Source organism: Lotus japonicus, chromosome 6, assembly GCF_012489685.1.
Source record: "Lotus japonicus ecotype B-129 chromosome 6, LjGifu_v1.2".
Taxonomy (NCBI): domain Eukaryota; kingdom Viridiplantae; phylum Streptophyta; class Magnoliopsida; order Fabales; family Fabaceae; genus Lotus; species Lotus japonicus.
This window is the reverse complement of record NC_080046.1, coordinates 12,698,383-12,769,731: the sequence shown is the minus strand read 5'-3', so window position 1 is coordinate 12,769,731 and position 71,349 is coordinate 12,698,383. Positions and strand designations below refer to the sequence as shown.

Sequence of the window (71,349 nt, the reverse complement as noted above, 5' to 3'; positions counted from 1 at the left end):
GTAAAGTGTTTATGGTATAAGCGTGTTTAACTAACATGTGTTGCCGATGGGCATTTTAAGGGGCACTAGTAGGCCACCGTTCTCCAAGAGTTTAAATTTATTTGTCTATTGTAGGTATTTTTACCACATTTGTAAAAATTGGACCGGACCATTCAGTTTGACAGTTAAACCGAGAATCAGCTTAATGATCGATTTGGTTGAAGGGAAAAACATATGAATTCAGAAGCGTGAGTAACCTGCCAAAACGAATAAAAATCCAGCCAAAACTGGTGCGCTATTGAACCAATCTTTTAAAAAAATTCCAAATTTTCTTAGTTTTTTATTTATTTTAATTTAGTAAAAAAAAATCAATTCGAATACTCATATACATAGATAATCTTTTTATCTTTCAGTTATTCATTTTTATCTTGTATAGTTTAAAATGTAATTGACTTAATTTCTTAACGTTAATAAATTATTTGATCTATAATATATTGTTAAAAATATATTTAATTATTACCAGTTCAATCACAGTTTCGAACTATATTTTTTATTTTTTTGAAATACGGTTGAACTATATTGAACGGTGGATCAACGTTTTCACCAGTTTAATGACCGGCCCAATATTAAATAGAATTTACATAGATTTTTTTATATATTTTTAATCTGGCCCAAAGGGTTAGTGTTCTTTATAATTTTATTCTGACCTCGCTAAAAAACTACAAATATGCCCTTTATTTACCCAAACACGCCCTATAAAGTATGATTTATGTACATAGTATTGCAAATTTCGCTGAGACTTCAAGCTTAAATTTGATGTTGGTTTGTGTATTCTGAAGCTTATATAAAAAAAACTTTACCTGAGAAAATATTAAGCTGAGCTGCACTCATTTAACTTGATATATAGCAAATAAAGTTCTATTGAATACATATATATGTTTTGGCACTAGAATCAACGCAAACATGATTTCATATATTTTAAAATATCAACGAAAAGTTAGTGTCACATTAAGTTTAATGTGGATCGAAAAAACATAATTTTTATACATTGAATTTAATAAAAATTTAAACACACACTAAATCAGATTACAGTAGTTGTTTTTATTTATAAGATTATTTTTCTAAACCGACACTTTTATTCTTTTGTGCCCAAAACAAATACTTTTATTGTCAATTAGGTATTTCACTTTTCAATAAACTAGGTGTCAACATAAAATGTATGATCATGTGCGCTTAAATTTAATAAATAGCAAATTGGTTCTCATTTTCTATTGCACATATGTGATTCTATTACGTGTAATATGATTTTTTAGTGATAAATCAATCATTTAAGAAAAGAAATGGAAGAAACCATGCATGTTTCAGCAGCTTTCACATCTTCACATATTTATACCGACGTCTACTTTGTTTTATGCTAATTTCTGGTTGTGGTGAGTGATTAAAACCTTTGACAATGACAAAAATCTCTTCACAAACCTAAGTCTTGTTTGTGGTTGGATGGCAAGTGGCAACCAATCTTGTGCATGTCATCATTAATTGCAATTCAATTCTTGCATCACCTAACAGTATATGCTCTGACCTTATTAATCGCACGAACGTGTAGTAAACGAAACTGTTGTATTATTGGTATAAAAATCTTAAGAGTAATGATATATAAAAACCTCATTTATTAAACACTTCATCTCTATCTTTTTTTATTTTTATCTCTCTCCTCTTAGAGCATCTCCAATGCTAGTTCTTATTTCTTAGTTCTTAGTACTATTTATGTGGGCCCGTACTGCCACATGTGCTTAAGCAACTCTATGCACATTTTGCTCCAACCATGAGTTCTTAGTTCTTAGTTCTTAGCACTATTCATTTGGTCCCACAATATCATTATAGTAGTAATATTTTTTACTTTCATATAATTTTGATTTAAATTTAAATGCTAATTCAATATCTAAATTAAATGAATTGATGAATGAGAGAGAAAAAATTAACTTTTCATGCTAAGAACTCAAAAAGTAAAACATCTTATATAAGAACCTAGTTCTTATTTTTAAGAACTAAGAACTCCACGTCATCTCCTCCAATGGTTAAGAACTCAGTTCTTAGTTCTTAACTCAAAAATAAGAACTAAGAACCTTGCATTGGAGATGCTCTTATCATCTATCACATCTCATACTTTCTCTCTCTTACTTTTTCTTTTCTTTCTATCTCTCTCCTCATTCCACCTCTCTCCACCTTACACTATGTTTGGTAGTGTAGAGTTGGAGAAGAGATTGAGGGAAGAGAGAGAGATAGGAGAGAGATGAGCTATTTCTCTTTGTTTGGTTGTTGGAGAGATGAGAGAAGAGAGAGTTTTATTGGTGGGACCCATACTTATTTTGGGTCTCTTCAATTTGAAGAGAAAAGGAACAGTTACCTGAGGAGGAGCCATGTGCCAGTTTTTTTATTTTTTTTTTCCAATTCTCAAATACTTAGTGGCGGTTTTAAATCGCCACTTTGTTTTTTTTTTGCATTTTCGAGGTATTTAGTGGCGGTTTTGAACCGTCACTTTCTTACATTTATTAAAAAAAATATTATTTTAATCAAAAGTTAATTTTTTCTCTCTCTTCCACCTCGTTATTTATGATCTCTCTCTTCTTTATCTCTATCATACCAAACAACCTCAAAATCTACTCTATTTCTCACATATTTCTCTCTACTCAAACTCTCTCTTCTCTACTCTCTCTTCTCTATCTCTCTCTACTCTACCAAACAGAGCGTTAAAGAAAGGTGTGGATGAAACATTATTCAAATCTTAACGTGGGCGGTGGGTCTCACAAAATCAACTAGACAAGAAGACTCGGAAGGGGAGAGGAGGCCCTCCCTAAACAAAATGCATTCCCTTTCGGTTTCATAACTCTCACAATCGATGCCAAAAATGTTAATTAGTGGTGGTGGTGGTGGTGGAGCACCATCAAAAGAAATGGGATAAAATGGAAAACCATATAATAAAGGTAAAAACGTTGAAAATGTAAATGTACTTGTTAGAAATGAGTAATTTGGTCGAGTGGTACAATTCATCTTTAAAGTATTATGTTAGTCTTATGTGTGAAAATAAATCTGCTTAAAAAGTTAGTCTCACGAAAATATGAATGTCTGCTCGAACATGATAACTTCCTGTAAAGAATACATATATGTTAAATAAAAGAAAAAATTTAATGCAGAAATAATATTTATTATGTATTCACTATTTTAAAATTAATCAAGGATACGACATTTGTAAGGGGAAGCTGGAGGAGAGAGGGGCAGGAGAAGCTAAAGGGAGAGGGATCGGAGATGGCAGAGAAAGTGTGAGGGGAGAAGGACTAGTCAAGGAGGCAGAATGGGTAAATAGTGAAGGTGGATGAGATGGTGTAGGGTGGCGGGGGATATGAGAAGTCATGCCGGAAGGGGTGCGAGCAGGTGGGGCCTGAGGGGAAGGTGGAGAGGGAGGCAAGGGTTGGGGGAGAAGGGGCTCGGTTGTGAGGGAGAGAGAATATATGGTAGATCAATATTTTCATGTGTAATTTAAATATTAAAAAGTACTAAAAAATTTCACATGTTAGATCTACGTAGACTTAATTCCTTCAAATTTGCATGGAATATTTAATGTCAGTGACTAAAAATGAAATTGATAATTTAACGAAAAACACAAAAGAAAATTGTAAAGACTAAAAACGAAAAATGAGGTATATATTAAGGATCAAAAACTTATCTTAAAATGCCACACATGTCCAGATCACGTGGACTTTCCTCAAAGTTGGATGAAAAATTTAGGGAGCATCCGAACATCTAATATGTGAATTTTTTTTAGTGCTACCTTTTTACAAGGGTGGACTGAACAGATAGCAGGTATTTCCATTTTTTAAATAATAAAAATAACATTTTGTTATCCTTTTCTAAAAATTAAAATTTTTCCACAACCTCTCTTCTTCCACCTCCAGACCTCCTCTTTACCACAATCCCTCCCATCAACCACATGCACCCCGCCACAATTGCCACCACCACCAGATTTGGAGATTGGGGAGTCGCTAAGTCACCTTCAACCTCTCTCCCTCGATCCTTCTCCCTTCCTTCCCCCCTGTGCTGGATCTGGAAAACCCTTTCTTTGCTCAACTTTTTCTTGACCTGGATTTTGCAATCCACCATCAGAAAGTGGGAATTTCTACCATGAAGAAATGAGCTCCAAAAATGGCTCCCATTTATACAGACCCCCCATAAATTACATCGAATCCAAGCCCCTGTTATGTTCTTCCTCGTACTTGCATCAGAATCAATCACCACAACAAGCCTTCTCGTAATCTTCGTGCCCATTGTTGTAACACTGTCGTGCGAGCCCATAAGCCACAGTCGACCCATCTTCTTCCTCGTACATGATGGGCACGATAAGATAAAGGACATGATTTCGCTATCCTATCTTGTTGTTGCAACAAACAACAAATAAGAGCAGGATATGATTACACTATCATATCTGTCTGTTTATCTTGTCCACAAAACGGACCTGTAGTTGTAATATGAGCCGTATATGACTCATTTACATGCATTCTTAATAATTTTCACCTCATTTTTTACTCATATCTGTTCTATTTTGTTTATAATGCTCATCACATCTCTCACTACACCAAAAAATGGTTTTTACAGCGGTTTTTTTTGTCCTTTTACAACGGTTTTCAGCGGTCCAGAACCGTTGTAGATCCCGCCGCTGTAAAAGCCTTAACAGCGGTTCTAACCGCTGTAAAAGACTCATTATTTACAGCGGTTGATTTAATAAAACCGCTGTAAATACATACCTACAACAGCTGTTCTCTAAAATAACCGCTGTACTTGAGTCTTCTTTTACAGCGGTTTCAGGCGGTAACCGCTGTAATTTGTTTTTTTTTTGGTTGAATTAATTACCACACCTGTTCAGCCAAAAGATCAACATTTCTTTTTTTTTTTTTCTGAAAAGAAGAAATATTGATCATAATTTAACCGAAAGGGTACACATTTCAAAAGCTATGAAAGCTGACTGCAAAATCAATACATATCACCAAACTAAAACAAGGTATAACGCAGTAACATAAGCTAAAACAAGGTATAGCATATAAGCACAGTAAAAATTGTTAGCATAACTTGCTATTAGAACAAGAAATCCACAAAATGAAACTCGTTGAAAGAAATAAGCCATACTTGTTGTCTGAAGCTGATTTTGTCATTCTGCGATTTCTTAGCCAAGTTGGATAAGAAGGACAAAGGGAAAACAAAAGCTGCTCTTCCAAGAAGTATTAGACCCAACAATACTGAACTCACTGCTACAGATGTTCCAGGGCTGCACAAGAAACCAAGCGTGGCACATGAATTGTTTTTCTATTATATAACAAAAGGGAGTTTTCTGACGAACAATTCAAGAATGAAGGATAAAATTTCCAAAAAGAAAAGCAGAAAACAACAATTTGTTGACATGAAAGAATGTCATTCAACAATTGTTACAAAAACGTTAGTGTCTCAATGATTGCAGTGTGCACTAGTCTCTGAGAGGACATGGGACATACCTATCACTAACAAACTTCCATTTTTCAATGTCCAGGGCATCCATCCCAACATAAAGGAAGATGAAGGTCTCAGCAACAAACGACAAGGTAGCAAAGGCGTGCCTGTGAGAGTTGAACAAAAATTATATGTTTAGGTATAATAAACTCGGATGGCGTATTAGCGTATATAGCTAGAGGAAAACTGTTTAGGAGACATACTTGGTAGTGATTCTTGAACTCTCAGTCACATTATGCCAAGTATAATGAGACATAACAATCCCACAAAAGAATACGGTGAGAATTCCACTCAGATAAGCTAACTGCAGAAGATGTAGATACATCAGCATAATGCTAATGACAAATGTTAACAACATCTCAAGAGCATCACTGTAGTTCTTTAATACTTACTTCGGCCAGCATGTAGGAAAGGTATGCCATTAGCATCATAAGAGCAACCTCACGATCTGTAGAGTGCCTGGAATAAAGGAGAAAATTGTTGAACCTCAGTAAAGAATTGTTTCAAATCATCCTGTGGAAGCTCTAAAAAACCTTGCACTCAATATAGAAGCACAAAAACTGACATACACACAGTTACCCACGGAGAGATGCCAAGCTATTAACAATTCCATTGAACTAATGTAACTTTATTTTTCTTAAACAACAAGAAAAATTAAGACAATTGAGAATGATACCATTCATACACAATAAGAATTCAGGAGCGAAGTATACGTCTATAATCTATAGTCTATACTAGAAATCCAGAAACAAGCCTCATGCAATCTTGTCATTATCGTGATATTTTCATTGGGTTATTCACTTATTTGATAAAACACGTTCACTTAGACATTGTAAGAAATCATTTATAATGGATTAATAACATTTAGCACCAGTTAACTGGTGAACTCTCCATAAACTGTAGACTTTATGTCTACCTAACAAAACATACAAAATCTGAGATTGCGAGAATCCGGGACTCAATTTATTATCATGAAACTGTCTACAACTACATTTTTACTATGAATAAACTGCATATATACAATATAAAACAGTGGAATACCATCATGGTTACTGTTGAAAAGACGATAGAAATGACAAAAGTGTCAATACTATACCTGCCAATGTATAGCTTTTTAATGATGTCAGCACTGAGAAGACCTGTCTACAAGGTGATGGAGAAACATGATAGGTACCAGAGGTTTTAGGAAGAAGAAACTGAATTACTGATATATTGATAGGGAATTTCTGATGAGAACACCAGAAATTCTTAGGAAATACAGAAGTAATGGAAGCAAAATACATAAAGCAATAAAGCTAGGAACAATTCGAGAGTGTTCCCTTCTCTCCCAATTCTAACAGAAATGATGCCTACCTTTCTCTCTCCCCCCCTCAGGTGTTTATACACACCTTCTGGCCTGATCCTCTGCAAAGAGGATCTGCCAGCTCATCAATTAGTTATTTTCCCCCATGTGTGGTAGTGGAATCGATGGTTGTTCCCACTTTGCCCCTGCGTGTGTACACCTTAGAGTAGTCTTTCTTTAGCTTGTGGATTAAGTCCCTATCATCACTTCCCCCTTTGAAAAACACCTTGTCCTCAAGGTGGAAGGTTGGGAATTGCTGCTGGAATTGATGCAGGGATTCCCAAGAATTCTCAAACTCAGGGAGATTCCTCCATTGGACTAGTAGCTCCATCTCCTTAGTTGAACTGACCCTGGAATCTAGTACAGTAGCTGGCTCCACTTGGAGTTCCCATGCTTCAGATAGTCCCTGAGGTAATGGTTGGACTGGAACTGAAGGAGTTAGAGATTTCTTCAGTAAGGATATATGGAATACAGGGTGCACTAAGCATCCTGCTGGAAGTTGTAACTTATAGGCCACTGCACTGATCTTCTCAATAATCTTGAAGGGACCATAAAACCTTGGACTGAGTTTTTGGTTGGTCCTTTTGGCTAGGGATTGAAGTTTGTAAGGTTGGATCTTAAGGTAAACAGCATCTCCCACATTAAATTTAATGTCCCTTCTGTGCTTATTGGCTTGTTGCTTCATCTGATTTTGAGCTTGAGCCAAATTAGCTTTTAGTTCTTCTAGCATAAGGTTTCTTTCAGCAGTTAGCCTAGAAACCTCTTCTACTGCTGTTTGTGTCACATCTCCCCTGATGATTGCTGGAGGGTCTTGGCCATATAGAGCTTTGTAAGGGGTAGATCTGAGGGATGCATGGTAGTTAGTGTTGTACCAGTATTCTGCCCATGCTAACCACTTGGGCCATAGCTTGGGTTTGGTCCCTGTTAAGCATCTCAGATAGGTCTCCACACATCTGTTTACCACCTCAGTTTGACCATCTGTCTGAGGGTGGTAAGCTGTACTATATTTCAGCTTAGTGCCAGCTAACTTGAATAGTTCTGACCAGAAGGAACTCATAAATACACTGTCCCTGTCAGAAACAATGGTCTTAGGAAAACCATGTAACCTGACTACTTCTTGAATGAAAGTTTCAGCTACAGTTTTTGCAGAATAGGGGTGAGATAGTGCTATAAAATGAGCAAATTTGGTGAGCCTATCCACCACTACTAGTATAGTATCTTTCCCCATAGTCCTGGGTAGCCCTCCTATGAAATCCATACTGATATCAGTCCAGATTTGAGAAGGAATGGGCAAAGGTTGAAGGAAACCAGCAGGGCTCAAGGCCTGATACTTGTTCCTCTGGCACACTTCACAACTTTGGACATAATGTTGGATATCTGTCCTCATGTTTTCCCAGTAAAAGAGGGAGGAAATCCTCTTCATAGTTCTGAAGTGACCAGCATGTCCTCCCACTGCAGAGTTATGGAATTCCTCCAATATTCTGGGAATCCTAGGTGATGATTTAGGTATTACTACCCTGCCCTTGAAGTAGAGCAACCCCTTTCTGAACTCAAATTCCTGATTAGAGTTTGGATCAGTCATGAGAGCTTTGATCATTTGACCATACTTGGCATCCTGAATCAATTCTTCATCTAATCCCTCCCACTCTTGGCATTGAGCTACAGAGATAGCAGAGAAATTAAACTTCCTTGAGAGAGCATCTGCAGCTTTATTCTCAATTCCAGGCTTGTATTTAATTGTGAAATTGTATCCCATTAGCTTAGTAATCCATTTCTGCTGATCTTCACCTATAATTCTCTGTTCAGTCAAGTATTTGAGGCTCTTTTGATCTGTGTGGATCACAAAACTTCTTCCTAGCAAGTAGGGTCTCCACTTTTGGACAGCTAGTACAATAGCCATGAGTTCCCTTTCATAGACAGACTTGTTTTGGTTTCTGTCTGACAGAACCTTGCTCATGTAAGCCACGGGTCTTCCTTCCTGCATAAGGACAGCCCCAATCCCTTTGCCAGAAGCATCAGCCTCAACCACAAATTGCTTGTCAAAGTTGGGAGCCACTAGAACTGGTAGGGTAGTCATAACAATCTTCAATTTCTCAAATGCTTCTGTGGCTGTTTGATCCCAACAGAAGTTGTCCTTCCTCAATAGTTGAGTTAAAGGAAAAGCTATTTTGTTGTATCCCTTGACAAACTTTCTGTAGTAACCAGTCAATCCTAAGAAACCCCTCAAGCTCTTCAAATCCTTGGGGATAGGCCAGTCTATCATGTCATGAATCTTGCTAGGGTCAGCAGCCACTCCTTGTCCATATATGATATGTCCTAAGTATCCCAATTGCTTCTTCCCAAGTGAACACTTCTTCTGATTGGCCACCAACTGGTTTTCCTTGAGAGTGTGCAGAACTTGTCTCAAGTGTTCCTTATGAGTCTCATCATCCTGGCTGTAAATAAGGATGTCATCAAAGAAGACGAGGGCAAATTTTCTGAGATAAGGCTTGAGAACTTGATTCATTAAAGCTTGGAATGTGGATGGAGCATTGGTGAGCCCAAAGGGCATTACCACATACTCATAGTGTCCCTCATGTGTCCTAAATGCTGTTTTGGGAATGTCTTGCTCTTGCATCCTAATTTGATGGTATCCAGACTTTAAATCCAATTTGGAGAACACTTGGGCAGTCCCCAGCTCATCCAACAACTCCTCAATCACAGGAATTGGGAATTTATCAGGTATAGTCATCTTGTTTAGGGCTCTGTAATCAACACAGAACCTCCAACCCCCATCCTTTTTCTTTACTAGGATCACTGGACTGCTATAGGGACTTGTGCTTGTCCTGATAACCCCTGAGTGTAACATGTCTCTCACCAATTTCTCTATCTCATTCTTCTGATAATAAGGGCATCTATAGGGCCTGATATTGGGAATTGTTGCTCCTTCCTTCAAGGTTATAGCATGATCACAACTCCTTGATGGTGGAAGCCCTGGAGAGTCTTGAAAGACTTCTGGAAATTCAGCTATGATGGCAGCCATCTCTTCTGAAATCCCCTCTTCACCTCTGGTGTTTAACATAGGGTCTTCACAAGTTAAATAAAACCCCTCTCCTTTGTTGTGCATGGCTTTGCACAAAGCTTTCAAAGAAGTTTGGGTTCTGCTCAAAGTGGGATCCCCTCTTAATACCATCTTCCTTCCCCCAACTTTCCATTGCAGAATTAAGTTCTTAAAATTGGCTTTCACATCTCCCAAACTAGATAACCAGTCCATTCCCAGCACTAAATCTGTTCCCCCAAGTTCTAGTACATAGTAATGTTGGATTAGATGCATACCTTGTACCAATATGGGTAAGTTCTTGCAAACTCCTTGATTCTGGATTTTGTCTCCATTTCCTATTTCCACTTCATAAGCTACTGTTTCAGTCACAGGTAGTTTCAGCTCATTGACCAATCCCTGTGAAATGAAGTTACTTGTAGCACCACAATTTATGAGAACTAGAATTGTCCTCTCAATACCTTCAAGAGCCAACTGTCCCATCAGTTTGAATGATCTGCTGGTGGTGATTCCTTCTTTACTCTTCAGAGAAAGGAGTAAGGTCTTGTGCTCCATAACCAATTCTTCTGACTCAGCTTCATAGAAAGGCGCTTCATCCTCTTCCTCTTCTTCCCCAGTTTCTATTAGCATGAACTGATAGTGCTTCATTCTGCACACATGCTCCCGATTCCATTTGTCCCCACACTTAAAACACAATCCCCTCTTGCTGCGATCATTGAGTTCTGTTTGAGTGAGCCTCTGTCCACCAGTCCATTTTTTTTCTTGTGGTTTCTGCTCCCCTGTTTTAGTGTCAGAAGCATTCTTCTCTGTCTCCGTGGTTCCAGAATTCGTATTCTTCCATTTACTGCCATCCACCCAGTGATTAGCTGTTCTGTAACTGTAAGTGGTCATCCCCTTCTCCTTCCATCCTCGCTTGTCTTCATCACCCCCTTTCCCCAAACGCATTGCTCTGTTTTTCTCTTCAAGGAGCAGAGCACGGTCCATAACCTCAGCAAGGTTTCCCAGTGGATATAGCTTGAGTTCAGCTCGAATCTCTTCCTTGAGTCCATTCAGGAAGATACCAGTGACCATTTCCCGATCCAAGTGTCGCAGTGGTGCAGCGACCATTTCGAATCGCTCCCTGAACTCCATTACGCTCCCTGTCTGCTTAATACTCAACAATGGTCCAAGCGGGTTCTGTACCAATTCGGGTTGAAACCTTCGAATCAACGCTTCCTTGAACACCTCCCATGTACGTTCTGGAGCGTGCTCCTCCCACCATTGGAACCAATTCAGAGCGCGATCTTCCATAGCTATTACGAGCAGCTTCACCTTCTCGCCGTCGTCGATGTGGTTGAGGCTGAAGAAACGTTCAACCCGAACGATCCAGCCATGGGCATCTTCACCGTTGAACAAAGGAAGATCTATCTTCCTTCCTGTTCTGATGCGTCGTCTGGGTGAGTCGTCATCGTGGCGGAGGACGACAGAGTGAGAACTCCGAGAGTCATCTAGCGATGGGTCTGAAACACGACTCTCAGTGCGGTGACGGCGACAGGGTGTGTGGGATCTTCCCCTGCTCCGGCGACGCTCTTGGTGGAGCATCAGCTCGTGAAGCTGGTCGACCATCGTTCTCATCTCAGTGACATTTCGTTCCACGTTCTCAATTCTGTGCTCCATCTGCGCGCGGGTATTTACCATACAAAGCTCCCTTTAGATCAGGAGCTCTGATACCAATGATAGGTACCAGAGGTTTTAGGAAGAAGAAACTGAATTACTGATATATTGATAGGGAATTTCTGATGAGAACACCAGAAATTCTTAGGAAATACAGAAGTAATGGAAGCAAAATACAGAAAGCAATAAAGCTAGGAACAATTCGAGAGTGTTCCCTTCTCTCCCAATTCTAACAGAAATGATGCCTACCTTTCTCTCTCCCCCCCCTCAGGTGTTTATACACACCTTCTGGCCTGATCCTCTGCAAAGAGGATCTGCCAGCTCATCAATTAGTTATTTTCCCCCATGTGTGGTAGTGGAATCGATGGTTGTTCCCACTTTGCCCCTGCGTGTGTACACCTTAGAGTAGTCTTTCTTTAGCTTGTGGATTAAGTCCCTATCAAAACATTAGACCAGAGCCACAAGCCTTACAAATTTTTATGTGCATGCTCATCCTTGTTATAGATCTTGTCTGTGTCTATGTGATGTATGCTTGAGAGAATTAGAGGGAGAAAGAAACTTACCAAAACCCCAAGCAATGTGCTTGCGATAAACAGATACAAGAAGTTGCCCAAAAAGTGCAAAGCAATTGAAGAATTAATTTGATTGAGGTCAAAGCTTTGGATTGCATTGAAAAGCACCACTGATGTAGCATCATTCACAACACCCTCCCCAAATACAAGACTTTACAACAAAGGTGTCTCATCTTGATTTAACACCTGCATCACCATTTATAATTCCAGTAATTAGCTGCAATATCTTAGTTGCTGGGAGTATGAAAAATTTATATCGTTACAGACCTGCAATGTGCAAACAGAATCTGTAGCAGCAAATTGTTAGCACTTAGCATTATTACCGCTGTATATAAACGTACTAAACGGTAATAACGAGTTAATATTATACCTCAATGATATCCCACGAAATATAATTTTGTTCAACTGCAGAGAATGAGTCAAAAGTTTTATAAGTTCAAAGTTGAAGTACATGTCATAACAAGCAGTATTAGACATTAGTGCATGTTAGGAAACTAGTTCAAAAATCACAGTGAAGCCAAGATTATGGTGGACAGAAGCAAAAGCTAAGGGAAGTTGCTTCTATCAACCATGATTTCGATTTCACCATGGTATTCAGATGAGTTTCCGAACATACACTTGTCATTAGGTTGTTGGTTAGTTAGAGTACAGATTATTGTGAAAATACCTGGCTCTGCACAAATTTAGCAACCTGAGCACTATCGCCTGTCAGCATGGCTGATCGCACACCTAATGAGTTTAGCTCTTCTATTGCTTCCAAAGCACCTGATCTGCAAGCATCAACTAGGCTGAAGACTCCAACTAGAGTTGGCTCACAGCATTGTTTTTGGGTTGAAGTCTCGTGACTTTGAACTTGCATGTGGCTATTGACTATAAACATGATAAAATGATTCAACATAGTGCATATACTAACAAATTAAATGATAAACATGTGACTATGAGCAATGAAGCAGATAGAATATTGAAATCAACCTGAATTGCACCCAAAGGGGACTATAGATCCACTCTTGAATTATTGATCTTGTCATAAATTACACATGCTAAAATTAGAAATCCTACAAGAATTAGACTAAAGGCACTGTTTTGTAATCACCTCTTTCACAGCCAGCTCTGACAGCAATTCTCCTATTGCCTATATAGACATCTATCTCATCAATTGTACCAGAAATTCCTTCCCCTGGAAAATTTTGAAAGTTCTCCACATTTTCAGGGACTGGTTTTATAGAGTGCAACAATCCATATTCCACTAGTGCAGCTGCCATTAGATGACTTGATTTACTCTCAATACTTGAAACCCTTCAATGTTTTCATTAACAAAATCCAGTTAGTCTTCAAAGAGTTATAAATTAATCTCTAAACACAATGGATTGACATTTTTATGTTTAATTAATAAAAGTTACCAGTATAATAAGGTCTCAATGCTAATGTCATCTACAGCACAAAAATCTGTCACTGAGAACTCTCCTCTTGTTATTGTTCCCGTTTTATCAAAAGCCACTGTCTTAATTCCAGAAAGTGTTTCGAGATAATCTCCACCTTTCAGCAGTAATCCACTTATTGCAGCTTTTGTGAGAGCACAAAAGACTGCAACAGGTGTGGAGAGGATGAGAGCACAAGGACATCCACTCAATAAAACTACAATTGCTTGATGAAACCAAGGCTCAATATCAGGAACTCCTAATGCAACCGGAACCACAACAATGCTAGCTGAAATCAAGGCAACCACTGCCATAGAACAAAAATCGATGCAAACATATTTAGCAATCTAAGTATAACACTGAAAGTGAATTTAACAATTAGTGAAGATTTTTTTCCCATTTCCTCAAACAGAAAAGTTTGTCTATGTACTTGATACTTACCAGGAATATAGTAATTTGAAAAATTATCTATGAATCTCTGTGCTTGAGATTTTCTGCTAGAAGCCTCTTCAACCAGTTTTGACATTCTTGCCACCACTGTGTCATTTGCAACTTTCCCCCATGCCCCCCACATAGAAGATTTCAGTGAATGATTTGAAGCTACCTAATTGATATTTGAACTGATACTCTTAGCTGTAAAGCCAAAATTGAAGCTACCTAATTGATATTCATAACCAAACACAGTGTGAATAGAACAAATAAAAGATTAATAGCATAGAGTATGGAGAAAATTTCAGGAAATTTCAACAGCAGCAAAACCAACTCAGACCCTAGGCTGTGCAGTTACAAAAATGAAGAACATCATAGCATCAGATCAAAGTATTACCTTATGAGGAAGAGGAAAATTGCTTGTGGAGAGGATTGAGGAACAATGGAAGGTTGATAATGAGAACAGGGCAACAACCGTGCAGGAAGCGACCCAAAACAAGAGAGGCAGCGGCGCAGCAGGGACGGAGGCAGAGGCGGAAGGGATGGAGGCGGCGACGGCAAGGACGGCGGAGGCAGGAGGTGGCGAGGGCTTTGAGAGAAGAAGCAGGTCGAGATTACGTCGTGAGGTAGCAGAGTGGTGAAAGATGTAACTGGTAAAAAATAAGGGTTTGCAGTTACAGATGTAATTTTACAAAATCAATAAAGAAAATAATACTTATATATACAAAACGAATAAACTGACAAAAAGCGTGTAACAGCCCAGTGGAAAGGACTCATTATATTTTCTGTGGTGCCTCGGGTTCGAATCCCACACAGAACATTTTTTGAACCAATTATTAAAGAAATCAACTAAATCTTATATTAATACTATAAATTGTACAAATCTATCATAAAGTGATTCTAACCTAGTGGAAAGACTATTGCCTTTTATTAAGGGAACCTGGGTTCGATCCACAGAACCTGAATTCTTGATTTTTATTATTTACGTTACTTATACAGCGGTTAGTTTAATAAACGCTGTAAATAGTGGAACCTATTTTTTACAGCGGTCAGTATATAAACCGCTATAAAAGCCTATTACCGCTCCGTGTTTTCGTGTTTACAACGCCTTCTAAGAGAACCGCTGTTAAAAGGTAATGCTTTTACAGCGGTTAGTTTAATAAAACGCTGTAATAGCCCATCAACCGCTCCGTCTTTGTGTTGTTACAGCGGCTGCCACCTAAACCGCTGTAAAAGGGGCGCTGTAAAAGCCCTTTTCTGGTGTAGTGTCTTACGTTTTTTTTTCTATCTCACTCTTCTCTCCACTGCATTCCACTTAATTAGTAAGTGTGAAAATGAAACCAAAGTCGTGTATAATACAAGGTCAAATAGGAAAATCATCTTAGATAAAAAAACAATTAAGTAACTATATAGTATATAATACTAAGGTTTGAGATAGGTATTAGAAAAATGAAAAATCAAGCCATATAAATATTATTTAGTATGATAATCGAGATTCATTCCTCTTCCCTAAAAGATTTTTACCAAAAGAAAGTAGGCAAACTTAAAAATGCTGGTTGTGTTTTAAACATCAGCCATGCCCCTCAATTAGTGTCCAATAGAAAGATGCCTAGTGTACTCTAGCTGCCATGTCATCTGTTTGACTAATAAATTTTATTTTTTAAATTTAGGTCCTTAAACTATTTAAGTTTTGCATTTTATCCTCCAACTATTTACTTTTTTAATTATTTTTTAAATTAGAAAAAAAAAACATTACAGAAACAGACCCATTTTATTTTCCCATCTTTGCTGCTTCTCATGTGTTGTTGCTTCTCAACACTGCCGTCGTCGTCACCGTGGCGCGACCATCTCCGGCCAACCACCACTTCGTGTCTCACGCTCCAACACCTTTGTCTCGTCTCTCTCATGTTCTTGTTCTGATCTGAGTGTTATTCAATTGTTCTGGGAGTTTTCTGTTCAATTTTGGTCAGTGGTGGTTCCTAGATCTAGAATGTTGCAGAATGCCGCCGCGCCGCACCACCTTCTTCGGGCTTCCCTTTCTCTTCTTCCTCCTTCCTCGCTCTAACTCACATCGAGAACCTTACCCGTCGTGGTCTCCTCTCCGCTGCAACGCCACCACCGCATATCGGGTATTGCGCACAACCCTTCTCTCCACCCGCAAACATCGTCCCAAACCTGAAGTTGCGGTAGTCGCATCCACCGCGAGCACCGCACCCTAGCCACCGCGCCAGCGACCATTGCAGGAAAAATCCATCACCTCGTCGAAGATGAAGAACGCTACATAGAAGCTGAAGTCATAGCAGCGACGAGATGGAGAAGATGAAGAACGCATCAGCGGCGAGATGAAGAAGATGTAGAACACAACAGTAACGAGACAAAGAAGCTGAAGAAAATGGCACACCAGATTATGACCACATCAGCTCAATAACTTTGACAAGAAGATGAACGACTGACAAGATGAACGTGGTGGCGATGAGACAAAGAAGAGGATGAAGAACAAGACGAGATCTGAAATTAGGTCAAAATTTACCCCAAATAAAATTAAAATTAAAAACATAAGACATTGTATGGTACATTTCTTAATACTAAAAACTGAGGGACCATATTTGAGATTTCAGAAGTTATAATGACATGACACTCACTAGGCATCCATTTACACATGACATTCATTCATTGGATAATACAGAAACAACATTATAACCCACTCGCATGAACCATCATGTAAAAGTTTGCCAAGAAAGTAACTTTAGCATTTTTGTTTTGTACATGTTTTTGTGTAACCAAAGAAAAGATGAAAAATTGGAAAACCGTACAGGTAGGAAAAGATTAGGTCAGAAATTTTCACTTCTACTATTGATTATTGATTATGTGTCAAGGGAGTGCAATCTCAAGATGGCACTTCACAATTCACATAACGTCTAGAGGCTCCTACCCTCTTTTGTCATTGAATTTTATGTCTTAATAATCTAGGTTAATTTACTTGTTTTCCCCCTGTAAAAGAAAAAAATCACTCTCACATCTAAATCTAAATCTAAATCTAAATCTAAATAAAGCAATAATTCTTGAGATTCATAGTTTCCAAAAGTAGCCCCAAATCACAATCACCCCACACTATCTCACAACTTCAGTTCCCACTAGAGGCCCTTAGGTGACGTGTCACTTCATGAATCCTTCACGTGGGTGTACACAATGATTAAATGTTGCTGGAGGGTCAACAAATGGCAAGAGAGAAAACATGACACGTACCACCACCTTCAAACTCACAAAGCATGTTTGGTTTGGAAAGACTGAAAGAGGGTTTATGACCTTCCAGAAACTTCCCCAAAACTCGTGGCTGAAAACACCCGAACCACATAGCGGCTAGAAACACGCCACGTGTCCACAAACCACGTGACAATCCTACGTGGCACCTGCGTTCCGCTGAAAATGATACGCTTCCCCCTTTTATGCACTGAGGAAAAACAATTAGGTCAGGAATTTTCTTGGTTGCCAAACAGAACCCGCCAGAAATTGAGTGCAAAGTTGAAAACTTTACTGCATTGGGTCTTTGATTCTTGTGTGATTCGCCATGAATGGCGATGGGAATAATGAAGCAATGCAAGTGGCCAAAGAGAGGATGGTGTATATGTGGGGTTACTTGCCCGGAGCACTGCCGCAGAGAACGCCGCTGTTGACGCCGGTGATGGTTAGGGCTCCGGCGTCGGGGTATTCCTGGAAAGATGTTTGCGGTGGTGGTTGTGGATTCGCCATGGCTATCTCTGGTGCTTTACCTTTTTTTCCAATTCCCTTCTATCCTTGGTTGCTGGTTTTTTTTTTTTGTTTTTTTTTTGTTTTTGGAAATTCCCATTAGCTTTTTGTTTAAATTTCCTTTTTTGTTTATTTAATTTTAGAATCAAGTTGATTTTGGGTGGAAATTTTTGTTCTTGGGGTTCTGAATCAAAGGAATTGCTAGCTTCTTCATTACATTTGTTCTGTTTCTTTTTGTGTAGATTAGTAGCTTGAAATGATAACTTTGACTTTTTGGATTTGTTTTCTCATTTCCCTGTTAATGGAGTGTGAAACTCAGTTGCTTTATCTTCACACTGATGTTTTGCTCAGTGAAGTCTTTATTGCTTTGTGTGATTTTTTTGGAATTGGTCAGTTACAAGGAGAATAGTTTGAGAGGTTTCTATATGTTTGTTAAGCTTTCAGTGCTAGCTAGTGGTTTTTAACTGGTTTTACTTGTTTTCATCAACCCCTAGTCCATTCACTTGAATGGAATTTTTGTTGTCCTTAGGTCTATTTATGTTTAATGTCAGTATGCCAGGGTAAGGAAATGTCTTCAGTATGAGTGTAGCTGTTGTTTGTTTTCTTGTTTAAATGATTGTATTTGTGATTGTGCTTCTAGCATTTTCTTTTTCACATTTTATTAACTCAGAGTTTTTCATTGTTGGTCACACTTTCTTCCTTAATCAGAGCCAGGAAAGCTCATAACATGGGGTTCAACAGATGATTTAGGTCAAAGCTATGTGACGTCTGGCAAGCACGGGGTAATGCATGACCTCATTGAGTGACAATGTTTTCTGTTTGTCTCTTCTTTTTGTCAGTCAACTAATGTTTTATAGTTTATTTGTAAAGGAAATCCCAGAGCCTTTCCCTCTTCCAACTGAAGCAATTGTAAAAGCTACAGCTGGATGGGCACATTGTGTTTCTGTAACGGGTAAGCTTAATTTCCTTATTGCCTACCTGATAAAAAACCCAATATTATGTGATTGAAAGAAGAAAGATAAACTAAAATTGAATATGTTGTAATGTTGTATTGTGTTGCTGGAGAAATTTTCCAAAATTACTTACAGTTAACTCATAATACAAGCAGTGAATCCGAAACAAATTCAAGAAATTATCATTTAACTAGTCAATAGATTGTCTCTCCATCAACCAAGTTTTGATCTTACAAGATTGTATCCTATTCCTTTGCAGATTGTGGAGAAGTTTACACATGGGGATGGAAGGAATGTGTTCCATCTGGAAAAGTATTTGGTGAACCGCCAACAGGTGTAAGTCCTGAAGGGCAGAGTTCATTCTTGACGGAGCAAGGTATGTTTGGCCTCTTTACAATGGTCATTTGTCTACAGCTACATGTCCCTCCTTGGAGGTGGTTTGAGCTAGCCAAGATGTACACCATGGAGTTCCCATATGGGGAACGGCTACTATATAGTATAGAATGTTTGAAACCCACAACGAAGGATACTTAGTTAGCCTTTATCTGTCTAACTGATATAGAGTGGTTTTCTACAGTGAGCCCTCATGCTCAAGTCTCAAAATCCACCGGAGGAATTGCATCTAGTACCAGCGGAGAAGAAAATACAAAGAGAAGGAGAGTATCTTCAGCAAAGCAAACAGCTGAAACCTCATCATCGGGTGATGATGTTCTGACAGCTTTGCCCTGCCTTGTCACTCTAAATCCGGGGGTGAGGATAACTAGTGTTGCTGCTGGTGGACGCCATACCCTAGCATTGTCAGGTATTAACTACATTATGGACTATTTATTAACCTAAGCTTATAATTTTATATAATGTGATGTGACGATCCGTTGTAATGTGACCATCTTTTGGTTGAAGCATGATTTTTTGGGCTATGGAAGATCAGATATGTCACATGCCATTGATTGTAATTTTGTGGAAGTTTCAGATATAGGACAGGTGTGGGGTTGGGGCTATGGAGGTGAAGGGCAGCTTGGTTTGGGTTCTAGAATACGTATGGTGTCCTCACCCCATCTTGTTCCTTGTATTGATTCCTCTTCTTATGGTAAAGATATACCAGCACCATTGGCTCGGGGAAACTTGAGGTCAGAGGGGCACAATGTTAGAGTTCCTGGAAGTTATGTAAAAGCGATTGCCTGTGGAGGTCGACACAGTGCAGTAGTCACAGGTATGTATGTGTCAGTCTATCAGTATTACCCGGTGAATATCTTTCAGGACAGCCTGCATTAGTTTATTTGGGGAACCAAAAGTGAGAATATCCCTGTGCTTCATTTATAATGCGATTAACCTAAGTAGTACAGGGTTGAAAGTTTATGGTGTTTGTAAAGAGGTATACTCCTCATTATATGGTACAATCAGCACAGAATTGTTTGATTTGATGAGAGGGAGAAACAAAATGCTTAATATAGGGTCCATAAATTTGTTAAAATGTCTATAAATAGTGTCTTTCTGGATGCTAGATTTGGAATTGATAGTTAGGATATAGAAAATTGCTCTACATCCAAGGTTGCTAAATACTTCCTTATATTCTTATCTATTTATGATCAATTTCACAAGTCATGAATACTGATTTTCCATTATCTCCCTGTTGAAATGACAGATGCTGGAGCTGTGCTTGCATTTGGATGGGGACTTTATGGACAGGTAATTGAAGGTGAATTAGGGATAACTTTGAAACTTTCTGTCTACCTACCTATCCTATTTGGAATTGTAAATTATATTCCGTTACCTACCTAAGGATATTGTTTACCAGCATTACACATGTAGAGCTCCCCTTTTCAGCAAATTTCGCCAGTATTCATTGTTAAAAGGGATATTCTAGTGCTGAATCCCTTCTGGGGTAGACCATGCAATTGACCTCCTGGGGATCTCAATAAGATACAAAGATAAAATGAAAATTTATCAGTTGTTCTACATGTTATTTCTTGATATGGGATGTGTTTTCCATGTATTGTACTTGGACCTTTACTCGAGTAGCAGCTCCTTTTAGGTGCTTACTTTATTGCTTAAGTTTTCATGTCAGCTACATCTTGTTTATTTCACTAGCTAATGCTTCCTTGGTACTGTATATTTGCTGCATGCACATATTCAAAATTATGTGCTGATTTGCCCAAAATTGCTTGACTTGAGGCTTTATCACATACTTCATGAATTTTCTTTGCTTAGCTAAATTATACTTTGATCAGTTGCAATATATATTGACCTACAACAATGCCTCAATACTATGGAATGTTTATCATTCTTTAGGATCAACATGTTGGTAAAGTCGAATATGGGGACAAAAACAATGTAGATGTTGAATATGAGGTCCACTCTAACAAGGGATCTTCTGTTCTTTCCTTTACAGTATTTTTCTTTCTAATCACTGTCTTGGTTGATGCATGCTTATTCTTGTTATACTAAATGTTATCTTGTTATGGAATAGTGTGGGCAAGGAAGTACAGATGATGAACTGAGCCCAACTTGCGTATCATCCTTATTGGGTATCCGAATAGAAGGAGTTGCTGCAGGACTGTGGCATACTGTCTGTACATCTTCTGATGGTGATGTATATGCATTTGGTGGAAACCAGTTTGGGCAACTGGGAACTGGTGCTGAACAAGCTGAGGTACGCCCTAGACATTCACCATAGAAGTCCGATGCTCCCGCTTTTTTGTCACTAAAACATAAAATGAAACATGACATGACTGTATTAGCATCCAATGTACTATAACTACATTATGGCAGTCAACTAAAAGTCTAAAACTCCAAATGCATGTCATTGTTCTTAAGTAGGAATAACAATGAGTAATGACTGGGTAGGGTACTACACTCATTTCTATATCCACATTTTAATAAGGTAGTTGTATCTGGACCCACACCCGGTTGGGTACTAAGAGCATCTCCAATGCAAGGTTGGTAGTTGGGTTGCTTAAACACTATTCTGCTGGACCCAGACTGCCACATAGGATTTAAGCAATCCAAGCAGAATTCGCTCCAACCATGGTTGCTTATTTTACTCTTGTTTAGGTCCCACTATACTTCATATAATTATATTATTTCAAGATCATGACACGTTCATGAATGAAAGAGAAAGTATAATTTTTTAATCAAAAAGCAAGAAGAAAGAGAATAAGCAACCCTTGCTTAAATTTAAGCAACCCGAGTGCCACGTCATACTGCACCAATGGTGCTCCAAAATAAGCAACGTTGCTTAAGTGCTCTTGGCATCTCCAATGGGGGTTGCTTAAACTAGTTGGCGCAGTTAAGCAACGTTGCTTATTTTGGAGCGCCATTGGAGCAACAAACATGACATGACAGTTCTGGTTGCTTAAATTTTAGCAACGTGGCTTATTTAAGCAACGGTTGCTTATTCTCTTTCTTCCTACTTTTGACTAAAAAATTATATTTTCTCTTTCATTCATGAACTTGAATAGTGCCATGGCCTTGAAATGATATAAATATATAGGTATAGTGGGACCCAACCAAAAGTAAAATAAGCAACCGTGGTTGGAGCGAATTCTGCTTGGGTTGCTTAAATCATATGTGGCAGTTTGGGCCCACCAGAATAGTGTTTAACAACCCAACTAGCAACCCTGCATTGGAGATGCTCTAATAACTCTAATATTTGTACCCTAACCCTTTGAATACCAATACACCGGCATCAGATCCATTACCCACATTTTAGTTAATGTGAATATGACCTTCCATAATGTGTTTCTTTCATAAAGTTGTAAAATATGAACCCTAATTTATACTAAAATCAAGGGTGGAAATCATCAAAATAAAAAAGCACTAATTATAAGATAACATATAATTCAAATTGAAAAACATATAAAGATCATTCAATTCCTAGATATAAAATACTACGTCCAAAAATATTTAGCATGATTGGAAAGTTGTTAAAAATCTTTTAACTTCTAATCAAAGATTTGATGAAATATTTGTGGGTATTGGTAGATTAGGTGCCATAATACCCATATGTGCCCCATACCCACAAAATTTTGTAAGTATTAGACATTTTTGGACCTAGACACATTTGATGGGTAAAAACCCTCCATTATGGGTTATTTTTATAGGTACCTATTGAGTGTGAGTCTGATTATCATTCCTATTCATAAGTTCAATTAGGCATTCTGTGATATTAGTTTTAAATGTTAACTTGAATTTTGAAGCAGACTCTTCCAAGACTACTGGATTGTCCGAGCTTGGAAAATATGAATGTAAAGAGCATATCATGTGGGGCTCGTCACACTGCTCTAATGACAGGTATACCATAATAACCAGACCTGCTTAGGCATTTTCATAACTGCATAGCTGTCCTTCCATGATTGAAGTCACTTTAATATATCCTTAACAACTGTTGGATTTGAATACCTGTTTGATTTCTCAACAACCCTTTTTTTCTCCTAATTAATTATAAAGATAGTTTAGACCAAAAGTTATGGCACAGGCATTTTTCCTCAAGTTTGGTTGAAGTACCATATGCCAAGGCACTGATTAGAGCCACAGAAAATAATGAAACGAACAGTTTTCTTTTTTGTTTTGAAAAATGTGGGGTGTCTGCTACTATGAAATGGCGTTGAGGTGAAAATATTCTTTATTCTAGGGAAGTCCATAATTACATAGGTGCTACTAAAATTTGAATAATCTTTGGAGAGGGTTGGCTATGAATTATTTCATGTAATCTCTGTCAAATTAAGATAGCACATTGCTGTTTTTTTTTTTTTACTTTCACAATAATCATGCATGTTCTTTTTGCCTTAGTCATACTGATACATAATTGAGGGGCCAGTTTCTCATCATTATGCACATCAATGTTGTATTTTAAAATTTGAACAGATTCTCATTAGTTCTTTTGTTTTCATTTCTTCAAGACAATGGAAAAGTATTCTGCTGGGGATGGAACAAGTACGGACAGGTGCGTGCATTGCACTACCATTTATATGTGTATCATTTTCAAATTTTAAAGGAGCAATATTTTTGAAACTTCTATCTGACCACATGTTATTTAAGTGATAAAGTTATAGACTTATAGTTATTATGTGAATTAGTGGCATCTTCCTTGGTACTAAATCATTCTGTTGTAAGTTGTAATTTCTGGGTGTGGCAGCTTGGCCTCGGCGACGTGATTGACCGTAACGTTCCTTCTGAAGTCACCATCGAAGGTTGTGTAGCTAAAAACGTTGCCTGCGGTTGGTGGCATACTCTTCTTCTGGCAGAGTCACCCACTTGATGTCATGGTTTCCTCGAGGCTCCTGGCGCAATTTTGTTAGTTAGCTTTTCGTCTGATTAGTAAATCTCAAAGTGATGTTTGGAAACCCCTCTATAATTTAGAATCAATTCTTGGGAGAAGCTGCTTCAAGGTTTCAGAATTGAGAGAAGTTATTCCAAGCACGCTATATGCTTAGAGAAGTCATATGTATATGTACATACAGTAGTGGTATACATATGCTTAGATGCTTGCATTCTTTCATGGTGTGAATCATCATGAATCATGATTGGCTCTAGTTCATTAACTACATTCAATAGGAGATTTCTACTTTGGGAAGGAATATTTGGGTCCTTTTCATCGATGTAAACATTATTCTTCATAGTGTATATTGTGTAATTGTATAAACTATTCTGTGTGATTAATTAGATACCCTGGAATCTGGTGTGCTGGCACCTGGCATGTTTGACTTAACTTTTGTCATGATCTGTAAAATGATACTTGAAACACTTGCGCTTCCCAAATCATAAATGAATGTGATCTGATACAAATCAGGCTAGTGAGATATACATCTTTTGCTCCCCTTTAGTAGTTCAAATGGTAAAAGTTCGGGGATACAAATTTCAAGTGCAGGGTTCAAATCCTGTCATCCCAACCCCTTTCCCCTGTACCAAAATGATATTTTGCAGGAGGGGACCAAAAGAAATATCCTTCTCTCCCTTCTGGACTGTGGTATAAGTTATGCAACAAGTTCTTAAGATGAGGGTGTGTTTGTATTAGAGTTGAGTTGGATATGAAAGTCCATTCATCCAATTCAACTCACTGATCTTTCGTTCCTTTGAAAAGTGTGGGTTGAAAATGTATTCAATCACAGTGTTTTATTTTGGTCTGATTTAGGTTTCAGTAAATTTAGGGGGATGTGTGTATTAGAGATGAATGTTTTAAAATGAATTCACCTTAGTTTATACTCCACATCAGCAATGTCACATAGAATGTTAATGAGTTATGATTATGTATGCCAAAATACATATATCACACCAATTAGATTTATTACAAACTCGTAAATAGTTGGGTACAATTAGTAAAAAGTTGGGTTCCTTAGGCATTTAGTATTGGGTTCAGTAACTATAAAAGCAATGGTGCGTATTGGCACATGATACTTTGAAGGAAGTATTTGAATCTCTCTTTTTGTTACAATATGCCATATATCTAAAACTAGCTCTCTTCCCTTTCTGTCTTATTTGACTCGTTTAAATATATGACTGGTACATGAAACATTTTTGAATGTTTATATGAACGAAACATTTTTCGAATGTTTATATGAGCATGTTTAGTAATGGGTAAATGGTCACTTTGGTCCTCGAAAGTGTCCACCGACTTCACATTCGTCCCTGAATGAATTTTATTCATCTCGCGGTCCCTGAATGTGAGAAACATCATTCATATTAGTCCTTCCGTTAAAAAAACTTAACAAACGTTACCTATTTCTTTTTTTTAAGCTGAAAAATTATTAAATCAAATTAAAATAACAAATTTACTAAAGTTCAATTAAATAAAACACAAAAAATCCTAACCACCAGCCATCACCATCGTTCTTCATCTTCTTCATCATCTTCACCAATCCTTTAATCACAACCCAATCCCCCACTGCAAAGTCCATCCCCCACCCCCACTGAAACCCATTTCTTTCTACCCTAATGAGATTTCCAAACCCACAGATCTGAGTAGAGATTTCCAAACCCATTGAAAAGCTTCAATGTTTTCCTCTTTTGGTTTGAAGTTTCAATCAAATCTTTTTCCTCACCACTACAGAACCTAGGTCAGAGTGTGTGAAGAGGATGATGGCTCGATCTGGGTGAAGGGGGATGGAGGCATGGCCAAATCACCTGAAACTGAACTTCCTCTCAAAGCTTTTGAGAACTGGGTCATTGGAAGTTGGGGTTTTGAGAAATGGGTGCTCAAAAATTGGGGTTTTGAGGAATGTGTTGTTGAAAATTGGGGTTTTGAAGAATGTGTTGTTGAAAGTTTGGGTTTTGAGAAATGGGTTGTTGAAAGTTTGGGTTTTGACGACTGTGTGGCGGCGGTGTTGATGGTTGTTGTTGATTCCACGCCTGTTCTGGTCATTGTAAGTTTCTGCGTGTGGATATTTCTGTTTCATGTTGAATCCTTCCATGTGAATCAAGCAAGCAATTAAAGGATGCTACCATGTTTATAGATCTATGTCTATTTAGTTACTTGAGAGCAAGTTAAAATTATCTTTTATATATTTCCAAGGTGGGATGAAGCGGGCATGGATTTGGTGGAGGGCCAACATCCCATGGACCATGGTGCATCAAAATCACATGGAAGACTTGGTTCTACAGGTCAAAGGGATTGTATGGTTAATTGGGACTCCCTTGTAAGCAGGGAGAATATTGAGTTGTGATGGGGTTTGATGGTGATGGAAGAATTGATGAAGAAGATGAAGAAAAAAAAAGTAAGAAGAAGATGAGAAGAGGAGATTAGGATTTTGTGTTTTTAATTTTTAATTGAGTTTTTTTATTTAATCAATTTTTTAGTTACTTTTTTTTTTTAAATTTAAATCATTTCCACGTTGGTAAAAAAATATAAAAAATGAATCTGTTAACGTCTATTATAATTTTTTTAACGGAAGGACTAAATTGACAGACGTTTGACACTTTGAGGGACCGCGGGATGGATAAAATTCATTCAGGGACGAATGTGAAGTCGGTTGACACTTTTGAGGACCAAAGTGACCATTTACCCGTTTAGTAATAAATGATAGTGGAAACATGTGAAGAGTAAAAAGACCAATATAAGTTATAAAGACGTTTTTACTTTATAATTAAAGAAATTAAAGAACTAAAGTAACTAGCTTGAAGTTAGAGTGACTAACAACAACATAAAGTTTTGGGATAATTGATTGTTTGGTATGATATCAGAGCATCTGTAACTAAATAGTCTAGAGTTCAATCATGCCCCTCAATTCTTCTAATAAAAAGTTGAGTTTCAGCATGTTGTAGATGAACATATCAATTGTTTATAGCTTTATGAATTACAAACTGCTTTTGGGATGACCGGTTGTATATAAATCACCCTAAACCCTAAATTTAAATAAACTATTTCGAACTTGATGCTAATCTATTACCTATGGCAATATGAATTACAAACTGCTTTGAGGAAGGGAGGTCAAGTTCCATTATGGAAGGGAGGTCAAGTTCCATTATTTTTTTTATAATTTTTTATTATAAAAAATCCATTATTCATCTATTAGCTTCTGCCCCTATGCCAAACAGGACATGTGGCGTTCTAGATCCTTGGCGGCGCTCGGTAAGAGGCCAACCTTCTTAGCTACATCCACCTTGCCATCCTTGTATGATAGCACTCCAAGTCAACCCTCTACTTTTTTAAATTAATTAATTTTAGATAATAGTTCTTATCAAACAACTTATACTTTATAGGATTATTAATTGTTTGACATGATATTAGAGTTTCTATGATCAAGAGATTCAAAATCTAATCTTACTACCTCTACTTTTTAATAAAAAGTTAAATTAAAACACATGATAACGGGTAAGTAAGTCTACAAGTACGTGCATTGTAACTTGATTTCACTTTTGGTTTCTCATTCAGCAGATTTAACAAAATCATATTTCTATTCCTCTCCTTGACAAAGTTAACCTAACTTTCTTTTCACCCTATTTGCTGTATCGCGTTATTGTGATTTGTTGGACATGGAAATTTTGTTCCGTCCTTAAAGTCCAAGTCAACCTCAAGCTAATATTCGATTTAGATTATTTTATGGAAACTTCTACCATGTATGATGAAATTTGAACTAAGAAATCATCTCTGAATCAAATTCCCTTATAACCCGCCTATTTAGGTGGGCATATATATCTTCTGCACGCAAGGGCAACTTATGTAGCACTTTCATTTTAGAAATCGATTTGTGTGTCTGCAAAAACAGTGTCTTTAGATCCTCTCATATGTAAAAAAATTTGAGAGCGTCAAATTTCATCATCTCACCATTAATTTTATTTTATTTTATTTTTCATTTATTATCTACACAAAAGTTAATTGTGAGATGATAAAATTTGACACTCTCAAATTTTTTTACATTTGAGAGAATCTCGGCTCGTCAAATACTTCAGAAAATTGAGATGGGACCATTCTTGTCTATCCATCAAAGTAGATATGAATCCATTATATAAAGTTTAATCCAATACCCACCAAACTTGCTTTGACTCAGCCACCTATGTTGCATATTCAAGAAAAACGCGTGGTTCCTGTAATGAAAAGATGTGATAAGTCTTTAATAAATAAAAAAAAGCTAAGAAGTCAAACCAAGTTACGTTTCTCCGTGAAAAAGAGTTGCCAAAATGTCGTATTATAATTTGAGATTAATGGATATACACCGTTAGTATAAATAAGTTTTACACTGACGTCCAATCATATTATGCCACATAAGACTAAGTGGTTACAATTCTTTTTTAATTTTAATTAGTAAATTAATAAATTGCTGATGTGACGGAAATTAATTGGGTGCATGTGTAAAACAATGTAAAACAAGTTTACACTGTCAGTGCACCTCCCATTTTCTCTTATAATTTTAAGTTTCACGGTGAAAAAGAGTCGCCAAAATCCCAAACCAATCCACCCTTCTTAAAATCTCCCAAACAATGAGAGAGGTTCTCATGAGCCTAGCTCCTCCATTTTTTCCTTTGCCTCTAAAATCAACTCACAAAACCACCCTTATTTCCACTTCACCTTCAGTTCTGAATACCACATTACATGACCAGCTAATCAATACTAGTATAGAATAGATGGGTAAACTATTAAATAGTGGCAACACTCATCAATACCCACTTTTGTGATTGTTTTCTATCATCATAATAAAGTGAAAATATATAGTGTTTTCACTTCGTGATGGTTAAAAATCCCCCATAAAAATAAGTGTCATTGGGTGTCATACACTATTTAGTGGTTAAGTATTAGAATTGTAATAATATTATATAATGAGACATAAATAAAACAGTACAAAAATGATTGGCTTGAAGTAATTGAGTATATCTTATAGCACAATTACATAAGTGTGTTTTGGAGAACATGTGTAAATAGTTTGTAATCTACGGATAAAATATTGAGCTATTGCTTATACTTTTCTTGTATATTTACTGTACACAAGTTTTTCCTTGTGTAAGGTTACACAACCCTAGAAAAACCTTCTATAGCCAGTTTCCTCCCTGTTATTTTATTTTGATTTTTTGATTTTGCTAAATTATGTTCTGGCCTCATAGGTTTCTTAAAGTATAAAAACTCCCCAAATGTATTGGTATTAACAAGTTTTACCCCGACTCGTCTTAAACCATGAAGTCGTTGTCATCGTCGTTCATACCTCTTTCATTCCACATTCCCCTCTTCCCCTCTTCTCTACCGCCATTCTGTGTAACGCCATGTGGGGACTTTCTCGTTGCTTCGTCCTTCATGGATCATGGTTCATGGTTCATCTGCATTACGAAGTTAGGGTTCTGTTGTGACTTCGATTTGTTGTGCGAATTTAGGGATTTGAATATTGGTTATGCGAAATTGGATTGGGGGTTGGGTTCTCTTCTGTTTTGGCTTCGTTTTGTTGCTGCGAATTTAGGGATTTGCAACGCTGAATATGCGAAATTGGGTTGGGGGTTGGCTTCGACCTTTGGAGGTTGTTGATGCTGGTTCCTGTTGCCGCGGATTCGATCTTTGGTGCTATTTGAGGGTTTGGTAGAACGGAAAGGTAATGTCAATCTGTTAAACGCATTAGCTTCTTGTTGTTCTTCGATTTGCTGATTTCCTTCTTCGACCAATCTTCTAATCGGGTCTAAAATCACTCACATAACCTTCTTCAGAAATCAGGTCACAAACACGCAATATGCGACCAAGCTTTGATGCTCTGTTCAATTTAACGCTTAGCCATTAAGCTGGGTTTACAGATGGCTTTGGAGCGTGGATTTACTAAAGTGAGGATTGAATCAGATTGTCTTGGAATAGTGCAGTCCGTTTTGCAGAGGCGGTGCAATGGCTGCTGCAACAGATTATTAATTTAGGTTGTCAATTGGGTGCCACATGAACTGTCTAGATTTTCCTTGGCTCATGATGATAATGAGTGGATTGGTGTCTCCCTTCTGTATTCAACAACATGTGCTCATGAACATTATGTCCCTTTCTTCTTAATGAATTATTAAGTTCCCTGTCAAAAAAAAAAATTAACGCTTTGCCAAACAGATCCTTGTTCGACCAAGCTTTGATGTTATATGGTTGCTCTATTTTATCTCAATCTCAATAATAAACATTTAAGATCCAGTCATGATTATATCTGATGTGTGTACAGGGTCATTTGTTGATTAGATAACTGATAAAGGAAAGAATGAATTAGATGAAGTATGGAGTTTAAATCATGATTTATGTTACATATGGAGTAAAACTGAAAATACATTTTGTATTTAATTTTAAATGAAAAAAACCGGATCCACCTGCTGTAGAAGGTTTTTCTAGGGTTGTGTAACCTTACACAAAGAAAAACTTGTGTACAGTAAATGAATCCATTTTAATAAGTTTCTTAAATTAATTTATGAGTAAGTACTCATTATCATAAGTATTTAATTAAATTTTTATCCAAACAACCTTAATATATATACATGTTAATTATGGAGCAACAAAAGTTTTGAGAAAATAGGGAAAAATTAAAGCAACAAAAAAAGAAGAACGAATTTAGTATTGTTCTTGAGAGATCATGATGGTTATGTTTGTTTCGAGCTTACTTTAATTTAGCTAGTTTTCTAGTAGAAAAACACATTACTTGTTATATATCAAAGAACTGAACCCATGGTTGTTTTCCACTGGGGATGACAACGGGTCGGATTTTGTCTATCCCAAACCTAAACTCTCATATAAACCCAAACCTAAACCCATCGGGTTTCGGGTTTACCCAAACCCGTTGTAGACCTCAAATTCACTTTCTAACCTAATTTGATGTATAGATTTTTTTGTCAAACAAAATGCAACTTGTATTATTTTGTTGCGAAAAAACCTTTTATATCTTGTTTGCCAAAAAATATGATACCTTAATGTTCAAATATGATCAAATTGTTAACAAATTAAGTTGTAAACATAATATGTAAGAGTAGTTTTACAATTTTATATATATTTTCGGGTTCAGATGCGGGTTTCATCAATACCAAACCCAAACCCAATCATATTGAGTTTTACCCGTAAAATCGAGTTCAGGTTCGGGTTCCGTTGCCATCCCTATTTTCCACGTAAAATATATCAAAATTAAAGCTTCAAAATATCCTCTTTGTTTTTGCTCAAGCTTCAACACAACCACGTAAACTACTAACCCACGTTCTCCTTCTTGAAAGTGCCCATAAGTCGTGGGTTGCTAGTGCTTAGTCTCTCCCAATATCAACCTGAAAGCTTTTACTAAGATGCCCGTGCTTGTTTTGCATGTAAAAATATTCAAGAAACTTCAAAATACCTTTCTTTGTTTTTTCCCAAGTTTCAGAATTTTTCTACAAATCTCATCCAGATATGCACTTACCCTTTTCTTTAGTTGTGTCAGCATGTATATTCTCAACAATTCTTTTTAACAATTAGTTCCTATATTAGGACTAGCTCATTCTTCAACTACCCTTTACTTACCCATTTTTCACCTTCATCTTACTAAATAAGAAGAGAATTAATAAATATAAGTGATATGTTGTGTGATTTGAGAGAAAATATAGAAATAGATAAAAAGAGGTTTCGTCTACCGTGTGTCAGTTTGAAACTGACACAAACTGACACACGGTGCCTCAGTTTTTTTGTGATCGTTGGATGGGAGTTAAAATGATCCAATGGTTGGGGTGTGTTACCTGTTAATGGTGCTAGGAAGATGTATGAAAATTTTGCAATGTGAGCCCTTTAGAAGGTCATTCCTGATCGGCAGGGTTGGCTTCCCTTCCCTTCCCTTTCTTTCAGATCGTTCCGTGTCCTCTGAAACCTGTGTTCTCGTCTGAAATTCCTGATAGTGTTTAACTGGACCAACACTGGTTAATTTTGGTCTAAGGTCTAAGGAGATGAAGCAGATGAAACCTTCGCCGTCGCTCCCTTGAGCAACCGTCGCGAACCCTAACGGGTTTCTCCCCTTTTCAAAACCTGTGAGTCTTTTACCAATTCCAACCTGCTGCAAATACGAAGGATAGTTGTTTAAACCGTAACCAGGAGCCAGGAGCATGATAAATTGTTGAGATATATCTCCTAGTCTCCATGAGGTACTGTTCATTCCTCGAGTTAAATGTAGCACTATATTGGTGCCGATATCTGTTTAAATGAGTGGGGAAATTCGAATTTATGTTGTAGGTTTATCTTTGAATTCATGCGTGCCAATTAGATGTTTCATTACAAGCATATGTATATTTTGATTTCACATGTTACTTTTGTATAGAGACTTCACAATTGGGAGTAATCTTGTTGTGGAAGGAAGGTTGTAACTGTGAGGGTGCCTTGTAACCGGGAACCAATTGATAATTGAATAGGCCTCATCAACAATAAGAAAAACATATTAATAGTAAAGACATAGATGATAGAAGGCAACCATGATAGAACCTAACTTGGTTTAATTTGAATGAACAATGAAACCTGAAATTTGCCATGAAATTTGGTCGAAGGTTGAAGTTATGGAGATAAATGTACAAGAAATTGGGGTATGTGATTTGCCGAAGCCCAGAAGATATGATCTGATATGTGAATTTAAAAATTGTGAGGCAGTATGTGATTTGCTAATAATAATAATGTAGATATTGTTAGTTGTTGATTTAGAAGGCGGAACAAATACTTGGTTAGGTTAAGTTTATGATTTAGAAGGCTGAACAAATACTTGTTAGCACAAATACTTGTTGGTTGTTGTTGATGTAGATGACACCCTTGTTTGATTAATCTATTTCAGGGTACAATGGCTTCAACTGTTTGATTCATTATGTAACTATGAGGTATGCAAGAGCCAGGTTGGAAGCCCCATAGGTTGTGGAAGCATTCTCCAAAAAACACGTTCCAGTGGTCATGTGACATTGTTGGTCGACATTGTTATGTCCTCTAGTTTGTGAAAAGTTGAATTGAAAAAAATTTGAAAATTCAGGTTTCAGTGAAAGACAGTCATAACTTGATTTGAACCTTGGTGCTTAAGTGTTGTTAGTCAAAATGATTATATAACCTTGTAGAGAAGATGGAGAAGATTGGGACAAATTAGGATATGGTTAGAGTTACATTCTCTCCCCCACGAGATTTGATGTGTTTCTGTTTCTTATGATCCACTTTGTATTGGTTCTACTTTAGTAATCTGGTTTTTCAGATTACTCCCCTTTGGTGCCACATTGTTTACATGTAATTGCAAACTCTCTTTGTGTAAGAAAAAATTAGATGTTGTGACTCCCCCATTCCCATTAACTATTACTTCCCATTAGTTGTTGAAAGAAAAAAATATATTGTTTTTTAATTTCAGCTATGCTATTTACGGCGAAGGATTTGGTTAAAAAACAGGAGAAACAGCCGAATGATGAGATGTAAGACTTAATTTGGTAGCCATTAACACACCATACAAATAATTAAAGATTTACCAACTAAAACAATTAGATATGTTATGCGATCTTTCGTGTCGTACAGAAGAGCATTTTCAATTTTGTTTGGGCTTCCCATCCCCATTGCAATTCAATACTAAACTATATGTATGAAGAAATTAATAGTTCAAATCTCCTCAAACCTTATGTAAGAAAACCAAGTAAATATGGTTATATATAAAAATCGGTTGATGATAGTGGACGTGACTGAATTCCTGGAAACAAATTTTGATACATGATGCTTAATATTATATTTTAGTTCCTTTACTTAGATTCATCGTGATTGAGGTAGCTGCAATGGAAGATAACGTTATGGAAAGATAAGGAAGGATAATCATCTTTTTTGTTATGGAAGATAACAATGGTGCAAAGTTATTGATAAATACAGGAATGGAAACCATATTTATGATGTGTTGTGTCATCGAACGTATTAATTATAAATGACATGGATATATTACTTGATCCACCGATTAACATTAGTGGAAATACTATTGGATAGCGATTGTGCGTGAAAAATACAGGTTTGTAGTTAGAACAACGATTAACATAGAGGTACAAAGCTTGCACAGCCCACCGAGTTACAACCCTTAAACACATAAAGTAGCTTAACCCCTAAACCACTATTACAAATTGTCTTGGCATGCTAAACACGAACAAATGAAGTTCATTTTGTTCATAAGTGAAGAAGATTTTGTCTTCAACAAACAGTCTCATAGCCTTGCATAGCCCATTCCATCCCTGAAATAAACAGGCTTCATTTTTGTTTCTCTTTGCCCGACGAATATTACAATCTAGGACCAAATTTCTGTTCAATACCCTCACAGTTAACACCGTTTGTCCAGATTGTACAATTTTCTCCACCAGAGGTGCCGGTAAATTCTGCATGTTAATAAATAAAAAAATTCAATGTGGTGCTGGAAATCAAAACTTGTACATGAAAATAATGGAAAACTAAAGTTTAGGTACACTTACCAAAGGGTCCCTACCATGAACTATCCTTTGTGTTACCACCTTCTCCCAATTTATGTCTCCACCACTAGGAGGTGCCACTTCCTCATATAGTATTGGTACAAATTCAGAATCAGACTCAAGGTTAATGACTTCTGGGACAGCGCCTGGTTTGGGTATTCAATCTCTTCCCCATCCTCATCAATTATGCGGAAGTAAAATGATAGTGGTTGTACATACTTAAACTTAACAAATGATTTTCCTTTTAAAGAGTAAAAATCACCAATGTCTTTAAATCCTTCGGTAAAAGCAGGTCTGCCTTCCTTAAATCCTACGGTAACTTGCATGGCATATCCCATGGGTCAATGGCAAAAACATCATCACGACCGTGAATGACATCCTCCCAATCTGAATAAAACCGTCTACTAATGTATACAAAGTCCTACAATATATTGTTGTAGTTAGAACAAAGATTGACATGGATTAATATGAACTTGTCTAATAGGAATTCTATGCCAGCTGACCAAGATATGAAGGAATGTAATTTATAATGAAACTTCAATTTTTTACACGAGTCTTTGACAAAGTTCTAGGTTAAAAAACGACTAAACAATGTATATGCATCTGAAAAATGTCCCCCCTTTTCGAAACCATTAAAGTATCAAATCTGACACAACCCCTACAAAGCCTAATTCATTATTGAAAAGCAAAGCCACAGATTAATAATCACAAACCAACATCATTTTCGTAACTGAACACACTGTGAGCTAAGAAAATAGATATGAAAAGTAAAACTGCCTGGCTTTTTGTTAAAAATAACTGGGATTTTGTTGTTTTACATTCAAACAGGATGATTAAGCCCAAATGTGACATAGTAAGCTTCAAATATTAAGTATGATAAAAATGGTTTTCCAGGTCCCAATATGAAGGTTTGTGGGCCATATATGTGAAGCAAAATTATCACATTTGTCTATTCTTGTTATCCAGTGGTTTCTTTCATAAAAAAAGATTTATTTGAGTGTGTTGTGTGTAAACTTGGTAAAATAGAAAAGAGTAAAAAAATATGATGGACTCAGATGCAGCCAATAAGGGTAAATGGGTTCGTCGTGAGGGACTTAAGCTATAACGAATATATAGATATATTAAAAACCCAAAATAACCATGAAATATACCTGATCTGGCCTCCAATACACTCCAAATTTGTCGCAGTACGAATCCTCTGGTCGTGTGGTTTGAGTTCCCATATGAGCTGAATATTACCCTTCTGCATACAAAGGAAAAAGAAATTAATATGTGAAGGAGGAAGTTGGGTGACTACTACTAAGTATAGTTATAAAACTCACCGGAGATGGTGGTGGTATAGTGCGGAAATGGTGGCGGTTGGGCCAGCGATGGTGGCAGTATGGGGCTTTTCTGGTTGGTAGGGAGAATACGACCACGTAGAAGGGATGTCTAAGGGAGAGGATCGAAAGAAGAGAGAAGAGAGGAAGAAGAGGAAGAAATTTAACACATGGTGGAGATCAGAGGCGGCTAGGGTTCAAAAAAAAGAGAGGATGCTTGGTTATATATTGGGTGACCTGTTGAGCAGGTCATCAAAACAGTAGGGTAGTGTTTCCTGACCGGTTATGACCGGATGGTCCGGGTATTTTGTTTTGGTGACCGGTATGACCGGTTTCTGATTTTAATTATATTATATTGTTATTATTAATTTAATCTGAATATAATTAAATAATAGTTTTAAATATTAATTCATAGTATTTTGTAATTATTTTGTCACACCTAATAATTATATTGATTTGTAATTATAGCATTGATTTAGTATTAAAATTTAAATATCAATATGGTTAAATAAATAGTATATATGTGTGTGTGTGTGTGATCTGGTGGGACCTTTCGGCTACCGGGTATTCATCATCAACAAGTACCGACATAACCTTGTGAATCATTTTCATAGTATATTCTTTATAACTATTTTTCTTCAAACGCGATTTGCTCAACTTGTATCATATCAGATATTCATCATCAACACCTCCCGAAAAGAGGAGCACATCCACAATGAGGTGTTAATCATCAACATAAGGTTAATAGTGCAACCATCGAACTGCAAGTGCAATGTATAAGTGTCCACCTGATGAATGACCATTAACCATCACAACTTCACATGCATGATATTGATCACATAGCACATATATTTAGGGATGACAACGGGTAGGATCGGGCACGGGTTTTAATTGTTAGATTCATTCTAGGCGATAAAATGAAATCCAAGCTCAAACTCATCAGTTTTTTGATTTACCTGAAACCCAAACGCATTACTTACGTGAAATAGCAACTCGTCCCATAACCCGATTCTTATTTCATAAAAAAAGTGAAATTTATAGAAAGAAAAATAAAATATATTATTCATCATCCTCATATTTATATATATTTTAAGATAATAATAGTTTAGAGTTTACTTTCTCAAATATACAAAACTACAATTAATCATCAAACACTAAGAATAAAGTTAATAAATATATATATATATCAGGGTATTTTTTTAATTTTGATGATTCAGGTGTCTCTGGGTTGGGGTTCTGGCGGGTATGTGCACGGATTTAACTAATACCAAACCTAAAGTCATAAAGTAGTATAGTAACGGGCAAAACTCAAACTGAAACCCAAATTCAATCAACTAAGGTTTTGTCTGTCAAAACGGTTCGGGTTCGGGCTGGTACCTATGTGCTTGGGCAAAATTGTCATCCCTACATATATCATTAATACTACAATCGTCTACAGTCACCATCGGCAATAAACCACGGTTTTAATGACCTCGTAATGAGGTTAAGAACACAATCATACAGCTTATCAATATTTATACCTAAGCAATCATTGTCAATTATGACAACATTACCATCCTATACATCAAACAATATATACAATCTCAATTCAGTAAATCATGGTGGATATGAAACCCAAACTTCATTCCCTTGACCTAACTTGTCCCTTCTCATCGAGACGTGTCCCTGGTGACCTAAACATATGGGAAATAGTTATAGAAACTTCAAATGGGCTACTGATAAAGACGTCGGATTAGGTAATGTGTTCGAAAACATATAGTAATGTCCATGACTTTGTTCAATCCAAATTCTTGAATGTGGTTGGATTTGGAGTGTAATATATTTGTTTTTATGTTACAAATCATGGAAAGAACCTTATAAATAGGATCATATAATATGAAACAACATTAAATTGACGGTGGTAGTGTAGAACATGAAGTATTTAGTTTGAATAATGATGTCATAAACAGTCCAAAACAATAAATGAATTTGCGCATAGTTTCCAAAATTAATATTAAGTATTCCTAAAACATCATGGTGGTTGTTTCAGAGTGATTTGATCAGGTATAAACAATGGGTCAAGGTTGGAGATGAAGATCTTGTTTAACATTGAACCTAAAATAAGCCTAACACAAGCCTGGAATATAAACACTAGTTGAAATCGTTTTATTCATGTCCTAAATCATTAAACTATGGCTAAAATAAGTTTAGTAAGGCAAATCTGACCTGGAGTGGTGTTTCTGCGTCTTTCTGCAAACTCCGGCGAGCTTTTAGCCGGAGAAGACGATGCAGACAGCGGCGACGAACGCCGGAGTTGAACTGGGTACAGAAAATGATTCTTCTTCTCGAGTTAGGAACGGTGGTGGTTGAATAATCACTAACGATGGTATGAGTTAAGAGAAAAACGGGTTTAAAGATGGTAATTTTGTGATGAGTTCGCCAGAAAACTCATCTGCGAGATGAACATGATGAATCCTTGCCCAGATTGGACCCAAACGTGCCCAGAAGTCACTCAAAATTTCCAGATTTGATCGTAAGGCACCCAAAAGCATATTTTAGTGGTTTTTGGAAGGATTGAACGTGGTTTATTTGAAGGATATACCAAGGGATGCTAAAGTGTTAGTTAGCAATTTGAAGGGTCACAATGTAAGCTTCTTCTTCCCATCCTAGGGCTCAGATTGGTGGCAGAGTTGAGCTTACATACCAGAGGTGATGTTAGACGTTACACGACGGGTTTAGGTTAGACACGCGCCAACCGTTACATAAATGAGTGTTTCTCCTTTTAGGCTTGATCCTCTGAATTCATCCTGTAACCCTCACGTGTATAAGGTCGTCTTTATGCAATCTAAGGAAAGCCTTATTACCAAAAGTTATGGCTTGTTTTTTAACCCTTTTAAACATTATCTTATCTAATAGGGTTTGCTCACCCCCGATATTGGTTTATGTAAGATCTAACATAAGACACCTCTTATTCCTTAGAAGACTGGGTAGCTGTTTGTTAAGGGGTGAGATGGGTAATGTGATTGTATTACCTATTATGATCTCCTATCTCTATATTGGGCATCTACATATTAGGTGAGGCAAACCCACATAAGTGGCAGAGAATATACTCTGTACTCAGTGGGGGATCTGGTACTCAGGGTTAGGGGGTCAAATTTTCAAATGAACACATCAATTAAATTTAATTACACATAATATAGAATAAATGCAACATTGGGAGATAAGTGCAATTTGTTTTGGTTACATCTGTTGTCATCTGAACCACTCAGTGCAACATTGGTCTGGCCCTTTCTATACCGCCCACATTGTAGAGGTAAAATGAAAAATATATGATTTTCGTAAGTAAAAACCCTCTATAATGATTGTTAGATGACCATTTATAAACGTAAAAGTATCCTATAAAGGGTGATATATCTCTAAAATGCTAGGGAAATATAATAAATATTGGATCAGAACACATGTTTTAATGAATATTAAAAAAATTCTATTATATTTATAATAATTCCTCACAGTAGACACAACATTCCATTATATTTATAATTATTTATTTTTCGGCTGCATCTCTAAGTGAAGCATGAATTTAGCGATTTCTCAATTGTTATTCATATCAAACAACCCTCCATCTCTAATCACCCTCTCATTTGTAAAGTCTCTTGTCTTTCTTCTTCTTATGTACGAAGCAAAGTCCTAGCTTTCATATGATACTAGATATCATAACATAAGAAAATTAACTTGAGAAATTTATTTACTACTATATAATAGATCAAAAAACATAAGAATTTGAAATTTCTTACAATTAGTTATAAATGTAAAATTTATTTTACTATATATTTTTTATTAATGTAAAGGTTGTCAATTTAAATTATTATTATTATTATTATTCAAAATTTGTTCTCAAGTTATAATTACTAGTTAAAATTTAATAAATAATAAAAATTATTTTAAAATATGGGAAATTGGATTTTTTTTTATTTAGAAATTGAAAAGTTTAACAATTATTAATTAATATAATGAATAATAAAGTAGATGTAGTTAGTTTTTAGTTTTGTATTGTATATATCTAATGTATTTAATACAAAGGTACGGTAATGAATGCAAATACGTTAAAGTCTCCTTTACATATATACTACATTTTGAATTGATTTTTGACATTAATAATTTAATATTTATTTGTTTCAGAAAAAAATAACCAACTACAGAAAAACTACACTAAATAATATTTCACTACTATATAGTAAATAATAATAATACATAATACACTAAAGAAAAACAAAACTCCCGTTTGTATTAATTGTGTTACCTATTAGTTATAAATTTCGGTTACTTATACAAAAAATATTAAATTCAATATTAATTAATAATGGTTATAATATTCATTATTCTTGTTTAAAATTGGAGGGGAAAATTCAGATAAAATTAAGTAATGAAATTAAATATAAAAAATAATTCTGTGCACAAATGAAATCATTTGTTATTATAATTAGAAAAGTCAAAATGACTTTATTTAGGATTTGATGTGTAAGAAAATATGTCATTATAACTTATTTATGATATTAAAAACTTACAACTTTATTTAAAATATTTCAAATTCACATAAAGATTGTTTTTTGAATAAGTTAATTATCATTCATTTTTTTACAATGAGGATATATTTACAATTTAGGGTTAGGATAATTTTATTTTGATCCACTTTTCATTTTTCATTCTCCCTTATCAAAACAATTCAACAAATAGATTAAATACATGTGTCTTTCTTTACGGGCATGTCTGTTTTTTTTATAACAATAACTGGCAGGGGAGGGATCGAACCCATGCCACATATGAACTGATAATATACACCCCTCAGCTGGATCAATATGTTCTTACAGTATAATTATTTTGAAAAAAATCGTGAATGAAAGGATGAATAAGAATACTGAAGCCAACTAACTCTATCCTTGCATGCTTTGTCAAACATGAACTGATAATTTATTGCCGTGGTGAAAGGCGGGATGGAACAAAAGTACAAGTAACCCAACACTCCATCATCCTAGATGGTTGGACGCAAAAAAAAAAAACGATGGCATTACAGGATGAACTTAAATGACACATGCGAGGATGGATCTTAACAGATCCTAAGGGTTGAATCCCAATTGTTCTCTTCAGGTAATGAACACCAAAAAACGGACCAACTGATCGTGTTTCATAAAGGTAACAAGGTCACTCTCACGCAGCTTCTTCTCCACCGCAAACTCGTACCATCCATGCCCAAACATGCACTGTGTTGGCCTGTCAGGAGTCCACAACAAGGTCCAGTCTTCCATACGTTGGTAATCTCCATCTAACTCAACTTCGACAGTCTCTGGTTTGTGCATGAGACACCCTTGCGGGAATTCCCTGCATGCATAACCCCAAATGGACGAGGATAAAAGTAGGGAAGCTTATACAGTAAGTGAATGCATAACTAATTTTAACAAAAATAGGTTAAATGAAAGACCCATGTTGTGAGTACCAAAGCTTGCGACCCAGAAGCCTTATGCTTAGTAAGGGGGACATCCCAGTCAATGAGTTCAATTTCATCTTCCTGTATAGAGGAGTCACTGGATATCTCAATAGGAACGTTTTCCCCACCCTCCATCGCCATCCTACATGACAGCAACGAAAAAGGAAATGTTAGAAATCATAATAAAAAATGTCCGCAATCTTAATGGTTTGACAGATTTGGGGTCCAGATTTGGCGGTGCAATAGGTTATTGTAATACTAAGGGAGAGGGAGGGAGAGTTTTTCCAGATGCAAATATAAAATCTACTTCCAGGTGAAATGTAGAAGTGGTGCAAATGGTCTAGATGGAAATATAAGCGTGGTTAATTCAAAGGGAGGTGCCATCGTTTCCTCCGCACCTCACGTTGGTCAATAGGTGGGCCCACCACCAATAACAACTCATTAAGTGGGCATAGAATATAGCTGTTTCGGTTGGCTTAGATATGCGTTTTAGGCTTTCTTTTTTAACTTGAAATGCGTTTTAGTCAGCAAAGAAATAATGAACAAATTGACCCACATTCATACCCACGTGCATTTGCTTATATGCACAAGCTAGACTAAAAGGATTAGGGTAGGTGGCATGAGTTCAAGTTATTAATCGGTCAAAAGATGGTTTGAAATCTGACATGGCATGCCATAGAGTATGATATATCCTTCCCAACTCCTCATCAATATCCCACATGGCCCCAACCATGCATTGGTTGCTTTCCAAGCAAACCCGGCCACGTGTGTTCAGAGCAAAACACTTGTGGTTTTGAGAGCAAACAAAGATTAACCATGTAATTATTTTTTCACTAATATACAAATGAAAATGGAAATGTGAATTTGTTATAATATAAAATGTCTTATAATAAAATAAATTGAAACCTACCAATTATAAACGGTTTGTTATAATATAAACAATAGGATTAATCGTCTACTTGGTCCCTGTCTTTGTCTCGTCGTCTGAAATTAGTCCCTCCCCGGAAAATTTGCAAATCTGGGTCCTCTCGTTTGCAATAAGTCTGGAGCAGGTCCTCGCGGGAGCCCGGAGCTCCGGCGAGTGGTGAATTGGCTCGCTGACTGGGATAAAAACACTGACGTGGATTTTAAAAATAAATAAAAAATAAAAAAATAAAATAGAATTCAGATTTATTAATCCAATTAACTAAAAAAATCTAATTAACTATCTAACCCTAGTCTAATTCACAAAATCAATTTACCAAAATCAAAAACAAAAAATTGGTGAAGTTAAAGACATCCGTGTTCCTGCTCCTCATCTCCATGTTCATCATCTTCATCTTCTCCATCACATCATCTTCTTCCTCATCACCTCCTTCAACAGATCCGTGTTCCTGCTCCAGCTTCTTCACCCGCAACCCTCCCTCACCCGCAACCCACCCTCACATCTTCCAAAACAGAGCTTCTGAACCCGGCCATCCCTCCCTCACCCGCGACCCACCCATGAAACCCACCCTCACCCAGAACCCATCGCAACCCACCCCACCACATGCAATCCAACTCAACAACAACAATCAAACTCAGCAAATTGACGCACCAGATCTCTCGAGTTGGAAATCAACAGAGGAAGACTCCCTCACTCTCAGACTCAGATCGACGCCCAAGATCGACTCTGAGTGGATGTGGACGGATCTGCAAAACTCTCCACCAGTTCAGGAAGAAGAAGGAGGAGAAGAGGAGGACGGAGGTGCTGCCTAATGGGTGTTCTCTTTGTTGGTTGGTTCCTAAGTAAATTTTGGATCTGAGAGAAAGAGAGGAACCAGGGGAGAAGAAGCTTCGATGCGAGAGGGGCTGCAATGGTAGCTATGTGGGTCAGACGCGATGGAGGCACGGCGATGGTGGGAATTGCTGCGTGCTTCAGATTCTGGGATTTGTGTGGCTTTGATGCAGGTTCAATGCAAAAATGGGGTAGAAGATGCTGATTTGGTTCTATTTTGGTTTGGTTCTATTTTGGTTTGGTTCTTTGCTCATCAAACTTAATCATCATCATCATCATCATTTTGGGGTTGGGATTGGTGGGTTGGTGATGTCGTGAAACAAGTTTGGATTTTTACTGTTGTTATCCTAGTTTGGGTTTTTTATGATTATTTCTGGGTTTGGATTTTCATGATTTTGTGTTCTTGGTTTTTTAAGAAGATGAAGAATAGAAGATGAAGAGGATGAAGATTAGGCTTGCTGATTAGGCTTGTTAGTATGTTAATTAGGATTAAGTTTGTGTTTAGGGTTAATTAGGGTAAGTTAAATAATTAAGGGATTTTTATTTTTATTTTTTTTATTTAATTTTTTTAATGCCACATCAGAAAAATTTATCTAGTCAGCAAGCCTAATCATCACTCGCCGGAGCTCCCAACTCCGGCGAGGACCTGCTCCACACACTTTCTAAACGCGAGGACTTAGATTTTCAAATTTTCCGGGGAGGGACTAATTTCAGACGGCCACACAACCACAGGGACCAAGTAGAGGATTAACCCTAAACAATATAATTCCATAATATAATATAAACGGTTTGTTGCAAAGGTAGTCAATTTATATCATTATTGCAAAAATAACAAAATGCACCTCAAGTTGGAATTATTAATAAATTTGAGGCTTAAATATGTTGGAGGTCCCTTTAAAATAGGGGTCCTTTGGTCAATGTCCCTAAAAAGTTTTTGATGGAATAAGCCCCTAATATGAAAAGAATATATAATGATAAGCTCTGCCATGAGGTTGCGTATAATTTATGATGATTCTACAAACGGCGCTTACGTGGATTATGTTTTGTGGAAAATATTCAATTAAGGAGGGTGCCACGTAAGTAAATGAGGGTTGAAAAAATTAATAATAAAATAAAAACCCAAAGTAATAAATCAAAGTTAACCATTCATTTCTGTATTTAACTACCACGAACGAGTTTTTTTCAAATTGGGTTACCGCCAAATAGGTTATCGGGGAAACCCGACCAAGTCCACCCATGAAGGGGTAGGAAGAGGGGGGAGTGGAATACGTGCTGAAGCTGAGATCGTTAACGTTGGCGATCGAATGGGTGGAGTTGGTCAGTTTCCCCATTAACTTATCTTAGTGGTAACCATTTTTGAAAAATCCTCATTTGTGGTAGTTAAATACATAAATGAATGGTTTACTTCTTTTAAACAGTATTAAATATTTAACATTTATTAATAATTCCCACTTCAGGTGCATTTTGGTATTATTTTTATCAATGTAATGTAAATAATAGTATTAAAAAACCTACACTTGTTCATTAATTTTTAGGCCCAATTTATGATAATAATTAATTTTGTTTTTCCACACGGTAGAGTTAAAATATTTGAAATTACCCTAAAAGCGGGCCCCCACAAAAGCAAACACTTGTTCATTTGCAACTAATGTAACCAAATAACCCCAATTACAGGCCCCCAAATAGATTAAAATACCCATCAATTCTATGTCCATCGGCATGTCACATACACATTGATTTGTCAAAATGAAAAGTGAAGGACTTGACGGCATAGGCGAGTCAGTAGCAGGGGCTGGCACAACCTAGCTAGTGGGTGTGCGAAGCCCGCCAAGCGTTCCCACCAATGTCATCCAAAAACTCAATTGGTAGCCATGCTAGTGGGAGATGAAATCTTGTTTGAGTGTTTTTATTTTTGGGTACTTTGTTTGAGTGTTTGGGATAAAGAAATAAATTAATATGTGTAATATACTATATAGTTCTCAAACACAGTTTTTTAAAATTAAAAATTAAATTTAAACATGGCTAAAAGTATTGTGTAAAAAAAATGCATTCTTCAAAAATAACAAATTATATATTTTATGCCCAAAAATACTTCTTAATCAAATAAGCGTGTTCCTAATTACAAAAAAGCGTGTTGTTACAAAATTACAATTTGTGTCAATATTTGTGATGGTAGAACATAAATAATTATTTCAATAATATAATATCATGCATTTTGTTTTAACTAATGTGTTCTATAATGATTGTAGGTTGAGTATGGAACCCTATGCACACCTCACTTTCTGTCCAATTCCATTTTCACACATTTGTCTTATTATCTATCGCTGTATTTTCTGTCACATCATAAATATATATAACTTATTGTCTCACTCTTTTCTTATTTTTTTACATGAGGTGAAGATGGAAATAGATAGTTGAGAAAACATTATCCATTAGTTTGAATTTTTTTCTTAATAATCTAAAATGAAAACATTTGGCCAAAATATATTGTATATGCATGGCTAACCTATATGCATGAGCATGATTTTTATACACCATCCGTATATGATTTTTGAAAAACATCAACGGATCCAAAAGGCCATCTAAAAGATATGCATGATGTGGCATGGATGGCATTTGGAAAGGCCATGACATTACGTCTAGGCCTTCCTTTTAAAATGAGTACTAAAGAAAGGCTAAAGAAAGGCAGTGTAAAGAATAATATATTAGGTAAGATAGGGGAAAATATGACTATGGTCACTTTTGCAGTCACAGAGGACAAACAGGACATGCCTAAACGCCACCTTTCCCCATTGAACCGAATCTACCAACTGTACAAAGCTCTGGATAAATCTTCTATAATGATATCGCCTGGCCCACACCTATCCGTATATGTATTGCAAATATTTGGCAAATTTGAGTGATGGTATATATCAATACATATAGCGCACTGGGCCTTCGTGCATGATATTTAACTTCGTAAATACCATTACACGTTTACTAGGACTGGGCAAAATAACCGAACCGACCACAACCCGAAAAACCCGAAGTCAATTGAAGGCTCTCGGACGAGTGGAAACGGGCCTCGGGCTGCACAGTTGGAAAAGTAGAGTTGGAACGGTTACACACGGGCGGGTGCGGGTTGTCAATTTTTCTTCCAATTGTAACCGAAACCGACCGTGTAGAAAATTCAAATATTGAAATTGGGCTTTATTGTTCTTCCACGTTGCTTTGGTTTGGCTACAGATGTTGCTCAGTAGCTTACGCAATAGGCATGCATGGCAGCTTTTGCAGCATAGGCAATACATGCATAAGTGCTTTGTCTTGTCAATGTATTAACACAAAAAAATAATAAAAAAATATGAAATGAATATTGTATAATATGTATAATAAGTACTAACTTCATCTGATTTCTTTTGAAAGAGCCAAGAGTCATCGTCTCCTCTACTCTGTTGTGTATCTTCACCATCCCTCCATGAACTGACCTCTGTTCAGCTGTGTCGTTTCTCCGTTCAACAGAGACAAACCATGGATATGCCACCAAAGTAGGCTCTGGAAAAGGCTTGAACGTCGAGATCTCGGACCGTCGTCGTCCAATCTACCATCATCTCCTCCCTTTCTTCATTTTTGTTTTGGAATTTTATGGGTAAAGGTATGGCATAAGATCCAACGAACCCACCCGATTAACCTATACACCCACTCAACCCAAAACCGCCCAACCCGAGGCTCTCTGCGGACGGAAGCGGTTCACAATATGACATGTTTGGATTTGATCGGTTTTGACATTTTGAGCCCGAAACCGACCAAATCCGACCGATGCCCACCCCTAACGTTTACACCTTCCAAAAAATAGTATATATCACATGATAATAATATAGGCCTAATAATCGAATAATATTATTTTAACCATCCATTTCCACGTCCACCTCATATAAAAAATAAGAAAAAATAGAGAAATGAGTGATATGATTTGTGATGTGATAGGAAATGCAGAGATAGATAGAAAGAATATATGTGTGGAAATGAGATGGAAGAAAGTGAGGTGTGCATATATCATTACTCTTACTCCTAATAATCTACTACACATAAGATAAAATGAACATGACATATGAGAGGCATGTGAGATAATATACATTTGCCACATAAAATGAAAAATTTATAAATCAAATAATCTAAAATATACTAGTATGGAACCGAATTTAACCTAGCTTTTGTTAGGCCACAGCCTAGTGCCAACATGCGAAGGAGTAGAATGGGTTTGGAGTCAATAAAGTGGATGCACATCAATGAGTACACATGCACATGATAATATAAAATGATAATGGACAAGTAGCCATCTACAGCAAATGGTTCACATGCCACGTTCCACTATTCTCTATTTCATGCATGAAGCTTAATGAAAAGGTGGTTGAGAGAATCAGACAAACTTTATTACAACTGTTTGGTCATAGTTAATAATATAAGGTATACCCAACCAACCACAGTGCACATTGAATATCCAAACGGGGACTGACCTACCCATTAGGTAGTATATTTACGTGATTTGTACTCATTTTTTCCATAAGTTTCCCATTCAGATCTGATTTGAATAACATGGCTCCTAAGAACAAATACTATGTTGTCTTCAAAGGGAGGAATGTTGGGATTTACTCAAGCTGGGCAGACTGTCAGGAACAAGTTATTCGTTTTAGTGGATGTGCATACGAAGGGTTCAACAATTTCCAGGAAGCGGAAGCTGCCTGGTTAAGGTTTTGCTCTGGTGCAAATGGAGATGACAACATGGATGCACACGAACCACCGCCGGTGGTTGGATTGGAAGCAGCTGAAGCATGGATTGCAAGTGGTGTTCCAAGTTCAAGTAACAACATATCTCTGGCAGGTCTTTCATTGAAGGGTAATATATTCTGTTCAACATGAGTGCATATTTTTCACTTCATGTACTGCACTTAATCCCTAACTATTGGTTAGACCTAACACATGCATACACGTAAATGTTTTTGATTTCTTTTTACGCATACACTTAATGTTTTTCATTTCATTTTAAGCAATCCCTTAAAATGTATTGATTTCTTTTGAAGCATGCACTAAAATGTTTAACACTATAACTGTGTGAGAAAATTTTGAGTAGATGAAAGCATGCGTGATGACTTGGATGAGTGGGAAGAGGTGGAGGTGACTGACCCACAAGATTTCGTGGTTGAATTTAGCCTTGCAACTCTCCTTGGAAACGTTTGTGAAGCCCTCGAGCTACCTCCGCCTGTGTGGGGGGGGTGGTAGACACAAAAGCATGTGCAGGTGTTCCGCACCACAGGTACACCGTTGCTGTCACGTGTAAAAGGTTATACAGGCCTATGGTGATGACTGGAAAGTACAACATCACACATGATGAAGCTCGTGATAGTGCTGCCAAACTCATACTCAAAATATTGCTGAATCAGACAGGAAAGAGGGTGAAAGACTACAATTATCATGTGTTGGACGACATTCACAATGAGTTGCAGGTGAAAGAAGTACAAATCAAAGACTTGAAACGGGATTTGGAAGAGAAGGACAAGGAAATTGCGGGCTTTGGTGGTCAGTTAGGAAAGAAGGAGGAACAGATCACAATCATGGCTGAAGAGATCGCACTTCTTGAGCAGGAGGTGAGAACAATGAAGGGGGTCCTGCGATACCCAAAGTAGGATGACAGGGGGATGTGTCATGTGTGCACATTGAATATCATGGTTAGTTTGTAATATTGCTGAACTACTATCCTACTTAGTTAAGTGTGATGTTAGAAACCCTAGTTGTGGGAGCTGTAGCCCCATTCATGTCTTTGTCAGTGTCGTTTTGCTTCATTGTTGTTTAAGTTAGGACCTTTTATGAATTCTGCGTATGTTGTGGCACACTGAACCTGACTACTAAGTGCCTTAATCCTTTTAATGTTGAATGTGTGTAATATATAAGTGTTATTAACCTGCTTGCTTCCTAGAAAAAACGCATCTATATCTTCATGCTAACTCTCCATCTGATGTGTATGCAAATTTTGATTGTAAAAGGGCTATAACAAGATAATTTAATGGTGATGATAATTGATAAGGATTTATTAGTTGCAAACATAACCTAATATAGTAGAGTACTTGATTTAATTGCAAACATAACTTAATTACTTGCAAACAAAACCTATTTTATGACGCAAGTAATTCATGCACATGGATGTCTGTATAGATAAAAAATAAATTATTAAATTAGAGTACTTGATTTATTTGTTTTATAGGCGATTAATGCATTATGTAGATGTATATAAAGTATGGCACACGAATATTTAAATAAAGAATTTTAAAATAAAAATTTTTAGAAGATCGTATTTATGTATTATTTGGAAAAAATACTTTACAATCATAAAGCTAATTCAATTAAAATATGTATAATTTCATATATTTAGAAATAATGTAAGAATTGCAAAAGATTGTTTTTTCAAAAAAACTGTATGAAATTGCATATATTTTAATACTTTATAAACAATGTATCAAGTTGCATAAATCTTAAATATTTTTAAACAGTGTATGAAGTTGCATAAGTCTTTATGGTTCAAACTTATTACAAAAAAAAATTAAGATGACATTTTATTTTATACAAGCACACAAATGATGTTAAGGTCGAGATTCACTGCAACCTCTGCAAGGTCGTGGTGGACATCAACAAAGGTCGTTGGTGGACCGTTGAGTTGCCCAATGAATAAGAGTACTATTGGGACTAGAATTATAACATTGTGAATTATAAATTCAATTACAACATGTCATTAGTCTACTGAATCACCTAATGCGGGTATCACACCCGAAAAGAATTGCAGATACCACATAATTCACCTTATTTTTTCCCTTGACTGGTGGCCAAAGGAAAATCAATTAATTACTTATAAAACTCATTATAAGTAAGTAAAACATATAGTATATTCTATTGTAAAACTAAGGTACATATCTGCCTAAAACTAAATGCCTAAATGAAATGAAATTTATTACTGTATATCTACTATGTGAGTGGTTATTTAACATGTGAAATTAGTTTAAAACTTTTTGGTGAGGTAGATAATATAATGATACATTTTATAAATTATGTGCCTATAAACTAATATAATTGAAATGTTTTAATTTTTTCCCGGTGATGATATAATAAATTATGGGAAATTTTGTGAGGTAAAAAATAATATCGCATACTACTACAATATTGATTAACGATCATGCATCAAAGGTAGCCTCTCAGGTATAATTAACCCAAACCTTTTTAGTGTCCTATTGATCAACACATGACACTAATAGGAACTTCATGCATAACTTCATACTATGCGAATAAGGTATGCTGGCAGCTGGTGATTGGAAGTTTACATGGTAATGGGTGATATGTGGACATAAACCATGAAATTGGATTATCATACACCGGCCTCATACACCCTGTGGTACATGATGGCAGCCAAAATGTCTCCCTCCAAACAATCACAGTAGGTGCATTAAATGCTAGTTGGAGATATCTATGCCAAAATGTCTCCCTCGTGTGTGTGTGATGATGATGGCCGATTATGATATAATAAAATAATATTCTAACAAAACCAACCCAAATAACAAGTGGGGGGGGGGTTACATAAAGAGGGTTTTACCACCTTCAACACTTTGTGCTTCGAAAATACATTCATCATTATCCTTCCTTCCTACTTCCTACTTCTGTCTTCACTGCTGATGATATACATCTCACTCTCAGATTCCATGGAAAGCTATGAGGCGGGGATGGCGAACAACGAACACGAAGAGGATGCACGTTGGGGGTGAGGCATTCTTTACTCGATCACCCACTAATATACAAAGTTCAATTCCCTTATTTTGGTTACTGATGATCACATCCATTAAATTTCAAGGTTTTTTTTTTGCAGGATTCCTCCCCCACATGATGAACCGAACGATGATACAACTGAAATGGATGCTACTGTGATGAACCAACACAGTGTGAGTATCTTTAGGATAGGACCTTATGGTTTTTTATCTACATACCTTCACTATTCAGATTTGTTTACTGTATAGCATGAAACGCCCTTACATGTTGCATGCTCTCTCTTTGGGTTGTGGTTATGTGTAGAACATGTCACCACCAATGGTTGGAAATGGAGAGGAGGCTGCTGCGCCTCAACAAAATGTTGAAAACAATGGTCAAACCCTTATTGTTGAGATGATTATGGTGATTACAAAGACATTATATTCATTTTAAAATGAGTTACACACTCGCAGCACACAGAAACAATTAATGGCATATCACAACTTGTTCATGTCTAATGCAAATATATTTTGGCTTCCATATTTGACTTATTTAACAAACATGACTATTAATTTTGTCTTCCAAAATTTAAATAGAAGGCTAGTAGAAATAGAAAATGTAACCTTGGAGACTCTTAACACGACGAGGTCCATTCAGCAAACTGTTGAGGACCACACCTTGAAGACTGAAAATGAAGTCAAAAGTGGACATGGTGATAGTAGGAAGTTAGCTGAGGGTTTTACCAACATTGGGGATCGCAAGAGGGCACATGTATTGGCTGAAGAGATCACCCCAGAAACATGCAAAACCAAAACCAAGTTTCCTATAATCAACCATGTGGTTTCTGAAAGCTCTGAGGATCAGGCGAACGTGGGCCTCGTTGGTACTGTAAGACATGGCAAGGAAGGTCAGCTAAACTTCCGCAAGAGGCAAGCCAAAACCAATGCCATTGCTGACCCTTACTTTAGTGAAGTTCAGAAATATGATGGAGGAATGTCATGGACAAAAATAAAACCTACTGGGAGCGAATTCCATAGAGGCACTGAAGTAAGGGTAGTTTGTTACAAAGTTATAATTTGCATAAAAATAATTTGCAGCCAAATAATTTACATGTAACATAGAAAGGGTAACATTTAAACATTTAATTTTAATTTACATATGAATCTAACTATGTATTTTTTTGTATGTAATGTATGTAAAAGTCATCTGGAGATGATGATGGTGATGGACTATGTGACCATCATACAACTAGAAAGTTGGCCTTCACCCCAGTAAGAGAAGCTGCCTCATTGAAGCTCCAAAGGACAGGAAACAACATGAGTACTTCAGAGGTCAAACAACAAGGCAAGACACCTAAGGGAAAGGCTTTGGTTGGGGAAGATACCAGACGGAAAGGAAAATATCAGATGATAGTGCTGCCAAAGGTAACATTCATTTTTAAGTCTTAATTCAAATGTAAATTATAACTTTGCACAATAACTTAGGGGTTAGGTTGAACCCTATAACTTATCATTCATATTTTATTTGTTTACATTCATAACTTATCATGTTCAACCTCATGACTTGTGAACTGATTTTTTCCACTGTATGTCAGATGCAAATTCAAGCCAACTGCTGATATGAAGCTAACCTTAGGAGAGCTACAAGCGTGTGCATATGTGTTCAGTCACGATAAGTCTCCTATGTACGAATTTTTTGATATTCACCGTCAAATGTTTATCCCATATGACCTATTTTTCATATTTTCATAAACCATGTGTTCATTATTTTGATCTGTCATTAAATGAAGGATGATTTACTCTTTTCAGTGAAACACTTTTCAAGTTAGGAACAACCACGTATGATAGAAATGACCTGGATTGTTTGAGCCCACCCAAAATTGTCGGAGAGGAGGTGAAGGAACCGCATAATAGCTTACCATATTGCACTCATTTGATTAATAATGTCCCTAACTATTGTGCTGCCACATTAGGTTATCCACGTGAGTGCTCTAGCTATAACTTGGAAACAGCAGAACAAGGAAATTGAAAGCATCTGGTGCATGCCGCCTTCCTTTGCGGTAAGATCGAAACCACTATCCTTCGCATATGGAACACGTGCTATTAGGTGTTTGGACTACTAAAGCCTTATATAACATAGGGGCAAAGATTATTACTTTGATATTAAATAAGTTAATGTATTATTTTCAAACAATGAATAAATGACTCATAATGTAATGGTTGTGTACATGAATTAGGAGGATGTTGGTATGGGTAGTGAAACATAACCTTTAACTGACAAGTATGCCCTCACGTGGATGCATCCTTTCAAAAACCTTTCACATGTAAGATGCATGACCTCCATGTTTTTTTTAATTCATTAAAGAAGGTATATCAATGTTAACAGTTTTGTATATGTATTCTTTTATGTAATAGGTTTATGTCCCTATTGAAGAAATTGGTGGGCATTTCCATCTAATGGTTGTTGCTGTGAAGGAGCATAAGATATACAAGTTTGACTCAAATGCTAGTATCCATTTGATGAGAGGCAGGGAGGATGCCTATAAGAGAGTGGTGAGTGTGAGCTTATTAAAATGTTTTGTCTAAGATTACTCAATTAAAGGAACTAAAGGTTACAAAATAATGTTCAAATAATGTAGGGAATTAATGTTTATGAAACAAACATCACCCTTTATGTGTCTATTTTATATGTGATCAGGCTAGGGCACTTAGTGGGATACTACAAACTGTGTATTACCCTGTGGACTACTTGAAAGGAGCAACCAACTTTGGAGATTGGCCTATATTGGAGGCTAGAGGAATCCCCAACTGTGGAACGAGGTTTGTAAAAATTGCATGGTATTGAGGACCATAATTTGTTTACAATCATATTCATCTGCAAATGTGCCATATCCATGACGAGTGTGCTGGGTGTTTAAGTTTGGGTAATTTGTCTGAAGGTATTGGGAGGTGTTCATAATTGAGAGAGGTTTCTTATGCAATGAAATATGTCTGACTTGGGTAGCCTTTGACTTGTCAATTACACTGTGCAGCGAAAATTCTGCCTTGTGGGTGCTCTCTTGGATGAACATGGAGAATTATTCTACTCCAAATGTGGTTGGAGTGGTAAACTCTTGTACCCACTTCAACTTAATGAACTTAATGGTCATTTACGGCCGTTAATTACTCGTTCGCGATGCTTATGATAATTCTCTATATTGATTTCAGATGAAGGAGCGCACTATAAGGATGAGGGTGGGGTTGAAAGTCATAATGGGGGAGCACAACGAGATCAGGGATGATGTTACAAGCGGGGCTGATTGCCACTAGATGTCCATGATGCTCACCAACACCACTTGACTCAGCAGCAACAGATTGGCACAGTGAATGCTTAAAGTTAAAAATATTTTGGGTTGCTGTAATATGTAGTATGTTGACGGGCCAAGTTGGGTTGTTGTAATATATATCTAAACTAGGGAATTGGAATGCTGCCTCACTATTTGCTCTCTGCTTTGAATGAACTCGCAGAGATAGAGCATGGGTTGTCTAAATATTGCTTTAAACCCATAAGACATTGAACATGTGTGGCAGAAATTTTGGCAATCCGCACACTAGTAGTGGCCTGTAGTTAGTAGTTTGTAGTAGTATGGGACAAATTTCCACTGTGTTGCTTTGTGTTGGGATGTGGTCAATTTAAGGATGATGATCCTGTTGTGTAACTGGTAACTGGCTATGTATAATTATGTGTTCATGCACAAACTATGTTGTGATTAACTATTGTCTCCTGTGCGACTCCTATGCCTATGATTGTGCCATAACTGTGTTATAGTCAATTAATTTTGAAACCTTTGGGGTAGCTAACTTGATTTTTGATACAATACTTTGATTAAATTGAGCCCATCAACTTCTCACTATGTGTATGCCCCATAAAGAATTAATACCCAAACATGCCTCCATGGCAGCTGCAATGAAATAAACAAACATTTCCCCAAAACACCCAACACCACCCTGCCAAATTACCACACCAATTTACAACCGTGTAACACTGTAAAACATCATCCAGTGGCCATGAAGCACAATTGACAACCACAATTAAGTGCAAAGATATAGTCAAAACTGCCCCAAATCAACATTTAAATACATTCAATTCATAGTATAAACGACAAAAAAAAAGGTTTAATGGCAGTAAAACTACCAACACCAACTAAACATAATAACATAATGTTACTATAGATCCATTGAAACTGCATAAATAAAATAAACATGCAATTCCTCCATCTCAAAACATTCTTCATGGAGTGGGGCAGCATAACCTAATTCACTTAGGACAGGGGTAGCAGAAACATGCAATGCCAAATTTTGTTCACACACAAGTTATAAAGTTTAATGGCAGTAAAACTACACTCAACACCGAGTCAATGGCCAACATAAACTAGTAAATTATATGACTCTAGGTCTCTAGGTTAGACAAAAGTCAGAGGACGCTTTAAAAATACCCAGCCAAGTTATAACTTTTTCACACATGCTTCATCTTCCTCTCATAAGCCACCACACTCACCAAAACCAGGTACAATAAAAGTCTGCATCAATAAATTATACATTAACATGTAGGTTGATATATAGGACAATCAGTTACACATTTATGAAACAACAAAATGGTGAAAAAGTACCTTGTTATAATTACTGACTATCAGCATGAGAAGTGCCAGCCACACCAGTCATACCCTGAGGACATGACTTTATGTTGTGTTCAGCCACCTTACATCGACTGCATCTATTCTGCCGCCGACTTCTTGTCTTCGACGCACGCGTTAGATCATCTCTAACAGCTGGGGTAGGGTTCCCCAAGCGCACAGAACCTACCCCCCCCCCAACAACACCATTAAGAGCCACAACAAATTCATACTTGAGTTTTAGAAATTGGACACGCTTAGCAATCAGGTCTCGTGTCTCATTAACCTCTGCATCATTAACTAGAGACAAATTGCACATGTAGTGGCAATGATCAACCATGGATGAGTATTGACACAAGTTGTGTGAATCCCAATACAACGTGTCATCATTATATGCAGCCCGAATTCCATGTTTAGCAGTTTTGGTCAACCTATCAAGCACAAGACACGTGGGCAGTTTCTTGAAACCCAAATACACCACCACGGCAATTAAGTGATCACAAGGAAGCCCATGTGTCTCCATCTTATAACATGAACAAGTCAATTGGACGGTCGACTCATCATACGACACATCCCACAATTTGTTCTTTGCAGGATAGTTAGTTACTTTGTAATTAGTGCATGTCATGTTATCCTCAAAGCCTAACACAATCATTGTACCAACCTTTTCAAGTAACGTCCTGACTTTGAAAAATACACCCCTCGTAAATTGAGCTGCTGCAGACTTCTCTAAATCCCTTACTTTTGTTTTCGACACTATCTTCCCATACGAAGAGTTAAAGTCAGACTCTATTTCCTTATAGCACAGATAGTTCAAACAACGATGGAAGTGTTCTACGAATTCAGTTAGGTCATAACGCTTTTTGACGAACTTACCAATTTGTGAATGCAACGCCTCACATCGCGAGGTGGTCCTAAATCCACCAAAGAACATGCCCCTCATGTGAGCAGCGGCCCACATCATCCTTCTCTCATATAATTCCTGAACCCAAGTATTTTCTTCCAGCCCAAACTTTATCACAGTAGCAGCCCATAGTTCTTCAAACTCAGATACATCCAGCTCCATAAACATGCATTCCTTAGCTCGCAATGAATGCAGGAATATGCACATGTTTTCTAGCATTATCAAGGAGGTGCCATGCACATAATCTGTGGTGGGCATTTGGCAACATTTGCTTAATAGCCGCTTTCATTGCTTTGCAACCATCAGTAATAACAAATAAGGGTCATTTTCCTTTCATAGCTTCCAAAAACCTCTCAAGTAGCCACACATACGTTTCTATATTCTCATTCGAAACAAGAGCAGTAGCAAAAATTGTGCTTTTGTTATGATGATTAACTCCACAGAACACAACAAAGGGGCATTTGTAGCGATTTTTCCCATACGTGGCGTCAAAGGCAACAACATCACCAAATACTTGATAGTTTAGCTGACTTGTTCCATCACTCCAGAAAAGCCGATCAAGATTTCCATCTTCATTCGCGATGTGCCGACAATACAATAATGGATCTTTGCTTCCCACCCCACGAATATAACTTATTGCAAATTCAGCATCAGTTTTTTTCGGCTCCTTCTTAGTTCTCTGTTGTCTTCCTTGAACATTGTACATATTTCCTTTCGAAAATCTGACCTTTTGAAATCCACCGGTTTGGCTGGCAAAGGTGCTGTGGATCTGAGGAGTACTTATACCAGCCCGTTACATGTTGTTCATATGCAGAATATCTGATTCATTCATTTTCCTGTGAGCTGCTATCATGCTAGACATTTTATCATCTTCTAACTCATGATTGTGCTCATCACTAAACAACTTTGCATACCACCGACCATTTGACTTATCTAAATGAACTTGAAATTTGGCCGTGCACCCACACCTGAAATCTATCCTTGATTTACGTTGACGCTTTTCCATAGTCAAACCCCTATCTTCACGCATGCCTTCCTCATGACAAACAAAATTGCGCTGAATAAGTAACCCTTCTTTGTTGTGAATTTTTCTGTCTTTCCTCACGGAAAACCCATTTACTCGTCCATACCAATGGTAGAAAAGATAAGCCACTTCACTATCAAGAAACTCATAATTCATCAAGTCAAGTGGTACCAATTTTTTTAGGTCTATGCCAAGTATATCCTGTAGCGTATCAATCTTCATCATACCTTCCACGCCATTAGGATATGGCACAGCCAAGTTCTCAACATCGACATGCATATCCTGTTCAGCATCACTATTGTGGTCTTCACCATTACCATAGTAATAGTCAGTGCCATCTGAGTTTTCTGAATCAGTGTATGGTGACTCATTCAAATCTGTTTGGCCAATCTCTTCACTTCCAGCCGTATAATTCAAGTACTCATCCTCTCCAGAATAATAAGACCCATAAGTTGTCCCATCATCATCCATTGAAATCTCATCCATGCTGCCCTGTTGATTAATATTAGAGATTGGTTCAATAAACCTGAGGTTTACATTATCACAAAATACCAAATACCCAACATAAACTTAACAAACCTGAATTGAAGATTCTTCATGACTGAAATCCATTCCCCCCAAACCTATGTTCTTCTCAAAATAAGTCCTGTTAGCAATCACAATAAATATCAGAAACTGATTGGGGAAATAATAAATGGACAGCAACAATTCACAATTGTTGAAATACGTATATGCACTCATAGGGAGTATGGAATGGGTAGATATCAAAGGACACATGTATGGTCAAGCACTACTCGTCCCTGCAACACATGGTTTATGAGCTTCTTTCAACAACCAAGTAAATCTAATTCAAATCTTTAACATGAACTAAAACAGGGTAAATGTATCAGGGACCTATACTCATATGTAAACAACACAACAATTCAATCACAAAGCATATCTAACATATTTTATCACTATTCATCAGCACAGTTAAACCAAATCCCGGGTTTGGGTTTGGGTCTGGGACCTCTATTAATTTATACACACTGTCAGATCGGGAGGGTTCGAGTTTGAACATGAAAAAAGCATTAAGTTTGCTTAATCTACAAAACTGCAGCACAGTGAAATGGAATTGAGCTGTTGGGGGAATGAAATCAAACAAATGCCAATCGATGGCACACAAAAATCAAAGGAAACCTGATTCACTGTAACATATTTAACATATTTAGGATTCATCATAACCTTGATTATAACTTTGCAAATCAATTTCATATTAGGGTTTTACCACAAAAAGCCCCAAAACAATTTCTCATCTTCAAATTAAAATCATCGTAGAAGGAAAACTAAACGAGTACTTACCGAGATCTATCCTTCCACTTCAAAGGACGCACAACGGTGTTTCTCGCCGACCAACACTCTAGCCACGCCGTCTATGTCCGGCGACAGAACCCTAGGACGATTGATCTCGGCGGTGAAATCCTAAAAACAGGAATAAGGTGAAGATAGTTGTTGTGGTTGAATAATGGTTGCTCAAGTTGGGTTTGCCTCATAGGTCAGAGCTTTAGAAAACTTCGTTGATTCATTTATTGCGGTTCTAATGGCCACTGTTGACAGGTTGCAATAATAAAGACTTTCAGACAAGAACCATCCTTCACATTAGAGCTGTCAATATGGGCCAGCCTGGCCCATATGAGTCAGCCCGTATGGGTTGGGTTGAAAACGGGTTGGGTTGTGTCAACCCGGGGTCTTAACGAGTCAGAAAAATATGAACCCAACCCGACTCGCTACGAGCTCGCGGGTTGGCGGGCTGGCTCGCGGGTTGAGTGAAATACATATAAAAAATTGCGAAATTGAATTAGAAATTGTTTAAAATGTTATAAAAAATAACTTCAAAAAAATACTTATAGAAATTGGTATCAACTCATAAAAAGAGGTTTATCAACGCAATTATTTTTATCTCACATTTGAAATATAAAAAAAGAATTTAGTTTGCAGGATTTAAGAACACAATTATTTTATTGTCACATTTAAAATGAGATAAATAATATAATATCAAGAAATAAAACATAAAAAATTGACTCAAATTAAAAGAAATGAAAAATTCCATTTTTCTATCTAAAATTAATCCATAAAACTAACTTGGAATTAAAGAGAAATAAAACAATTTTTTTAATAAAAAATAACTCTAACCCGACGGGTTGGCTCGCTTGACCCGCGGGTTAAATGAGCCGGGTTGCATTAACTCAAGTTCTTTTCGAGCTGGAATTTAACCAACCCAACCCGGCTCATTTAGCCAACCCGTCGAGCTGGCCCGCGGGTTGGAACCCATATTAACAACTCTACTTCACATACTCAACATTTAGTGAGGAGGGATTGAACTGAAATTATAGGCTTTTATGACCGGTCAACCAACTTAGGCAACCTACAATTCCATGTGAAGTTAAACTGAGGCACCGTGTGTCAGTTCTGACACACGGTAGAGGCTGCCATAAAAAGAAGAAGTGAAAAAAAAATGTTAAAGAAAGTGAGGTATAATTGTATAAACATATCATCATTCAAAATCTTTGACAAAAATTATGTCCAGAAACCTATGGCTGATTCACGGGTTGCTAAGAAAACAATAATTATTTATTCACACCTCAAAATGAGGTGGAGGAAGAGAGAGATAGGAAGAAAAGAAAAAGTAAGAGTGAAAAAGTATAAGATGTGATAAATGATAAGAGGAGAGAAATAAAAATAAAAATAGGTGGAAATGAAGTGTATAAAAAAAGAGGTGCCCTAAGAAAAAGATGTAACACATGGAAGGCTTTTGTCAAAGATTTTAGGTAGGCAGCCAATTACTTTCAACTCTTCACATCCACTGTGTAAACAACTACACACATCGATGAAATAATCTCAATATAAATAAAAAAGAGCCCATTAGAAGGAAAGTTTGCCACGTCATACTATTGGAACCACCCCCAATCTTGCGCCACGTATGCAGAAACATTAAAAAAAATTCTAAAAGAAATTATGATTACTATTTTTAGCAAAGCTTGGAGCTGGACACGTGGTAGCTTCAGCATGTGTTGCAATATTTCCAGGCTGTGTTTGAAAATAAAATAAAATAACAAACAGATTTTTAAATCTAGGTTTAGGTTATCATTCCCTACTTTATCTCTAACCGTCCATGGGAGCCAATCAACGTGTGTTGTTTAAAAAAAAAATCTGTCATCATCCAGCCTATATTTGAAAAAGAAAAAACTGTAGCATTTCTTACTATTTTTTTTTTGGTACATCAGAAAAGTTACTATTATTATATAGAAAAATTTAAAACAAACTCAATTATAATATAAGGTCATTAAAATTGGTTGACAATTCATTGCATACAAAATTTATTGCATTTACCGTTAATTTGTTTGATAATTTAGAAGTCATTAATTTTTAAGAGAATTAATATATTGCATTAAAGATTGACTTTATTGACAAAGTTATATTTTTTAGTATTAAAGATTATAAATCAATTTGAAAAGTATGTTTTAGTGTGGAATTTTTTTTTGAAAGATTAGTGTAAATTGATTTAAAAAGAAAACTGTCGCTATATTTTTTTTTCAAAGTCATCCAGACTATATTTGAAAAGAAAAAACAGATATATCCAGGGCTGTATTTGAAAATAAAATAATAATAGCTTTTTAATACTAGGTTTAGGTTATTATTGCCTAATTTATCTCTAACCGTCCATGGAAGCCAATCAAAATTTGTCATCATTCAGCTGCAGTGCAAACGTGTGTTTTTGGTTACTTATTCGTGAATTTCAAGAAGGTGATACAGACCTTTTCTTCACCATGCGTGCCTTAGCCATGTGTTTGCCATGATATCTCCTATGAATCCTACTCTGTCTTGATGTATTGTTCAACCAGTTTCAAGCACGTTATTTTTACTTGATTCCTATAAATAGTGAAGCTTTGAAGGGCTTGATGTGCAGCTCTCAACTTCATTCAATTTAATTAAAATCTTACCAAGTCACGATGGCAGGAAACTATGTCCGAGTTTGCGATCTTGATGCTTCCAAAGAGGATTGGTGCATATTGGCTAGAGTTGTTCGTCTGTGGAATGTGATCTCAACTGAGAGAGGGAGTCCAGTTTCAGCCATTGAGATGATTCTGGTTGATGAAGCTGTATGTTTATGACTATCAGTGTTTTGTACTTTGAGTCCAGATTTTGTGGTCTGTTGTTTTTAAAACTTTGTCTTGGTTTTGCTTTGTACAGGGTACTCAAATCCAGGCTGCTGTCAGGAAGAAGTATGTGAAGAAGTTTGATCGTATACTTAGGGAGGGTCCTGTTTACTCTCTCAGAAATTTCACAGTTGCTGATAATGTTGGGGATCATCGGACTACTTCCCATCAGTTTAAGATTATTATTCAGGGTGAAACTGTTGCAGTTATAAAGCCTGATAATTTGGTTCCTGTTTTCCCCTTAACATTTGCCAGCTTCGAAGACATTGTTGGGGGTCGTCTTGACACTGCATATTTAGTAGGTACTAATATGCATGTGGTCCATGAGTTTCAGCATATGGAGATTTGTATATCTATACTGCATTGCTCATATTAATCGTTTTTATGTAGATGTTATGGGACTTATCACTGGACTTGGAACTGAGCGTCAATACGTAACTAATGGAACCAGGACAAAGATGAATGTTATCGAGCTGGAAAATTCTGGGTAAATTATTTGACTAACAAACTTGATATCTTGAACAACATAAATTACATAATAATATGACTAATCGGTTATGTGGTTTTGATGATATTTATTTTACAGGATCAAGCTGAACTGTGCTCTTTGGGGTCGTTACAATGACCAACTGAATCAATTCCTCCTAGCTGGTGACACTGAAACTGCTGTTGTTGCTATCTTTGGTGTCAAGATCAAAGAGTTCCAAGGTTGTATATTGAGTGCTGATACCTACTTTTTGTTTAGTTTGTATATTATTTGACTTGATAGTTATTAATTGGATTTTATTTTATATTCAGGTCGGAAGGGATTGCAGAATGCTCTGCACTGCACTAAGTTGCTCTTTAACCCTACCTTTCAAGAAGCTATTGATTTTAAGGAGGGCATGTTGAGGAACTTAACCTCACCTTCACAAGGAATTTCACGCATCAATGACACTCATGTTCCTACTTTGGAGGAAGATTTTCTTAATAGAAACATTCGAAAGACAATTGCTGAGTTGAAGGATTCCAACCTTGAGCATGTTAGTTGTAGATAACTAGAGTTAGTATTATTTGAACACTAATATATGATTCTAAAAATTATCTGTTTTTACTTGAAGGACATCTCTTATGTTGTTGAGGCCACTATTAAGCATGTTATTGATATGGACGATTGGTGGTACAATGCATGCAATGCCTGTAACAAAGCGGTGTATCCTGATTCTGTGGCCTACTATTGTGGAGACTGTGATCGTCGGGTTGTGAATGTGAAACCTAGGTTGTGAATTATCTTATCTTTTTTTAGGCAAATTGTTTTTGTTTTCTGAGCCTAATTTAGATTCTTTGAATCAGGTATCGAATTAAGGTTCGAGTTATTGATGACACAGACTCGACTACCTTTGTGATTTTTGATCGTCCTGCTGCTGGATATTTCAATCGTACCTGTTCAGAAATGATAGAGATGTTTGAGAAGGTATGGCAATCAGCTTGGAGTTTTTTTTTTTCTTAATGTATGCGAAATAGTATATGATGAATGAGTTATTTTACAGCATGGTGGTGAGCTGGTTTGCCCAAGGGATATATCTGACTTGGTTGATAAGAAGTTCCTATTTAAGATGGACATGAGGAACTTGACTGTTGGCAGATTTGAGCCTTCATATAAGGTTAAGAGGTTCACTGATGATGCTGTCATACTGGCTAGGTTCAGTGACATGGACTCTGGATCTGAGATTTATAACTCTGATGTTTCTTTGAATCTGACCAAGTATGGCAATCATGCTAATAAGGCTGAGTTGGTTGATCCTCGGGTATTTGATTCGTTTACTATTATATTAGCACTTGATATATATTTAAGTTCCTTCGAATGCTAAATATTTTTACTATTTGGTATGCAGGATCTTATGAGTCAATTCTCTGAAGCTGAGCCTTCTGATGCAGCTGGTGGAGCTTACATTGGGCTAGGTGTTGATGGTAACAATGTTTTAGGGGATGAGGTTGTCAATTTGGATGGTCAGGAAGGTCGTGACGAAGGTCTCAACATTGCTGATGCGGATTCTGTTTCAATGATTGCTCATAAGAAAAGGGTTACTGCTGATCCTGTGAGCGGTGGTGCTGGAACTAGCAACGTGAAGATTCTCAAGCAAATCAAGCAGGAGAAGAATGCCTGAGTGTTGTTGACATGATCTGGTTAAAATGCATGTTGTGTTTTGTGGAGGTAGAATATAAGAATAATGGGTGTCTCATGGTAGATGGTACAACATCTTTTGGATTGGCTTTGTGTTGTACTGAATTTTCTCCACTGTTTGTCTTTTTTTTTTCTTCATGTGCTGTGTTTGTCTAGATGAATGTTGTTTCAGAACTGCTTTGTTGTTTCATGTCCATTTATGAGTTGTGTTAGAGTTACCAGTTACAACTTTGTACCCATCACTGTGGTGGTCTGTTACAAAGATGTGTCTTTCTACCAGTTTATAATAATTATGGTTGTGTTATTGATTTGTCTTCCATTATTATTTTTGCATAAATATTTTCAAGTTTTATATATAAATATACATGTGTAGATATAAGGAGATTAGGATAAAAATAAAGTATCACATAGTAAGGGTAAACTTTGAGCAAGCTACGTGATGGAAATGTATAAGGAAATATGGGAGATTTTTAGTTGATTCACTTGATTGACTCTCTCACAGACCCTAAACAAATTATAAGTGTTGATACAATCTAAACCCACACCAATTTTTCTTTTCAAGAGGAACCCCCAAGTACTAGCAAAATAGGCTGTTAACTGCTTCCTTGATTTGTGCTTGGAGATAAAAACAATAAATAGACTTTGTTGCCAAATTCGCTGTTAAAACTCAACGTGTTTACACTTTACACTGAACCCATATATATTTTTTTTTGAAAGAACACCGAACCCATATTTAAAACTGAACCTTGATTTTTCTCTTTCACCAAACGTGTTTTTTTTTTAAACAACCAAACGTGTTTACACTTTAAAGCATAAATTCTTGAAATATTTATATCTATTAAAAACAGGAATTGCAAGGTTACCGATATTATGATAGACTTTCATTTTCTTAAGTTGAATACTAATTGATTAGAGTATTCAATTTTTGTTTTAAAAAAACTGTAGCATTTGTTGTTGTTATTATTATTATTATATAGAAAGATTTAAAACAAACTCAATTACTATAAGGTCATTAAAACTGTTTGACAATTCAGAAGTTCTTAATTTTGTAAAGATTAAATTTATTGCATTAAATATTTACTTTATTGTCAATATTATATTTTTTTAGTATTAAAAAAGTATTAAAGATTATAGATCAATACGAAAAGTATGTTTTAGTGTGGAAGTTTTTTTTTTTGAAAGATTTGTGGAAATTGATTTTTAAAAGTTGTGGAAATTTTTCACGTGTAATGGATGTGGAAATTTTTTATACCAATGAGATTGATAGTATCTTTTAATGTAATATATTATATTAAAAAATCTGTTTCTTTTTTAAATTTTTTGGAAAGATATGTTCTTGGAATATATGATAGAATTATTTGCCATTATGGACTTGAATCTTTTGATTTCATATATTACTTGCCATCTATTGAAATTAAATTTCCTTTTCAAAAAAATAAATTAAATTTCTATGCTATTATCATGACCATTGATTCAGCTCAAAAAAAAAAAGGTCAATTGACTATCCCATAATTGTTTCAAATATAGTTTGCCAATTTGAAAATTAGCATTTTCAATTGTTGATCAGGAAAGATATCTCACATTTAAAACTGAACCCTGAATTTTCTCTTTCACAAACGTGTTTACAACCGAAATTTATGTTTAAAAGCCCCTTGGTAACCACCGGCTACGCGCACAAAGAAAAATCAACACCAAATTAGGCTGCAAATAAAGTCACCTTTCAAACAATATACATTCTGATATAAAAATATATTTATCTAATTGAAGATTCAGTCTTCCTAAAATATTATGGTATTTTTGAATTGAAATAAATTTTTATTTTGTTGTAAATTGAAATATTTTATATCAGTATAAGAAAATTTCGATGTGTTCTTGCATATATGGAATATGCATGAAATCAATGCCTTTTGTATTTATTTTAGATAAAATTATTATTATAATAATTTTTCAAAAATCAAGTTTCATGTCTTTCTTATATTAAGAGCAGAAACAACTACAGTAATAGTTGTTCTCATATTTGTCCCTAGGCTAGGATTACAACGACTGTCAAACAATCAAACAAAATCAACCATCCTTATTTTTCCTCTATTTCATGATAGGGTTGTTCTCATGTGGGTTCCTATTATTAATAAATATCTCTTTTTTGTGAAAAAGAAAAAGAGCTAATTTACTTAATTTCAAACTATAAAACATCTGATGTAAAGTATACTATATTTTTTTTAAAAAAAGTATACTGTATTTCTTCAGCAAATTGTTTTGAGTTTATTATTTTTTGAACGTAATTTTAATTTTTTTTGTAATTAAGTTTATTACTACTATAACTTAGTCGGTGACCGGTTAAAAAAAACTTAATCCGTGATTTTTTAGAATTATGAGATTCTAATATGTTTGAGTTTAATTTATTAATTTTTTTGTCCTCAGATTAGCTTATAGTATGATTTGCTTTTTTGAACGTAGCTTATAGTATGATTAAGCATTGTCCACATTAAACGTTAAAAAAAAAGCATTAGCCACATTAAAAAAATAAAGCATTAGCCATTTGAATCCTTTGGAGATATGATACACGTTTTTATTCTTTGAAGTCAAATTAAATTTCCATGTTGTTATGATAACAGCATGGATTATCTCCCAATAGTTTCAAAAGTAATTTCCCAATTTCAGTATGGATTCATTTGTAACAGTAAAAAGTATACGTGTTGAGAGGTTTATCATAACAAATCTTTTCCATTAATTTCTATATCAGGTTTTTGTTTTTGAAAAAATAAAATAACTGGGTCCTAATTTGTCTCATCTACCAACCATGATTACAGGCTAAACGTGTGTTTAAAACCATGTTCTTGGCAAAAACAAAATGGAGCATGCGTGCACAGAGAAAATCAATGAGTGATTTCATTGAGCCGTCTCTACTGGCTACTGAGTGGATCAAGGCCCTATTTATTTGATGGCTACTGCTGTATTTGAGTAGCCTTTTAGGGTTTTTTCTCCAAGCTACCATATGAAATGATGATATCCAGTTTTCCAGAAGTTTTTCACAAATTTTCTCTCATGAGAGTAGTTTTTGGATTACGAAAATCATGATGATATCCAGTTTTCCAGAAGTTTTTCACAAAGTTTCTCTCATGAGAGTAGTTTTTGGATTACAAAACTCATGATGGTTGTGTATTTCGATACACAACTAGAAAGGTAGGTTTAGTTTTCAGCCTATATTGTGCATATGCTTTTTATCTTAACCACATAATCTTTGGACTCTTTTTTTTTTACGCATAATTATGTTTCAGTGTTATTATTAATCCTAAACTAGAGTAGGTTTTAACGTGTAACTCTTCATCTGAAAACCATCTTAGTGAAAAAGTTATTTTTTCCAACAATATTCATTTAGTGAAAAGGCTATCCAATTGCCCTTGCACATATATATAAGACTGAATGTGTTTTTTCTTTTCAACACATCAACAAGCAAGCTGAAAGATACTAAGTGTTTGCCTTCAATCTCACGTACTGCAATACTCATAGTCTAAAATCCATAGTTTTGTTTTTTCTTACTTATTTGACTACTTCTTGAACTATTAGTGTCTTCTTCAAATAGTCTTTCTTTGGTTTTTTAAATCTGTTTTCAGCATGAATGAATGTTTTGGTTACAAATAGTGAAGTATGTATTCGTCTGCTTTCTTTGTCAATACATAAGATATTACTATACTAATTATTTTATTATTTTTACTACTCTGAGATAACTAGATAGTGAACACTGTTATGACTGTATGAGTGTTTTTATCCCTTTTTGATTAATTCTGTAAGTTGATCTATAAATTCAATAATTTTTTCAACTTTTTATGTTATTTATTTTTATGCATAATATTATATCTCTCATAAAAATAATGAGAATTCATTGCTTTCAGGGTTTGTTTTGTACCATGGATAACAATGACAATGCTGCTATTCGCTACAGGGGTTTTTTCCTGTACATTGATCCTCAACTGGTACTAAGTCCTATGCTTTGTGCTTTTAAAATATTTTCCACAATTTTTATAGCATACGTGATGTTGTTTTTTCTCTGGATGCAATGCAGGAATACACTCAGTTGCCTCCTATGTTTGTCAGTGAATATGGCGACATGGTTACTGAGACTATTACGTTGATTGATGCTGGTGGATCTATGTTTAATGTTTGGATGCAGAAGAATGCTGATGTTTACATGTTCACTGCGGGTATTTCTGACCTGAGGATTCAATACAATTTGCTTCATGGTGGATGGTTGGATGTCTACTATTTGGGTCAATCTGAGTTTCATGTTAAGATCATGGATAGGGAATATAGGGAGGTTAACTACTTTTCGCCACCTATCTTTCGTGAGATTGGCTGGGTTGATGCAAATTATATACCAGTTCAATATGACAGTGATGCTGACGAGCTTAATGAGGAATTTTATAAAGAGTTTTATTTTACACTGAAAAAATCTCATGTGGTCAGCAATAAGAAGGTACATTTTATCAAGCACCATTCTAATTGATTTTTTTTTTCATTCTATACTACCTTTATGGATAAGTTAATTGAGATCTTTCCATGTTATTTTTAGGTTCTTCCTGCAGCTTTGATCAGGTTTGCTATGCTGCCTATGAAGCCAAATCGTTGTGTGTTGAGGGATGAATTTGGTAGGAGGTACTTTTGCACCCTGTATTGGCACACTACAAGGTTTAACGAAGGCCATTTCAAAGGAGGATGGATTGAGTTTATTCAAGAAAGTGGACTGACTGTGGGGGATATGGTTTATATGGGGATAGACAAGAGGGATCCAACTGTGATTCACATTGGGAAAGTTAATCCATATGCATAGTTGGAAGTAAGTAGTACAATCCTTAGTATAAGGATTCATTTTGCAACTTGGGGCTGTCATGTTTGAGAAAGGCTTTTGTATTCATGCCACATTAGAAGTTGGTGTTTTTCTCTTTTGTCATGTCTGTTGTCTTTCTATCTAAAATTAGTATTACTTTCTATTTGCATTGTTGTTTTGTTGAAGTGTTTTCTGCCTCACAAGGGAGGGGTTGTTCCCTTGGAATGGTTTTTTCAATTAATGGTTATCATTTCTAGAAAAATAAACGTGTCTTTCATAATTTTAGTAACTAAGCTTATCATCAATGGACTACCAAGAAATGGTGGGTGAATAGTCAAGGAGGAAGAAAAAAAAAAGCTATTTTGACACATCTTTTTATTTTATTCTATGTGCTGTGTTTTCTTTTAGTTGTCTACTAATTAAGTTAGTTTATTTTATTGGTTTGAAAATGTGATTACAGTAAAAGTCTTTAATTTTGTGACCTACTTTCATGAAAAACAGACTCACCAATTGATATTCGCAGTAAGTACAATATCAGCAAAAGAATAATGCATAACACTAAACTACATATAGCTAAAAGAAAACAGAAGTAGATCACTTAAACTTAAAATCACAATAGATGTGATATGTGTGTTATTGAATTCATTATGTTGTTCCATATTGCACTTTAGACCTTAAAAATGAATGTTGAATCAGTTGTTGTAGAGCATGTTTGGATAACAGTTTGCTAGCTATATGTTCTAATTCAGCGGAAAGATAAATTGGTGGTGTTTCAATACCGACTCAAATTTAGCTACCAGCTCAATCCCTTTCTAGACCACTGTGCTTTTGGTATAAAAAAAAAGTAATATCATAATTTAAATACGTTCTTACTATACGTGTTATCTGTATGTTTTGCGATGACCATAAATAAAAGCCAAGGGCAATCTTTATCGAATGTTGGTCTCTTTCTTCCTAAACCAGTTTTTACACATGGCCAACTATATGTGGCTGTGTCTAGAGTAAAAACAAAGAAGGGTTTGAAGATTTTAAGCTTAGATGAAGAAGGAAAGATGTCTAAATCGACCAAAAATGTTGTGTACAATGAGGTTTTTGATACTCTATAATTGATTAATCAGGTAAACACCAATTTCTATATTTCTAAATATTCTTGAACTTCATAAAAAAATTATATTCATGAACTTGATTATATTATATTCTTGGAAATTTTAATTTGTTCTTTATATTATAATGCATTATTTTATTTTATTTTTTTTTAAAATTCAAATATAGAATAGAATGGTCAGAGACCCGGTATAGGAGTTCCTATCAGATGCAAAAAGCACCATGGAAAAGGAAGCTAACGAAGGCCACAATTTCCTAGCTAATACAAAGCCTGTTACACACAAGGACCTCTCATCATTTTGAAGGAATGTAATAAGCATTAAATTCATCAAGTTGGTTAGTAGTCTATATTTTTAAACTACAAAGTTATAATGTATATTATTGATCATTTAGAGTGTTAATTATACTGTTATTTTTGTGTTTAGGACATGGTTGCTCACGGCTTGGAATTGGGATATGTTTATATGCTGGCAACATTCTTCAAAAAGATGTGATATAATTGTTGATTTTTTTGCAAATGTGATTTGAATGGTGGCTGATGAAAGAGATAGCTATTTAATTTTTGGAATATAATTGACATGATAAAACTTATGTTTAGATGTAAGAACTCTTAGATATGAGATGGTTGTCATATGCTGTATTCAAGATATTTTGTTATAACCTAAGTTCTGATCTGAAATATATTTTGTTCGCAACTGTAATATTTATATGATGTTTGAAAATAAATGGTTAAATATATATTGATTAGCTATGTCCCAGGTAGAAGCTAAGTAAGCATTATAAATATATCATAATTAGTTCAAAAATAATTTTAATTTTTTTTGAAAAATCTCCCGTGCATGGCACGGGCCACTACACTAGTACCAGATAAAAGTAGCCATCGAAATCCCATAGGGTAGTCAAACATATATAGCAATATAGTCATAGAGAGCACTATATAATAAAACAATGCCACCATTCATTACGTGCACACATGTAAACAACAACTCACTGAACTCAGCATGCAAATGCAACCCCCTGCTCTCCCACCCGTGATGGAGTCCACGGCGAAACTCCTCCTTATCACGGCGGCGCTACTCTTGCAGCTGCTAACATGCGCCTCTCCCGCAAAATCCGCAGCCACCCCATGCCCTCCATGCGGCAACACCACCGTACCATTCCCACTCTCCACCGCCGCCACATGCGGCGACCCACTATACAAAATCCGGTGCGCCACCTCCTCAGGAACTCTGATGTTCGACACGGTAAACACCTCCTACCCAATCGAGTCCATCAACCCGAGAACCCAACGCTTCGTGATCCAACCCGCTTCCCTCGTGCCCGGCACGTGCGTCTCCACAGACAAGGTCCACGAAGGTATCCACCTGAACAACACGCTCCCGTTCAACATCACAAGCTCCAACACCATTGTCTACCTCAACTGCACCCTCACGCTGCTCCAGTCGCCGCTCAACTGCTCCTCCGCCAGCGCCTGCCACGCCTACATCAACGCCACCGCTTCCGCCGCCGCGTGTCAATCCGGTCCCCTCTGCTGCACCTACCGCACCGGCGGGTCCAGCAACTCATACCAGATCCGGGTCAGGGACTCGGGTTGCAGAGCCTACTCCAGTTTCGTGAATCTCGACCCGGGTTTACCCGCGAACAGGTGGCCCCGACCCGGGTTGGAAATTCAGTGGGTCTCGCCTAAGGAA

At 36.4% G+C, this 71,349-nt stretch overlaps 7 protein-coding genes and 1 long non-coding RNA gene across 11 annotated transcripts in view; 5 read left to right on the top strand and 3 right to left on the bottom strand.

The window, feature by feature from the left end:
- Positions 1–6,606: 6,606 nt before the first annotated feature.
- On the bottom strand, positions 6,607–14,648 carry LOC130723551 (cadmium/zinc-transporting ATPase HMA2-like). The gene is made up of 9 exons (XM_057574653.1): positions 14,360–14,648; positions 13,975–14,137; positions 13,516–13,840; positions 13,209–13,411; positions 12,783–12,985; positions 12,486–12,520; positions 12,383–12,402; positions 12,107–12,301; positions 6,607–6,654 (listed from the first exon to the last, which is right to left on the bottom strand). Exons 2-8 carry the CDS (start codon positions 14,105–14,107, stop codon positions 12,285–12,287), a joined length of 936 nt encoding a protein of 311 aa, XP_057430636.1. The 5' UTR covers positions 14,108–14,137; positions 14,360–14,648; the 3' UTR covers positions 6,607–6,654; positions 12,107–12,284.
- Positions 14,649–17,405: 2,757 nt separating this feature from the next.
- LOC130723286 (ultraviolet-B receptor UVR8) lies at positions 17,406–24,369 on the top strand. 2 transcript variants are annotated; one of them, XM_057574275.1, is made up of 11 exons: positions 17,406–17,723; positions 18,418–18,491; positions 18,580–18,661; positions 18,922–19,038; positions 19,240–19,464; positions 19,633–19,872; positions 20,305–20,348; positions 21,130–21,312; positions 22,862–22,952; positions 23,561–23,604; positions 23,775–23,940. In XM_057574275.1, the coding sequence occupies exons 1-11, from the start codon at positions 17,531–17,533 to the stop codon at positions 23,778–23,780; spliced, it is 1,299 nt and encodes a 432-aa protein (XP_057430258.1). In that variant the 5' UTR covers positions 17,406–17,530; the 3' UTR covers positions 23,781–23,940. The 2 variants fall into 2 exon arrangements, with proteins under 2 accessions (XP_057430258.1, XP_057430257.1); XM_057574274.1 differs by having other exon boundaries at positions 17,407–17,723; positions 23,797–24,369.
- A 16,367-nt stretch (positions 24,370–40,736) lies between these two features.
- Positions 40,737–41,612, bottom strand: LOC130723674 (uncharacterized). Its single transcript, XM_057574783.1, has 2 exons — positions 41,283–41,612; positions 40,737–41,167 (listed from the first exon to the last, which is right to left on the bottom strand). Exons 1-2 carry the CDS (start codon positions 41,348–41,350, stop codon positions 40,933–40,935), a joined length of 303 nt encoding a protein of 100 aa, XP_057430766.1. The 5' UTR covers positions 41,351–41,612; the 3' UTR covers positions 40,737–40,932.
- A 5,974-nt stretch (positions 41,613–47,586) lies between these two features.
- LOC130723782 (uncharacterized) lies at positions 47,587–48,958 on the top strand. The gene is made up of 2 exons (XM_057574911.1): positions 47,587–47,902; positions 48,137–48,958. Exons 1-2 carry the CDS (start codon positions 47,602–47,604, stop codon positions 48,283–48,285), a joined length of 450 nt encoding a protein of 149 aa, XP_057430894.1. The 5' UTR covers positions 47,587–47,601; the 3' UTR covers positions 48,286–48,958.
- Positions 48,959–55,448: 6,490 nt separating this feature from the next.
- Positions 55,449–56,603, bottom strand: LOC130724926 (protein FAR1-RELATED SEQUENCE 5-like). The gene has a single exon (XM_057576192.1). It carries the CDS (start codon positions 56,601–56,603, stop codon positions 55,449–55,451), a length of 1,155 nt encoding a protein of 384 aa, XP_057432175.1.
- Positions 56,604–61,358: 4,755 nt separating this feature from the next.
- Positions 61,359–63,712, top strand: LOC130724925 (replication protein A 70 kDa DNA-binding subunit B-like). Its single transcript, XM_057576191.1, has 9 exons — positions 61,359–61,508; positions 61,600–61,867; positions 61,956–62,052; positions 62,152–62,273; positions 62,364–62,506; positions 62,666–62,823; positions 62,898–63,018; positions 63,095–63,352; positions 63,440–63,712. Exons 1-9 carry the CDS (start codon positions 61,359–61,361, stop codon positions 63,710–63,712), a joined length of 1,590 nt encoding a protein of 529 aa, XP_057432174.1.
- Positions 63,713–69,457: 5,745 nt separating this feature from the next.
- Positions 69,458–70,252, top strand: LOC130726411 (uncharacterized). 2 transcript variants are annotated; one of them, XR_009014826.1, is made up of 3 exons: positions 69,458–69,672; positions 69,832–69,994; positions 70,084–70,252. It is a non-coding gene; the product is annotated as an uncharacterized LOC130726411 (long non-coding RNA). The 2 variants fall into 2 exon arrangements; XR_009014825.1 differs by having other exon boundaries at positions 69,827–69,994.
- Positions 70,253–70,586: 334 nt separating this feature from the next.
- LOC130724369 (wall-associated receptor kinase-like 20) overlaps positions 70,587–71,349 on the top strand; it is a 4,142-nt gene continuing 3,379 nt past the window's right edge. The window contains exon 1 of one of the 2 annotated variants that reach the window (XM_057575576.1): positions 70,587–71,349. This exon is cut by the window's right edge and continues 139 nt beyond it. In XM_057575576.1, coding sequence (XP_057431559.1) covers positions 70,660–71,349 — 690 coding nt within the window. In that variant the 5' untranslated portion in view covers positions 70,587–70,659. The other variant, XM_057575575.1, reaches the window with a different exon arrangement.

Bases quoted from the DNA above. Each gene is read 5' to 3' on its own strand.
- LOC130723551 (XM_057574653.1), bottom strand. From the start codon at position 14,107: ATGTGGGGGGCATGGGGGAAAGTTGCAAATGACACAGTGGTGGCAAGA. The intron at 13,841-13,974 runs GTAAGTATCAAG...GTTCTATGGCAG, and splicing joins TTCAAATTACTATATTCCTG to TGGTTGCCTTGATTTCAGCT. The intron at 12,403-12,485 runs GTATAATATTAA...TTGCTGCTACAG, and splicing joins TTTCGTGGGATATCATTGAG to ATTCTGTTTGCACATTGCAG.
- LOC130723286 (XM_057574274.1), top strand. From the start codon at position 17,531: ATGAATGGCGATGGGAATAATGAAGCAATGCAAGTGGCCAAAGAGAGG. The intron at 19,039-19,239 runs GTATGTTTGGCC...GGTTTTCTACAG, and splicing joins TTCATTCTTGACGGAGCAAG to TGAGCCCTCATGCTCAAGTC. The intron at 21,313-22,861 runs GTACGCCCTAGA...ATTTTGAAGCAG, and splicing joins CTGGTGCTGAACAAGCTGAG to ACTCTTCCAAGACTACTGGA.
- LOC130723674 (XM_057574783.1), bottom strand. From the start codon at position 41,350: ATGAAATTGAACTCATTGACTGGGATGTCCCCCTTACTAAGCATAAGG. The intron at 41,168-41,282 runs GTACTCACAACA...TTATGCATGCAG, and splicing joins CTTCTGGGTCGCAAGCTTTG to GGAATTCCCGCAAGGGTGTC.
- LOC130723782 (XM_057574911.1), top strand. From the start codon at position 47,602: ATGGCTCCTAAGAACAAATACTATGTTGTCTTCAAAGGGAGGAATGTT. The intron at 47,903-48,136 runs GTAATATATTCT...AATTTTGAGTAG, and splicing joins GGCAGGTCTTTCATTGAAGG to ATGAAAGCATGCGTGATGAC.
- LOC130724926 (XM_057576192.1), bottom strand. From the start codon at position 56,603: ATGCCCACCACAGATTATGTGCATGGCACCTCCTTGATAATGCTAGAA.
- LOC130724925 (XM_057576191.1), top strand. From the start codon at position 61,359: ATGGCAGGAAACTATGTCCGAGTTTGCGATCTTGATGCTTCCAAAGAG. The intron at 61,868-61,955 runs GTACTAATATGC...GTTTTTATGTAG, and splicing joins TGACACTGCATATTTAGTAG to ATGTTATGGGACTTATCACT. The intron at 62,824-62,897 runs GTTGTGAATTAT...TCTTTGAATCAG, and splicing joins GTTGTGAATGTGAAACCTAG to GTATCGAATTAAGGTTCGAG.